Genomic DNA, 72,089 nt, shown 5'->3' on the forward strand with positions numbered 1-72,089 from the left:
GTAGATCGAAACGCAAATGGGGTGTTATTATAGGAAAGGCGGTGACTTATTTTACAGCTGAATAAAATGCTGTCTCTGGTTGTGTAAGTCTGTTGATCGAAATATATATTTTGTTCCCAGTTGATTAATAATGGGGGATGGCAGTCTCGATCTCCCCTTTATGGTTCGATATTTACTGACTCGTTCCCTCTCATTTTTGTCAATCAATGAAAGCATTTTCGTCTTCCATATTCAATATTACTTTGACCGATGTTACATCCTGACCTATACTGTCATTAGTTTTGACCAACGTACAAAGATATTGCCCATGCGTCCGGCTGATGAGATGTTTTGCAAAACGGTGAAGAAATGGGGCCCGGGAGACATCGATGTCAGTCTTTCCGGACTGTTTACATGTAGCTAATAGGGGATATCAAAGGAGATGAATCAGTTAGTTGAATAAAACATAACTTTTCGGACTTATTTTATGTCAATTTTGTCAATGTCGGACTTTTGATTCAAGAGAAACCAGAATCACCTACAGAGATGTCTGTATTAAACACGACGAACAATTGGGAATAGTTTGTTATGCTACTGTCGGTCTCAGTCGTGGTGTCTCTCCCATAAAATTTCGAAGCTATAGGTCTACACTTGTCGTTTCGATTCACAGTTAGCGGTACACCGATGACCAGATATTGTACTGTTCTTAAAACTAGTCTAAGCAATTTTACGACACTGCACTATTTGCCATCGTGTCTCCCCGTGAACGTCCTTGAATCTATGGACGTGACCATTGTTTTACTGCGCCCATTAGAGTGTAACCCCTGTTCGTTACCAGCAGAATACTTTTTAAAGTTCTGTACATCAGTGTACACTGTGTGTATAAGCCCTAAACCTAGTTTAATTCAATTATGGAAAGGTATTAAAGAATAAAGGGGTCGTTACAGTTGCTAAAATTGCGAGGAAAACGGCAATTTTTACTCAAATAGTCCTATTCACAAGCTCTATTGTTTTAAATCACGTCCATGGTGTGCTGTTGATTTTCATTCTTCCGTGCAATTTCATTCGCTTGAAGCAATTATCCTTTCATTTGACTGCTCTGTGGGACTCTTCTGAATATGTGTTTTGGATAAAAAGAACTCTACAGTGAAAGACATAACTTCGACGGTGATAGGTATACAATATCGGTTCTCAACGGTGATAGGTATACAATATCGGTTCGATGTGTGAAGATATACAGATTACAAGTTATTTTAGAAGTTCTCAAAACCAGTAAAAATAATTCTGCGCGCCACTTATTGATAATTTCTTCTTGTGAACGTCCTTGAATCCGTGACCGCGACCATTGTTTTCGAAGTGTTCGACGGTGGATGATCGGTAGATTAATGAAGATATATGTTACTGAACTATCGTGTGATTGTTTAATAGCATGGTTAGGTAATAGACGGTGTAGTCTGTAGAGGCGATACGGCGAAATTCCACGGCCCAAGGGAGCGTACATCGCATGGTTTCTTACAACGAACCATAGACAGAGCCGTCGGTTTCCATAGCTACTACGTGAAATCCGGCCTCACCGATGTCCCCGGCCGATGTCCCTGTCCTGATTCGGAGAACAACTTTCAAGCTGCGTGTTGAGGTTCAGATGTCCGATTTTTTCATATTCAAAAGGCTTATTGATTTACAGAGAACGCCCGTCTTGTTTTTAGCTTTAACTTAGCGCAAGATGGCAATTGAAAATTCAAAGCCAAATAGCCAGTGGGAAAAAAATAGACGGTCGAGGTCGCAATGAAAAAAAAATCGAAGTCTCTGAAATCGGTATCATTGCTCCGCCATGTTTTATTGTTGGTTGTACGGCCAGTTTAAAGTCACAGACTTTCTCAAGGTAAAGTTCATATAATTGCCATACCGCGAAGTTCCCTGTGCATTTCAATATGTCTATTTGGAAGCAAAGCGCCACGGACATTCGATCGATGGTGATGAACTTTCTCCAGGGCGTGACATGTCACCAGTTACGAACTTTACCGGTTTTCGATACGAATATGCAATATATTATCAGCGTTGTTCACGTTGTGTTTTGAGTTTGATATGGAATATAACAGGAAAACACTAACAATTAGAGTGACGATAGAGACCATGCCCGATACGGAAAAATTGACATCAACTACTTGCAATGAGCAGTGACCTGAAACTTCAGACTGATATATAAATGTCGACAATAAAAACATCGAAATGCCGGAGAGAGAGAGGAGAGAGGGGTTTACGCTGTCGCGAACTGATTATACTCTTTCGGATATGACTTAGTTGTAGACGATACACAGACATCGAAAATGTACACCAACTTTCCAGAAATTCGACTTATCTTATAATAAAGAGTGGAACAAATCCAAAAGTGTTGGTTGAAGTAAATCTTCAGATGTTGGTTTTCTAAAGTTAGATAATACTTACAGAAATATGGTCGTCATAGTCTTCTTTTAAAAACTATTATCTTCAACACCACGTTTCTTATGATCGGTGATGTCATTTTTTATTATTTTTACAAACTTTCAATGCATCAAACGCTATAAGACTATCTCATCTGCCTGTCAAGGAGTTACAATATATTTCCAAGGGCTGGCACACGATGTCAACTTACGTGTCGTCCGTCGAGCGGCCGGTGGCAGTCTCACAGATTGTTCCGTTTGTAATCGCGGCCACTTTGATTTTGATGTGACACCAACGTGCGTTTGAGGTTTTTTTGTTACGAAATTTGTCGACCTCACAAAATTTCACAGTCCATGCTTTGAAGCAGTCTCAACATGGCAAAAATGTCTCGCTTAAATTTCATCCTCGTCGTTCCAAATTAAATTCGACCACTAAATTATTTCGGCAGTTTTAATTTCCTATTAATTCGACGTTTTTCAAATCGTAATGAATTTTTTCTGGTCGAATTGATAGGGTTTTTGGTATCAAGCTTATCTCTTCGTCGGACCAGTATACCGCGAGATGTAGTACTGTGTTCGGCAGCCATGGCGAAAGTGAATATTGTATATTGGTTGTTGTTTGTTTTATATTACAAATACCTGTCGCGTGAGGGCGTTTGAAACGCTTCTGAAGCGGCTCAGTCTGTCCACACAGCGATTTGCGGATAGAGTTAATCCCTACAACGGCTCTGGTCGGGCCGACTAAACCGTCTCAAATCTGAAACGCTTCAGAACCATTTCGGAGTGTCCACACATAACTTTCTGTGTCAGTATTGGCCCAGAACCGTTTCAGAGACGTTTCAATGGCCTGTGTATGAACGGCATATCAAATAAAGATTTCGACTCCACACCGTCTGACTGCTTTATATATTACCGACAAGTCCTTATCTCCTCTCCAACTTGTGTATATACCACTATAATTGCTCCGAAAACATCGCCAACTTGCTAATCCGCTGTCCGTATCAGCGGATTAATTGATTTAGTCAACACCACAGCCGTCACACACGTAGTGAAATAAGGAAAGGGTTGAAGATCTCAGACACAGTGTCACAAAAAACGCAAATCTGAGCAGATATAGAAGTCAATCGAAATTTAACGACTATCAAAAGCATCGCTATACCACAGTCCGTGGATAGAGGGACTGTGGCTATACCAATGAACTGTTACATGCCAAAGTACGCCATCTAAAATGGTCATCTTGAGCCAGAAAACCAATCTACATTTTTGAGTCGGTCATGGTCCGATGTCGTCCGTAAGAGCGGAAGTCGGAAGTGGAACCTTTTGACGTCAACCTGTTTATTTCCAGTCCAGAAGTAAACATATTTCCCATGATGCGTTTGATGTTATATAATGTCAAAGTTCGTCATCATGCTAAAAATGAGCAAACGTTATATCTGAGCACGCTACACGACTGGTTTTAATCAATCCTACAAAATCAAAACAAGGATTCAATTTATATCCTTTTTGTCACCAAAAGTTGCTAACGATGAGTTCGAAAATATTACCAAACCTTCTGTAAATCCTGCACATAAAGAGCTGAAGGGCGAGGTACATGTATCACGTTTCCTGCATGCCTCTGCATCTACACAAACTTCCTTGGTCAATCGAGGTGGTAGCTTCTTCAGTCACAGACAAGGAGAATTCTTTTCTCCTTGCAGCAAGACTCGGACAGTATCAACCGAACGAACACCGCTGCAGGCAGCTCAATATTGATTGATGTCATCGTGTATGCCAGTATTTTACACTGTCCATATTATTCGATGCCACCATCGTCACCGTACATCTAGCGTCTATCGTAAACGTAGCACACAGTGATCGACTGTGACCGACTCGTTTGCCCGGCCTCCCCGCTAATACATCAGCGAATATCCATACCAGTGAAGTTCTCACCTACCGGTATTCCAAAAGAACCTCCACCATGTGCATATCGTATCAACAAAACATCTTGAATGGCAAGGAACAAGTCTTAGACTTCCTAGACTAGTAGTATTACCCCCGGGTATTACCAGACTTACTAATTTGCTGACATTTTCTTGCCCGTTTTATTAAAATTAAAATTAAAATGTTAGTGTGTTTTCCCTTCCGCGTGCATGTCTAGCGTAAGTTATAGTATTTTCCCCAAAGACGGACATCCCTCCAAATCATCAACTCTTATTCCGTTTTTTTTTGTTTGTTAAGGTGCTGGTACTGCAAGTACGCCTTTTCAATAAAAACGATTTCATGGTATTGTCTGTTCTCCTTCAGGCCGTCCCGATTTATATTAATTTTTTCTGAGCTGTCTCTGCGCATAGCTGTTGTTAGTGACTTTTTAATTTTTCTACATTTTCTCTCCTGACCGGTCGGACGGTAGCCTAGTTGATTTCATCACAGACAAGGAGCTTCAATTTTTCTCCACGAGAATATTTTAAGCGTCTACGGTCGTAGATTTCAGGCTTCCGATTTTTCCCAGTATTTTCTCTCCACACCGATCGCGCCAGGTCGTGGTTGTAAAGTGTTGAATTTTCACGACGTTTTTCTCAACGGCCATGGCTTTCAGGTATTCGACTTCATTTTGTGAGTCCACGACCGGTTGAGGCCTTAGGGACTGGTCAGTTTCTTCGGCCTGGGGGGGGGGGCGCGGTGGATTATTTTTTGCCGACGTCAAAAAGTGGCTGACCCCCCTATTCCAATTTTGAAACAGGGTGACCCCCCTATTCCAAATTTCTAAAACAGGGTGACCCCCCCCCCCCCGGGCGCGACAAAGGTAAAACAAAAGATGGACATAAATTATATATTATATATATTATATATATATATATATATATATATATATATTATATATATATATATATATATATATATATACTGAAGTATACAGATGTCCTCGAGGGAAATTACAGTGCTCAATGCAAAAAGCAGAGCGTTATAAATAAACAGATTACTTCAAGTACAAAGTAATGAAATCTATTACTTAAGTTTCATGCATCTTGCAATCCTCAGATAGAGTGAAAGGATTACTAGCTCGACACTCTTACATATATGATCGGGACGAACCATTCTATTTGTAGGTAGTGTTAAAATTCGATAAATAATATTGTTTTGGTGGCGACATTTTGAAACCAACTCAGAGCGTTTGTTTAACAGTGTAGATTTGTCAGCATTGATAATATGCAGCTTTTCTGATATGCAAAGATTACATCGCTTGTTCATGTTAGAGTAGCTCAATGCTTTGTCAATGATTGACCATGAAATGTCAAAGTCTTGTCCCTTATTTCTTAAGTTCCATACATATTTTGATAACTCGGTCAAAATATGTATGGAACTTAAGAAATAAGGGACAAGACTTTGACATTTCATGGTCAATCATTGATAAAGCATTGAGCTACTCTAACATGAACAAGCGATGTATCTTTGCATATCAGAAAAGCTGCATATTATCAATGCTGACAAATCTACACTGTTAAACAAACGCTCTGAGTTGGTTTCAAATGTCGCCACCAAAACAAATATTATTTATCGAATTTTAACACTACCTACAAATAGAATGGTTCGTCCCGATCATATATGTAAGAGTGTCGAGCTAGTAATCCTTTCACTCTATCTGAGGATTGCAAGATGCATGAAACTTAAGTAATAGATTTCATTACTTTGTACTTGAAGTAATCTGTTTATTTATATATATATATATATATATATATATATATATATATATATATATTATATTTTACATTTTACATATATTTATATTTTAAATAGTCATCAATGTTTTAGTGAAATTGTTGACATGTCAGTTGTAAGATAGGAATTTCAAAGTGTCAATCTTAAAGTTTAAATACAGTACATTTTGAATGAGCTGTATTTTGAATGAGCTGTGAATGTATATTACACTTTCTCTGCTTAACCAGATGTCCTGAACTGTTGTACAGAAATGGATGTCAATCATTAATATCAAAGAGGAAAAAGCAGTGAATCAAAAACTTTGATGAGTGTTAAGACTTGCCAACCATCCAATTAAATCTACTGAGGAGCCATAGAGAGCTTTTTTAGCCAAATCTGATGTGTACAGTGTCTGAGAGGACCTTTTCTTGTGTAACATTGAAACCATAAAAGCACAGCTAATAATGACAAAAACTGCCTTTTTTAACTGTTATTTTGTTCATAAAAAAGCATCTTTCTACAGAAAACCTATGAAACAAAGGAAAATAATTGCATCAATGAGAAGGAAAGATATCTTGTCATTTTTCTATCTCTAAAATAAGTCACTGTATCAAATATATATTGTGAAATATTTGTGCATGTTGCTTTCTCATACTGAATTCTCACAGAGAGAACAGAAAAGTATCAGGAATTTGTCATCCTTTTCATATGAAATGCAGATTTCATAATGGTACACTTTCACTTGGCAAACATCAAGATATCTCTGAAAGTATGGCGCCCGAAGGGCGCGCCAAAAAATATGAAACATCATGATATCTCTGATATATATGCCTTGTATATTAAAGTCATGCACCTGAAGGGCATGCTGAAAGATGTATGATATATTAAAGTAATGAGCTTGAAGAGCCCGCTGAAAAATATTGAACATACAGATATCTCTGATGTATGTATGCTTGATATGTTAAAGTTGGGCGTGCTGAAAAATATGACTGATTATTAAAGTTATGCGCCCGAAGGGCGCGCCGAAAAATACAACTGAATGATGAATTTTGTGGCTGACACTAGCATTTTAGGCAATGATGAGCCTGTGTCAAAATTCAAAAACACACTGACCCCCCCTATTGGGCATTTCAAAAACATGGTGACCCCCCCTATCACCAAAGTCAAAAACAGGGTGACCCCCCCCCCATGAATCCACCGCCCCCCCAGGCTGAAGAAACTGACCAGTGCCTTAAAGTGTTGAATTTTTCCCGACATTTTCTCAACGATCGGTCATGAGGTCGTGGCTAGTAAAGTGTTGAATTTAGCCCTACATTTTCTCAATGATCGGTCATGAGGTTATGGCTTTCAGGCTTAGACTTTTTTCCTGGTAATTTTTCTCCACGACCGATCGTGAGGTCGTGGCTGTAAGTGTAAAGTGTGGAATTTTTGCAAACATTTGTCTACACGACCGGTCGCGAGGTTTGCGGCTTTCGGGTTTTCGACTTTTTTCAGTAGCTTCTCTCAATGGCCGGTCACTAGGGAGCTCCTTTACCGTCTATTTATGAATAATAAGTGTGTACTTTCCTGTTTATTTACGAATTCATGAACATTTTAAGCGTCCACTAGTTTTACGGACGACATCGTGACACTGTTTCTGTGATCTTCAACCCTTTCCTTATTTTACTACGTGAGTGACGGCTGTAGTGTTGACTTAATCAATTAATCCGCTGATACGGACAGCGGATTAGCAAGTTGGCAATGTTTTCGGAGCAATTATATAGTGGTGTATGCACAATTTGGAGAGGAGATAAGGACTTGTCGGTAATATATAAAGCAGTCAGACGGTGTGGAGTTGAACTCTTTATTTGAAATATCACAGTCAAAATTACTAAAATCAATAAGGTAAACCGTTGCACAAAAGACCCTCCCTCCCCACCCCAGGGGACTTATTTCTTCCCCTGTGCTTCATGTTGTATTCACGGTCACCTTTGGTCTATTCTGCTCTGCGTCTGTGCGCCTTATAGACGTATGACATATGTACACACGTCTATGGGGCGCATAGACGTAGAGCGGAATAGACCACAGGTGACTGTTTTGTATTGTACATGTACGTCACACCCTCTTGTCGCTGGTGGTGGTCACCTCGACCCCCTGTACCCTAGTCACTTCGACCTCATCACACTGTTCCTGTTATTTGACAACATTTTAAATATATCATGCGACTTGCCCGAGCGAATATTGATGGTGCTTCTGTGATATAATCTGTGTTTGCCTTTTGAATTTGATAGGCAAAATGCGGGCACCACAGCCTATCGCCTGTGGGTACGAGACGACAATTGACTGTGCATCTGACTGCATGAGCTTGGCCATGGAGATTTTTGGCACTCGGTGTGTTACTGGTGTTACTAAGCTTTCACGAAATCCCTCAGAGTTCTGTGTGTATCGAACAAAACTGAATACGTGCTTTCGAGATAATGATACAAGCTTATCTCCTTTGTGAAGGAAAGGTTTGAGGGGGTCAAGGTGACCATGACTGAACAGACGAGGTTGAAACGGTCAGGTGTCGAGATGACTAGAGGCAGTTTTATACTACCCCAGGACCAGTCCAGTCATTGCAGTTTCATGAGTTTTGTCAGGTCAGACATTAAATAATCAATGAAAGGTAAATGCGTCTGGTTTTCGTGATTGCGCACCAACTTGTATATTTTGACCCAGCTGTACACATAATATTATATAATTTGGAAATACCAAACCAGTATCTTGTTGAGGCTTGGATGCATTGCAATCGGAGAAAGCTGGCTGTTAGGTAATAAATTGTATGTGTTCATCTGTAAGCAGTGCCTGTATAGAGACTGCAGTAGGAAAAAGGAAGGCATTGAAACGTGTGTGTATAATTTCAACACATGGTAACAAGCATTCGTCTTTTTCTTATTTGTTGATATGTACCATTAATTTGTTGCATTGTTGTGTTGATATTGTACCTCACACTATTTGATATTCATATCAAAATTCAATGTCTCCTCTTTACTGCTGGAATAACCTCATTCTGTCATTTTTCACTGTCAAAACCATTAACTTTGAAATTAGTGCTTGAAAAGAATTATATCATATATACCAGTATATTGATGATGCAAATACAGAGATCTGATTGGTCAAGACGCGAAAAGAACCCAGGTATATTGGCGATAAACCACGGTTGGCATACGTGCGAACTCTCAGCTTGAGCATAAATCCGTTTATGACATTCCACGCCAGAATTTCAATATACTGTTATGATATAATAGCAATAAATCACACCCAGTGACGGTTTACCACTCGATTTTGACCAGTTCACTTCATATATGCACTCGCTATCGCTCGTGCATATATGTCGTGAACTGGTCAAAATCTCGTGGTATACCATCGCTGGGTATGCTTTATTGCTTAAATATAACGTGGTTCACTGTCATATATTGGTTGGCACTTATAACTTCGTATCTCACAGAATGAACACATACTGTTAAAGAATAAACTTACGCAGGACAACGAAAATAAACAGCTGATATTTACATGCCACAGAATTTTATTTAACAAGTATTTAGCTCAGATGTTCAAACTGGCTTGTCATGATTCACATTTATACATTTTTCTTGTAACTGTTCTAACTTTCTTGAAGGAACCTGTGTTCCAATTATTACAACACTTGACATCTGGCCTTACTGATAAGTTAACCTTCGTGGCTTATGTGTTAGAATTATTCACTGCATTCATCAGGATGTATGATGACGGTACACATGGCTTTTTATGCCTCTTCCATACAGCTAGGCAGATTCGGATGATTTCCTACCAATACAAGTACCAGCATGTTTACCAAATGATCATGCAAGCCATTAGTGTATTGCTTCTCTAGGCAAATCAGGGCTCGAAATTAGTGGTAGTCCCGCATCCACAGACTACCAACTTTTCTCTGGGGCTACTAGAATCCGTGAAATGGTAGCCCACACGGACTACCAAAGCCTGAGATCTGAAATTCAGTCAGTACTCATGCCATGCCCGGTCGGTCACTTAGGGACAAGCTATTAAAATGCAGTCAAACCCAGCAAATTACGAAGACGACCGGCCATGCTGTGGAACTTCGCAACAAAGTTTCAATATCTGAGCTGACGTACTTGAATGACAGGCATAGGAAATGATGGCCAATGAAAACGCATTTTCGTTGCATTTTGATCATAATGTATCTATCACAATTACACGGTAATTATGCCTCCTTCCTACAGAAAGCCCATGATCTTTTGTAACGCTGCTACAGTATGTCTCAGTGCTGACAATGTCGTGTCGTTGTCATGACGAATATCAAAATTTACTTACAACTCCTGAGAGTAAAATGGGTTGTCAATAGGTCACCAAACTTTTGAGTATCACTATCGTCCATTATACCCGTTTCCTTGGGTATGGAATATTCATATCAAATGACTAGAAAATTAACTTAAAGAATATGGGCAGAATCTAGTGAAATAGCCTTGTCTAGGTAACGAAAAAAGATATCCCTGAACTAAGATATGCATGGGCTACCAGACATTGACATTGGGCTACCAACTTCAGAAAATGGTAGCCCAAATGGACTACTAGGGAAAAAAGTTAAATTCGAGCCCTTCAAATTATCATAGTTTGATTGCATAATACCAAATCTTTACCACTCGATTTGTCTGTCTTCTTACTGTCTACCGACAACTCATGCTAATATAATGACATCGTAAGTTTGATTTTCATCACGATAGTTCCCAAGTTTATCAAAAAGGTAATGGTATATGCGCCTGTTCGTTTTATTCCCCAGACTGCAACGTATCACTAACAGGGAGGGAATATGAAAGTTGGGGTCTCATTGCAATTCCCAATAAGTAAATTTAAACCTAAAATCACCATCGCCTGTTTCGTTAACATCTCAATCACCTTCTCAGCGTTATTTATTTCTTCCTAGAGTGATAATTGAGGATCCCTGAAAGGGTCGAATTCGTTGAGGTAAAAATACGTACCCGAAAAATAATCAGAGGCTGAAGTAATTGACCTGTCTCTACCTATCGGAGTGATAACGATTTTTATGTCTGTTGTCTTTTCATAAATAGAAAATGTTATTGTACCCATGACTAAACAACGCCCTCGTAGAAGACGCAGTCTGGACGCTTATGAAAGAATCTCTACGGCCACGGGTGGACTAATTCTCCAAGTTACAAAAGTTGAGCTGTCTACAGCCACTGAGATTATCAATCTAAGCTTTGAAGGCGCAGAAGTCACCATTCTAATCGTAGACGTGATTGGAAAGAGTAGTGTCACATTTCCAGTGGACAACACAGTTTCCAAGATTAAAATTTCAGTGTCTACGACTGACAAATCGCTGAGTAGGATTTCGTATGATGTTACAGGCCCAGACGGTAAGTATTTCTATGGATAAGATTTCGTTCCAAACCGAATTCTATAAAACTGCTATTAAATATTACTACAGACCACTTTTACTATTAATATCCACATCAGTATTTAAGTCACTTTGGTAATTTTTGTGGTAAAAATAAGATAATTTCTATAACTGACATTTGTGCGATTTTAATCTCTGATGTACTTATGCTTATTAAGGTTATGGACTTTTCGAAGTGATTCTGACAGAAAGGGTCCGTTAAGTGAGGGCGGTAATCACATTTGATTATTTTCGTAGCAAGATGTAAACGTAAAAATGTATTATTCCGAAGTCGTCAAAATATTTAATTTATGTTTCCATACTCAAAATGTTACTTTTGTTATAGAATTCTGAATTGTTTTACATTTTCTACCCATAAGGTTTACTACGGAATGACACCACGGAAGTAGTCCATACCGGAAGAGAACTCGTACTCGTGACGAATTTCATTGATATTGGCGAGTGGACTTTGAATTTCTACGATAGCAGCAGTCTCCACATTGTCGTCAACGCAACCAGTCAAATAGATTTCCTGTACACTTTCTATAGTGAAGACGATACTGGTCACTTGGTACCCTTTTTCGGCTCACCGGCGATGGGTACGTTTCCTTTTTAGAGAATTACAGAGTCGCCATATATCGTGTATTGCACGGGTATTTAACTTCTCAGTTTTGGTAGTTAAATAATTTCACGGGGGGATGAGTCCACACATTCATACCGCCGTTTTGCAAAACTTTTGTGTGAAACTGCACAATAAAGGCCTAAAAATCCAGGAACCGACCTAACCGACCTGTCCGACTTCATTTTGATAAAACGTCGCGTGAAATGTGTTCTGAAGACTCAGAGTATGAGACAAGATATCTTTGCTTTGAAAAAAGTATTAATTTTGTATCGTTAGTATCGTTTGTATCTATTTGACTGGTTGCGTTGACGACAATGTGGAGACTGCTGCTATCGTAGAAATTCAAAGTCCACTCGCCAATATCAATGAAATTCGTCACGAGTACGAGTTCTCTTCCGGTATTGACCACTTCCGTGGTGTCATTCCGTAGTAAACCTTATGGGTAGAAAATATAAAACAATTCAGAATTCTAAAACAAAAGTAACATTTTAAGTATGGAAACATAAATTAAATATTTTGACGACTTCGGAATAATATATTAATAATAATAATATATATAGAATCGCCAATTTTTCTAGTTCATGTCAACACATTGTGCAAACACCTGGTGAGGCAGACATTTTGCTATTAACAACTGTCACTACAGATCAGATATTTTTCTCTTCAGATCAGAATATTTCCATATTATTATCGGTAACCGGGCTGGAGTACATCTCAACCATTGTAAACCTTATTCTAACGTCTAAGAATGGGCCTGAGCTCGGATATGTAGGTTTGACAGACCTTGGTGACGGAGCGTACCTTGGCCAAACAATGGTACCATCAGAGGTATGCTGAAACTTGCTCTGAGCAACAGTAATGCAATTTTCGAAATGTGCCTCCGAGATACGTCAGGATGATTCAATGAAAATTATATGAAAAATAACAAAAAAACTATTTTGTAGCATACTGGGCTGCGTATTGTCACGACTTTGTTCTACACTTGGACACCGGGTAACGACCCCATGGTAGTTTGTTGTAAGCTTGAAAATCCAGCTTTTATATTTAATCAGATCAGTCGATGTCCAAGGGAGGCGGTGACCTGTACACCTCGCAATCAAAATTCTAGAAAGTTTGCGTACTGCATGCATGTCAGAAATAGATATCGAGAAAAGTAACAAAGGCGTTTGATTTTCACTGCCTTTAATGTACCAAAAAGTGCGACTAGATCGTTTCCTGCACAGACACACACACATATATATTCATGTATATTTTAAAAGTTATATTTTAAACATTCTGTTTCTGATTTTTTAAGACATATAAAGATATCCTGAGAGGCAACAAAGATAAAAGCCTTACTGAAGTCATTATAGTTCTTTTCATTTGTGATAAAAAAACAACTTGAGAAACAGTAAATTTAACACGAATACTAATTTAATACAACTATATTGTTTTGTTAATTTTTTAATTAGTACATTACTCTGACGCATACTGGTTATACAATAATAAGCACCATTTGCGATTTATACAAAATCACCTAATTTGTGTTGGGACATGGAAGTGACACGAAAAAGTTTCGCTTTTTCCCAAAAAAGAGAACACCATGTTTATTACTATGTCATTAATTTTGCGCCCCCTCCCCTCCAAGGCCACACTGAAATGCCAAGGACTCAAAAGGGTTAACTTGACTGAAAATAACTGTATAACCTTCCTAAATTGGTATTTGGATTACTCAAGAAAGTTTAAAGAAATTCTTAAAGTGACGTGAAGTCTTCAGCAACATGAACAGTTAGAGGGCATACATGAAATATGACATGGAATTATAATCGCTTTCTAAAGACACACTACTTGATTTACATATATAATCAAGACAAGAAAATATAATCTCGCGTTTATAAAGTTTTTAGAAGTTTGAAAATATTAACTAGAGAACATAAATCTTATTTCACTGCGTTAAACACTTTGATTGGGAATATTATACAAAATTTCATTGCACTTAAACTGACTATCCCTGATGAGATTTATAAAAAGCTACGATTTTATATAAATTTAAGTTTGTAAGCTGATTTCAGTTCAATGGACACAAACTTTTGAATAGCATGACGTTGAACTGGACACTGTGTACTTTGTCAGAGAATAAAATAATAAAATGCCATCTGAAAAACAGACAAATGAGCAAGAACACAAACTTTACTTCAAATATGTCTAAGACATGTCTACGATGTCATTTCCTGTCTGAAAATAAATTACCATGGAACCAAGTTTCCTTTGAAATCATAAGACAGTGCATTATGTTCCTTTGTTCTTGTTGCCATGACATTCATAAAACCACGGACACATTCTTCCGCCGTGGTACTAGCATTAGGTCCTCCCATGTCAGTCCGGACCCACCATGGATGCAGATTTACCACCATTACTTTATCAGCTTCAAGTTCAATGCTGAGATTCTTGCTGACCATGTGCAAAGCGACCTGCAAAGAGAGGAATCATTGTGCTGAACAGCTATGTAACTGTCGGTAAAGACATGTAAGCAGTCATTTCAAAATGGATAGAGTGCATACACATGCACAAAAGAAAATCAAATGTTGACTGATATATCCTGACAATTGAAAACTGTCTGGTGAACATGGGCAATTTATTGTCATGGCAACAGGGGTACTTCAAACACAAAACACCACAATTAGGTTGATGATATAAAAGTGGCAAAGATATCAAGATCATACTTAAACAAATGCGCACAGAAAATTTTGCATCATGAATGATCAATTGGATCGGACTCAGATGAAATTAAAGTCCATGTTTCATCCCCAAATTAGCAGTTTTATGTGTTCTTACATGCATTATTTCGAAAGATCTCTTCTCATTTGAGGACAAAGGTTTATTTTAGCATATAATGAGAGAACAACAACATTATTTGTCAACAACCTTTCCTATTCACACACAGGCACACTTACCTTGGAACACCTGATGCTGTAATATTGACCCATTTTATTCTCATTGATGGAAGCCACTTTTGAAGACACGCTCATGATTGCAGCACGTGATGCACTATACTCATCTTTGCCATAGTTCTGTGCCGCTTTCCTTATCAGCGGTAGAAATCTCTGTGAAAATGAAACAAAGAAACTGACATAACCACACAAACAAGTACAAGATATATCTTGTCAAATCTTCTTATCAATATTTTGACAGTAATTTTCAATGCACACATATGTGAAATATAATCAAAACAATCAACTTGGACAGTGAAGTAATCAATCACAATAGAACCCTATGTCAATACAGAGGATGTAATTTGAGAACATGTACCATTGAGAAGGGATGGACCACTTAATATGTTGGGGGGGTTGCAAAATTGGCACTTATTGACACCCTGTATATAAACAGACAAGTTCATTATTCGAGAGATTCAATCAATGCTGTGTATGGTGCCTAATCCATGCCAATATGACTTACCTTGACAGTTAGCAATGGACCAACTGTGTTCACTTTGTAAAGTGACATCATATTTTCCTCAGTGACATCTTCAATTGACGGTTCCCTCACAGCTAAGCCAGCATTGTTTATCAGCAGGTTGAGTCCATCCCCAGCCAGTATCTTTTCCACCTGCAGAGCTGCACTGTCAATGGTGGCCGTGTCTGCAACATCTGTATACCAAAGTTTTTACATTTCCCTAGATAAGTTTACTCATTTTGCAATATTAATACAATTCCTTCTGTGTGGAATGAAAAAAATCTGGACACAATAGATATATGTTATCAAGCTCAACAAAAACAAGCGATCAAAAATGTACATTAATCAAAAGTCCATATAATCTCAGTCAGAGGGACTGTACAAATAATGTCATGTAATACCAGTAACACTTTAGAGCAAAACATCTCACTCATTTAAAGAAAAAGAAAAATCATACAAGAATATTGTAAGCTCAAACGTTGTTGACATGCAACTTCTTATTTCATAGAATGTTTTCTATCATCAGAAGTTTTCTTATGACAGTTTGGATCAACGAAGAAGAATGTTTGAACGTTGAGGGCGCTATTCTGTCAGCACATGTTCAGCATGACAATCCAATGTTCCAAGACACGTACCAGATATGAACTGAAAATGCTCACGTTTCATTATATATTTCATTCTATGTAAATTTGAACCTTTGCCACATGTTTTCAACTTCATTGAAAGTAATATGATCAGTATAATGAACAATATTCACCGCCGATTAATTCTAAAAGTTCATGAAGTATAGAAATATGTAATTAGCTGAAATAAAAATATTAAAGTTCTTTGACTTCTGTCATTGTATCACCACTTTATGTGTAATTACCTTTGGCCAAGTCCTTCAAGCCATATATGCCGAACTGTGAAAGCTCATTAGATATGCAAATTATAAATTAGCTGACATGACATCTTTAATGTATATAGCAAGGTTCATCAACTTTGGTCCGGTCAATTCAAATATATATCCCTAATTAGCAAAGTTCATTAAATATGTAAATTAGGAATTGCCTGAAATAAAAATGCTTAATGACTTTCAATTATGTTGTATCATAGTATCTTCAATATATGTAGCAAGTTTTGTCAACTTCAGTCAAGTCAATTCAGATATATATCCCTAATTAGGAAAGTTCATTAAATATGCAAATTACGAATTGGCTGAAGAGAAAATGCTTAATGACTCTCAATAATATTATATTATAGTGTCATTAATGTACATAGCAAGTTTCATCAACTTTAGTCCGGTCAATTCAAATATATATCCCTTATTAGCAAATTTCATTAAATATGCAAATTAGGAATTGGGTGAAGTTAAAATGCTTGAAGACTTCTTATCTTCAATATACATACCAAGTTTGGTCAATTTTGATCGAGTCAAATCAGATATATATCCCTAATTAGGAAAGTTCATTAAATATGCAAACTAGCAAGTATCTTTCATGTCACCCCTTAATGGTTCCCACTACTGATATATTTTGGTGTGATCAACATTTGTATTAAATCTCGTCGAATTGTGTGCAGTCATTTTTAATGTATATCAATTTTTTCTAAAATCATTAATTATGCAAATGAGCAAAAAGTATGCAGGCCACAACCACCAAAAACTAATCAGTTCTTGCCATTGGCTAACTGAATCTACTTACGAGATTTGATTCTGATCTGATTAGCTGTTTTTGAGATATCGGACCAACAGACAGACAGACAGACAGACAGACAGACAGACAGACAGACAGACATCGCTGCGACATATGCTCACGTGTGTGAACACGTGAGCAAAAAATAAATAAAGACCATGAGGAATGATCATTCCTAAAAGTCTTTGGATTTGTAACGGATCTATGCCAATCTGTGCATGGCATTGTTGTGTCAAATAGACAACAGACATGAACTGAAAATGCTCACGTGTTTTCATAGATATTGCATTTGTCTGTAAATTTAAACTTTTGCCAATAGTTTTAAAGTTTTTTAAGCTGTGATGATCAAGATCATGGACATTATCATGACAGACCAATGACAACGGCCTTTTATTTACAAATATGAATTCGGTGGAAAAAATGCTGAATGTCTTTGGCTTCTGGCATTGTATCAGCATTTACATAACAAGTGCAATTGATTGGTACAGTGCTTCACACTGTATAGGCCAAAGTGATATCACCATAAAGTAATGAAAAGCCATATACGCATTCTTTCAGAAAACCATTTTTATTTTTAAGAACTCAAGTAAAAGATAAACAACATGGCTATTTTTGATAAATCTTTCAAGAAAATAGATTAAAATGAGCCATTGAGAAGGACATAGTTTAAATAGCAATAGAGAGTTAGTATGAGTAGTACGGAGAAATAATGGAGTGTTTTTGTGTAAGAGTAGTAAGGAGAAATTCCTCTGTATGAAAGTGGCTAACCAGTACTGGTCTTGCAAAGTGCCCTTGCTGAGTAATCCTTAAGTGTAATTGACATCACTGCAGAAATCTTTCAATTTTTTTTCTTTACAGTTGATTGTGAGATCATACCATTCAGTGCAAGGGGTGGTAAGCTGTCAAACTGTGAGCGTTTGGCGAGATTATTGTACCATCTCTCGGACTGAATGGTATGAAGTCAATGTCAAGCTGGCGACGTCCTCGAAGCCCGGTGTCTTCAGTGTTTCAAAACGGCTGGAGAAACATCAGGTTAACGTCAAATCAATGATATTTTGGGTTTGGCTGGGCATGAAATAAACTGAACCTGTTTTGTCCCACTTTTTCCTCGGGCAGTTCTCAGGCAGCTACGGGTAGTCACGGGCAGTAATTAGTATGACCGCAGTTTTTGATTTAATTCTATTTTACAATGCAATCCAAATTGGTTTGTGGTCACTATAGTATGACTCAAGTACACCACTTTGCATGCAATGGATGTTAGTGTAAATGTGATCAAGGCATGATCCATAGTCTGTTGTTGACTCCTCAATAACTTGTGTGTAGTTGAAGTGCTTTGTCATAAGTTCAGATAGTTGTCTTGTAGATTGTGTTTGCTTTTGTAAGTCAACATTGAAATCACCAATGATCACGGTTGGTAGATTGTACTCAAGTGTATGGATGAGCTGAAGAAGAGCATGTTGTAAGTTTGATGTAGGTGATGATGGTTGATTTTAAACACCAACAATTTGAACTAAACCAAATGTTGTTTTGTGTATTGCAATTAAGAAATCTGTATTAAAACAATGCAGTGTCTGTGGGGTAGCTTCAAGAGTGTTTTCTTTGCTGTACATAACCATACCATGATATGGTCTGGTGTTGTTTTGACGGTTTTTTATCATCCTGTCTGAAAGGTTGAAGTCTGCTATTCTGAAGTCATCATTGTGATCGCCGGTTTGTAGTCTTGATTCACTGCAAATTAGTACATCAGCTGAAGTTAAGCTGAAATCACTAGCAACATCTTGAAATGGCAATGAAGAGATCTCACATTTTGATAAGTAATAATGATCTGTTCGATATAATATATGGTAATGTGAAACAGAGTTGTAGCATGGAATGGGTTCTCATGCGTTGCATCTCTTGTGTAACATCAGTGCTAACTGATATTTGATTTTCTTGTAATGTGGTTATGTTGAGACCTGTAAGTTTAGTCACTCTGCTTAAAGCAACATAGTGTACATGACACTGATTTCTCTTGTTTGCTGTACTGAAGTCCACAACCACATTGTTAAGTGTATCACCTTGACAACGATGTATTGTTTTGGCACTAGCTGGTCTGAGTGGAAATTGTTTTCTCACAACTTCTGCATTTTTGTGTCTTCCCACTCTAAATTGCCGTGATATCTGTAAAACTGGCGTCCATCTGTGAGATACTTTGTCATGTATTAAATGCCGTTTTTCACGTCGCAGGTTTTTGCCAACACAATCGTCATCAAATAAAATCCATAGAATAGTAACATGATGCAAATCAGGTCCATCGATGTATTTGATTACTCCTGGAGTACCATTTATCAATCCATCATTTACAGACAGATTAATGCAAAGCTCAATACGCTGATTTGTTCCAATTGATAATTTAGAAACTAACCCCATTGTTTTTTGAGCAGGAAGCATGAGAACAATACCTAATGTTTTGTGTTTTATGATCTCAGAGACATCGCCAATGACTGTATCAGTAGCAGGTATACATGTTTTTATTCCTGTAAGTCTGTCATATGCTATTGCATTGTGGTCATCAACAAGTCTGTTCTCGCAATAAAGATGTACTGTCGACTCATCAATAGATGAAGTTTTTTTATCAACACTGACTATTCGAGTTTGCAGAACTTTTATGTCATGAGATGTATGCTTTCCCTCACGTATACGGTTGAGTAATTTAGCAAAATTCTGGTCATCCTTTTGCCTCATAATATCTGTTAATTCAAACATTTTGAACAGGTCTTTCCAGATGTTGACAGCCAATGGCCCATAATCATGTTGAAGGTCGTTAAATATCCAACCATCAAAGACAGGTTTTAATTGATATAAGTCGCCAAAGCTAACAACGCTGACACCACCGAAGATTTTATTGTTGGCCATTATCTGTTGTAGTCTGAGATTGATATAATTTAACATACCATTACCAACCATGGAGATTTCATCTATGAATATGACTTTTAAGTTCCTGTATTTTGCTTGTAGAGTATTAAGTCTTTCTGATGTCAGTGGTCTATAATGAAAACCTTGGGATGCAGGAATTTGAAAAGCTGAATGAATTGTAGTACCCTTAATGTTGTAAGCAGCTTTTCCAGTAGGTGCAACTAGTAATAAGTGTATGTTGTCAGGATTTTCACCAGGAAGATTTGAAAGATATTTTAAAAGTACTTGATACAATGATTTGAGAACAAGAGATTTCCCTACACCAGCGCCACCTGTTACAAAAATATTTAACGGCTCTGTCCTTGTTTTCATCCAATGTACTATGTGATAGAATATTTCTTTTTGTTTCTTGTTGAGTTTCTGTAAAAGTGGATATAATTCATTATCAGCCATTCGTGGTTGTTGAAGATCTTCAATAATGGGATTATTTGTACTGATGCCAATGTCCTGTCCAATGTCATATTTAGAATGACTCTCATCACATGGTGCAAACATACTCAATATGTCACTTGGCCTTGATCCTTCTAAAATGTCTTGATGTTCCTGATGTTGTGTATTTGGAGCAACATTATCAAACATATCAATGGCTGTGTTTTGTACTGCTTCAATAGCTTGATCTAATTCCTGAGCATTTTTATTGTACTCCTTTTCTTTAGAATCTACTTCAAATTTCACTTGCATGTAACGATCATAGTATGTTTTGCACCCTGCAAGGAGTTCATTTTCATTTCGCCAAGGATAAAACAACATTATTAACTCTCTGTAATGATTTTCTTTGTCTTTTTCCCTATGGAAACGAACATATCTGATAACTTTACTTTTGGTGCGTTTTTTATACACAAGGCCACGTATCTGATATATTGTGTTGTTTTCATCATCATCATCCTCTTCATCAGTTTTGTAGAAGTCATCATTATCTTGATAATGATCTTGCGGGTTATCTTTTAACTTTTGAAAACTGTACCATGCTGCCAAGTCTGCCAAGCACAATTTCTCAAGGGCTTTTGGGCGCCTCTCATATTTTTTCAAGATGCTATCACTTTCTATGTCAGTAGCATTTGGACGCATGTTTTGTATGTCATCAAGAGGTTTCAATAGGATAACTCTATCATCAGGGGGTGATGTGTTAATAAATGTGAAGCCGCGTGAAGCTCTTCTTAGTCTCATTTGCATAACAAGGTAAACAGCTTCTTGAGCACTAACTTCAACATGATTAAGGAATTTGTTTCCTATATGCCTGACACTTTCTCTGATATCATGACATCCTTCCCTTGCTTCTTCCACAGCCCTACTGAGCAAATTACTCATTCCACGTTGAGCTTTACTAATGTAAGATGCGATGTACATGGCACATGCATATGGATCAAGAATGAATTGAATGTCCATGTTTGCTCTCCAAGCTTTGAGTAGGGTTTCATTGTAGCTGTTAATTCTTATTTCATTTGGTGACCTCTTGAGGAATATTTTGTCTGATGTTAGAGATGACTGTATTGCATTAATATAGGTTTGTTCATCAAGTTGTAGTTTATTTAAGAATTCAGAAAAGAAAGAGTTTCTCCAAATTGTAAATCAGTAACAGCAGTCTTGATATTTTCATAGTGCTTTTGAAGGATCTGTTCTGTGCTTTCATCAGTATCCATTGGCAATGGCTGCAATATCATTGTTCTTGGCATAGGTGGCACAGGAAATCCAAATCTGCAAACACATTGGCCTTTTTTCTTACAGGTTTTTGCATGTCTGTGCATTTGATAATTTATCAATTCAGCGAAGGATTCATTACTGGTATCATTTGAACATGTAATATACTGATCTATGAATTGTGTGATGTCATCATCACTATTTTCACCATATTGTGGTGCATCTTTAATCCATACAAGCATGTGTATATGTGGTGATCCTCTTTGTTGGAATTCCACTCTGTAAAAGTAATCGTGTATTTCACCAATTGGATGATGTGAGCTCATTAGGAAATCATGCATAAATCGTTGAAATGAATAGTCAAAGTGTCGAGCACACGTAACAGGGTCAGATTTTATCAAATCAGATTTTGTATTCCAAGACATGTTCAATACATCGTCATCTGTGTATTCCTTGTTGTGAACTGTCCTTCCAAGAATTTTCAATAGATGTATCCATTTAGATTCTGCTGATGAAAATGACATGAAAAATGTTGGAATACCAAGTTGACGTATCATGGCAAATATATCTTTCTTTGCACTCTCCCAGTATGGTGGTGAACCTCTAAGTGTCTTCAACACTCTGAATCCCTCATCAAGTCGAACAATTTTATCAACATTTTGTGGTGATTGAAGCTCACCAGCTGTTAATTTGCGGCCCTTCAGATTACATTTTCGCAAACATAATGTTGCCTTGTCTTTAATCTGCTTGATTTGTAATTTTTTTAGTTTAAAGAAAATGTTAGGCATCGACTTTGCAACTCTCCTATCTTTGTGTCGAAGTTCCCATTTACACAATGTACTATATAATACAGGGACTATGCGTTTCTTTTGTCTGGGTTGACCACAATATATTGTTGGAAATGAGAGCTCCTCAGAATATTTGTCTTGAAATATTCCTAGTGGTTTATTGTTCTCGCCTGGTGCATAACAAACTGCGCCATCAGAGTCTGTGTGTTGATCATATAAAGGTGACAGCATTGTATCCAGTGTGCCAGCAGGATGATCTTCCAATTTTATTTCTTCAGTCCAATTATCATCATCATCATGATCATCATGATCATTACTGTCATCTTGTTTACATGTTTGTTTGTCAGACATGTGAGAATAATCATGATCGTCATTTTCCTCACAAAATTCCTGCCAATTGTGGTTTTCATCCTTTCTGCAAACACCCAATCTGTAGATATTGTAATCAGTTCTGCTTTATATAAGGGGCTATTTTTAACTAACCAATTAGCTGCTTGTAAGACTTTCACTGGTCTGACATTCTCTACCTGATAGGCATGACTATAGCTAATCTTTCTTTTAAATTTGACAGGTATTGTCTGCGATTCATTTAAAGTTCTAGGTAATGTAGAGACAGTAGTTGATACATCAGCTATAACATTGACTATGTTACCTCTGAGACTAACTTGTCTACCTCTTGGCAATTCTCTTATTTGCATGAATGGAATGCGTAAGGCAACAAGTCTTTCTTCTAGTGGATGTAACTGTAACTCGGGGGAATTAATGGAAATGACATGTTATTGGCCACAGAACAAGGAGGCAACTTTGACTCTTTTAAATATGAATAGCAAGTTTTACATAATGGTGCCATATCATTATCTGTAGCCTGAGATGATGCAAAGGTGTTTAACTTTTCTTTAACATTATTGTAGTTCAAAACACTTTCTCTGTACCACAGCTGTTGGCAGCACACACATACAAAATTTGGGCCATTCTGAACTGCACCGTGAAAAATTTGTATCAGCTCTTCAATAGATTTGGCAGCACTACATCTTCTGTTGTTTAGTTTGTTTAATCTATCTCTCATTTGCTCTCTCTCTCTATATGATTTATCAGTTCTTTTAATACTTTTAATATTGGCATCTCTGATCTTTTCGCTTTCCCTGAAGACCTGGTCAGTTCTCTTTGTCTTTTTAGCATTAGCATTTCTTTCCCTTTCAGTTTGTCTGTACTCATCATCAGACCTTCTCAATTTCATTGATGTCCTGTTTCTCTTGTTTTCAGTTTGTTTATACACATCATCAGCTCTCATAGTTTTCTTAGCATTGACATCTCTTTGCCTTTCAGTTTGTCTGTACAGCTCATCAGTTCTCATAATTTTCTTAGCATTGACATCTCTTTGCCTTTCAGTTTGTTTATACACATCATCAGCTCTCATAGTTTTCTTAGCATTGACATCTCTTTGCCTTTCAGTTTGTCTGTACAGGTCATCAGTTCTCATAATTTTTTTTACTTAGCATTGACATCTCTTTGCCTTTCAGTTTGTCTGTACAGCTCATCAGTTCTCATAATTTTCTTAGCATTGACATCTCTTTGCCTTTCAGTTTGTCTGTACAGCTCATCAGTTCTCATAATTTTCTTAGCATTGACATCTCTTTGCCTTTCAGTTTGTCTGTACAGCTCATCAGTTCTCATAATTTTCTTAGCATTGACATCTCTTTGCCTTTCAGTTTGTCTGTACAGCTCATCAGTTCTCATAATTTTCTTAGCATTGACATCTCTTTGCCTTTCAGTTTGTCTGTTACAGCTCATCAGTTCTTATAATTTTCTTAGCATTGACATCTCTTTGCCTTTCAGTTTGTCTGTACAGCTCATCAGTTCTCATAATTTTCTTAGCATTGACATCTCTTTGCCTTTCAGTTTGTCTGTACAGCTCATCAGTTCTCATAATTTTCTTAGCATTGACATCTCTTTGCCTTTCAGTTTGTCTGTACAGCTCATCAGTTCTCATAATTTTCTTAGCATTGACATCTCTTTGCCTTTCAGTTTGTCTGTACAGCTCATCAGTTCTCATAATTTTCTTAGCATTGACATCTCTTTGCCTTTCAGTTTGTCTGTACAGCTCATCAGTTCTTATAATTTTCTTAGCATTGACATCTCTTTGCCTTTCAGTTTGCCTGTATGCTGGATCAGCTCGTTTATTTTGCTTGGCTGTTAAATCTCTTTGCTTTTCGCTTTGCCTAAACTCTATTTGTTCTCTCTTTTCTCTCTGGCAATTATGTCTCTCTGTTTCTCTATTTCTCTATAATTTACACAATGTTCATTTTGCGCCATAGAAGATTTCTCTGTTTGTACTGGTCCAAAACTGTTTACATTTATTGCTTGTGACAAATTTTGCTCTGTGCTTTGCAGAAAGTCATAGTGACCACTATCAATTTCTCCTTCAACACGGATTGCATGATACAAAAGATGTATACTTACAGAAGAATTACCAACAGTCTCTAATGGTTCACTTAAAGTGTCAAGATGAACTGCAATATTAATGTTATATGCAAGCGCTGCAGCATTTATTTCAATGTCCCCTCCATAAGTTGCATTACCTGGTTCAGATCTGGACATATACTGCCTATAGTCATCTTGAGAGACAATATGCCATGTTTGGATCCTCATATCTGTCCCAATGTTCAATTACATAGTCAACAGTATGTACTCTTATTGCATGATGATGATCTTGTGTCCCATAGAGTCCTAGACTTATAGCACGGAACAAGCAATTACCATCACCTTCGACATTCGACATTGACCTTTGTGTAACATCTGTGAGGAGTCTGCAACTGTCTTTTTCGTTGCATGTACAATTTACTTCTTTCATTTTTGCTTTTATGCTCAGTTTTTTACTCTCATTGTAGTTTTATAGTAACGTTGTGTTATGGGTGTGCTTAATATTATAATAAGTTCTTACAGTCAATTCAAGCACTTGTATAGGAAGAAAAATTAATAATTTGACTGATGTTGCTTATTGCTTCCTTGATTTCTTCTGATGTTATGAAAAGTGAAACCTTAAAAGTTGAAGTATTGATGAAAGAATGATTGTGTTTGTTGAGATTGTAGACTATGAATGTGTTATTGCTTGTCAATATTGTGCAGTTTAGACGTTGAACCCTTTCACTACAAAATTTAGGTCCAACTTTATTGGGGAAGCTGGACCTATACAGAAAAAAGCAGTTAAAAGGGTTGTCAGTTATAAGTAGACAATGATAGAATGTGGTATGACTGTTCTTGTTTATTATGAAGTAAATGAATGCCAATTTTCAGAAATTGTAGAGAAATGTCTGTCTTCCTTATATATTCAGTACGCTGAAGTAATTCTATTTGATTGCAAATAATCTGCCTGTAAACAATACTCTTGTTTCCTATCAGGAAGTAAATGATAGAGCACTAACTTGTGTGCTGTTAAATATTCACGGTATAATTTCACAATGTACACTGAGGAAGACAAAGACAAAATTTTACTGCCTTATTTTTTTTCTTCTGCAAGCTAATACTGAATATTATCAATGTCAAATCAGTTGTGATCTAAATGCGAAATTAACCACAACAGTGTTTGCTCAAAGTACTGTCAGCAATGTTGTAACCAATGCTTGTTGACTATCAATTTGTGATCTTGAACGCGCCTCTACAGGCAGTCTGTACCGTCTATGGGCAACTGTGCCTCTTATAGGCAAGTGATTGTGTTGTACCCCTTTGGGCAAGCTATTGTTTGCGCCTCCTATGGGCAAATGATTATTGCGCCTCCTATGGGCAAGTTATTATTGCGCCCTTCCTATGGGCAAGTTATTATTGCGCCTCCTATGGGCAAGTTATTATTGCGCCTCCTGTAGGCAAGTTATTGCTGTGCCTCCTATGGGCGAGTGAATTTCACCACGTATATGGCCTCCTGGTATAATCTGTTAAAGAAACAAAAAATCAAAGTAAGACATCCATTGCATCCTGTTAAATATACATATTTGTACCGGTGAAAAAAATTGGCAAAAAAGATGAATTTGATGTTTTACAACATGTAAAGAACTTATTCCATTTTTTTCATGGAAATTATTGACCAACAAGTTCATCATTGATGACACGACACCATTCCTACAAAGGCAAGTTTGCATGACATTGGTCCAGGTATGTCAGACATATCTTTGTGAATGGCCACAAAATATAACATAATGGCTGCCTGATGGCATTGATAGTATCAAAGAACAAATTGAAATCGGTTTGGGCATGTCTGAAATATCTACCTAGATGCCTGAATGCACACACAATGAAAAGCTGCATGGACTAACAAAGAATGGCAAAAGTGAATGAACTCACACAAAAAAATATGTGGATTTAATTGGAATGTCCTAATGAATGCCCTGTGGTGATGTAATCATCAATAGACCACTTCTGCAAATGAAAAAAAACATAACACCAAGGATTAATATATAAAATGACCACTGTCATAAATTTTGTTGACTCCATGAAGTGCCATATAATTTACTAGAACAGTGATACAACATTATCGAAAGCTCTCTTAACATTTGTCACACATCTTCCATGTCCAACAATCTCTTCAAATAGCTATCTTAATGTTTTTGATGTGTGTATGACATGTCATTTTGTTTTAATGAAATATAAGGGCAACACACGGATGTAAATCTCATCAAATTAAGTTTATCTTTTAGGACCCATTTAAACCTCATTAGTTCACTCATAGAGTATACTTTTCATGAATAATAAATGAATTCATGGTTTATCATCACTTTGTCCTGTGACATTTCATCACATTACCATTTTGTCCTCATAATGATTCATTCAACACTCAAAGCTGGATAAGAAAGGGCACTAAAATTAATCTGCATATTACTAAACTTGTGTAATTTTTTACAAGCTGTACTTTAGAAAATTGTCAAAATTTACAGGATGGAAAGTCAGGAAATCTCCACACTACACACACACACTAATTGATCAGTTCCTACCAGCCGACAGGCTTTATTGATCTATCAACAATTACAGTGGTGGCCTACTCACAGGATCTTCCAAGCAATATTTGTCTGGAAGTTATGAATATGATGAATAAATGTCATTTTTTCATTATACAAGCCTTCCCACCTATGGGGTGGACCATTTGATATCCTGGGGGGGGGGGTCTGGAAGATTTTTGGGGGCATTTTACATTCTTATTCGCTTTTGATGGTAACGCATTTTCCAAGCAAAGTCTTTGCCACTGAGTACCAACCATCGAAATTCAGTAGCTTGTCCCACATTATAGGAAACTAAAAAGTATGTAAATGATCAGACATATTATTATGACGATATCATGAAAATATTACCTGAAACCCTTTCGGAGCACCACAACAGACCCTATACACAAACAATAATAGTAACTATTCATCATTGCTACCAGTGTACCTAGAATATCCATGTCCCCGCGACATCTACGAGAACGAAAACTATTGCCCAATCTAAAATCCCTAACCCTAATCTATGGCTTTGCCACGACAAAATTAGGTGCCACGACAAAATTAGCCTATCCAGCCTATGACTCTCGTCGATTGTCACAAAACAATCTTTACGTGGACTATTTTTATGAAATAATAATAACATTGACACCAGTCAAGTTGTTATTCTTCGTGCAGGACCTCTCGTGTACGCTAAGGGATACGCTGTCGGGCCGGACCCACGTGGGTTTTGGAGACAGTGCAGCGTACACAGAAATCTACCCGACCTAGCTAGCTCTGCGTACCGTGCTGTGTGTTTCAGGTGTTACACGGCCCCACCACATCTAATGGATGAATTCTACAGAGGAGCCAGCGTAGCTGACATTGGCGCACGCCAAGAAAACATTTAATCACAGAACAGTGAAGCGTAAAGTAATGGATTCTTTCAATCATGCTACAGACTTTTTAAGGTTTGTGACAGAGGGCCTTGTCTGCCTTCTTACAATGAAGCAACTACAGCTGTCATCTCTGAACAGTCGACCCCAACCAAGACTCACTTTATAATGAGCCAACAAACGTGCGCCAGAAAATCTCAAAAGCCGTTGCTCAAAAAATATGGGTCTAAATGAATACAAAGGATTTGGAAGACCTCATTAGACTAGATGAAAGATGTGATGATGTAGATGATAGTGGCGGGGGCCGTGTAACACCCGAAACACACAGCAGGGTACGCAGGGCAAGAGCCGACCGTACAAATCTATGCCATGAAAAAGTCAAGTTCGGAACTACAGCTCCCAGTCGCGATCGAGTCACAGTCGCGCTCCTTCTCAATTCTTTTGATGCATGTACCGTACTATTCACTTTCTCAACCGTAAACTCAAAGCGTCCAAGTCAAATCGTGGTATCGAACAAAGGTGCATACATCAAATCACGACATAGAATCAACACATCACACACAAATTACTTTGAATTACTTACCGACACCACACCGACAGTCCATCAAAATCACGCTTCAGAATTTGTACAGCAAAAAGCCGGATAAGCGTACTCACAGCACAGAAAGGCTGTGGAGACAAGCGAAGAACTATGTACTCGTTATGATACGACGGTATCGACGGTATAACTTGATTTACGCGACGATGGCGGGGAGACGAAAGTGCAGTAAGACTGGCTTTATGCCGCTAGGGTTTGTGGGTAAATGTATCAGACATGCCGCTGTCAATACATACTTTTTTGAAAAAGATAAATTCATTACAACAAAGTTAAAAAACAAACAAAACACATCTACATAACTGTGAATGTGTCAAGCGTTTGAACAAATTTAATCAATTAATTCTGTCAATACATACCTATTGAAGATGCCGTTGTAAAGCGCCCTCAACAGAAGGTTGGTAATGCCTTTTTTTTATTTCACTGACAACAAACCCCCATCAAATTAATTTCAGTTATGCCCATTTACCTAATTATGTATCCATATCGTACATTGATTGAACAGGTAATGTCATTGCACTGTTGCAACAGCCTACAAACGTTAACTTCACTCAGACCATTCATTTGTAAGTTATAACAAGTTTTAATAAAATACATATTTATGCAAATGAGGCTTAATTATGCAAGCCACACCCACCAAAAACTAATCAGTTCTTGCCATTTGCTAACTGAATCTATGTACCAGATTTGATTCTGATCTGATCAGCCGTTTTTGAGATATCGGACCAACAGACAGACAGACAGACAGACAGACAGACAGACAGACAGACAGACAGACAGACAGACAGACATCGCTGCGACATATGCTCACGTGTGTGAACACGTGAGCAAAAAAGGGCTTTGAATTAAACTTTACACAATTTTCTATGCATCTTTAAACACTTTAAACACTACACTTTCAAACAGGCACAAAAGATCTTGATATTCAGATACTGGTGAGTGTATTGGAACTCTATGGCATTTTATAAAGCTTGTTGGTGCCAAAAATTATACAGAATTTTTCACACCACACAAATAGAAATATCAAGTGACAGATTTTCTGATTCGTTTGAAAATTTTAGGCCAGGTTCAAAGCTCGCACTGGTAAACTGCACCCTCTCACTCGATAGCATTGATGATCGACACACAAGTTGCCATCCATGCATCACAACCTCCCAACTATACCAACGCCCCTTCAACCAAAGAAAAACGTTACTCTGAAAAGCACATTACCATTGAAAAAGATATCAAACTCAAAAGGTTCTAAGTTATTGTCCGACATGATGCATTATGAAATCTCCACCAATGAGAAATCTTCCCTGTAATTGAGTATGTAAACTAATTATATATCACTCTGGTAACTATCCCCGTGTGCCTATATTTTGTTTACTGTTAATACATTCACTACATAATTTTCAGTATTTTCTCAACAGATCAAGTCTCGACCTGTTATTGACCTCAGTTAATGGATGAATGACATGGTTTATGCACATGATTTGTGTTACAGATTTCAAGTTTTGACACTTTGAAATCGAGCACTGAAAATGACTGCTGACAACTCGACAATTATCGACAGTATCAGATAGTGTGGGACACATAAGTCGAATTCTTGCACACTTTTGGACTGTTATTAAATTATGTAAGAGAACTGTACCTTGACCTCTCTGAATGTGCAAGAAAATGTTATGCAAAACTTGAAAACTTAATCTTTGCAGCAAACAGTAAAACAAAGACTGTAACTATTCAAATGAACTTGGAGTTGAAGGACTTCCATTGAAAAGAATAGACCAGATGTGCTCTACATTACTGCCAGAGTATCTTTCTCTGAGGAGAATCCATAGTAAAGTTTCTTGATACGAGTTAGGTGCGGAATTGCGTCTTTTCCTGAAAGCCATTTCTAAACTACGTGTATTTCCTATGGGGGCTAAACTAGCTAAAAACGATAAACACGGCAAAAAAACGATAATTATCACTTTCTAAATAGCGTTCTAAGTTTAGAAATTAGCTGTAGTTTAGAAAGTTTAGAAAGTCGGGCCTTTGGTTGAAAAAATTTTTCCCAAGGATATATCGGATAAAAACGATAATTATCACTTTCTAAATAGCGTTCTAAGTTTAGAAATTAGCTGTAGTTTAGAAAGTCGGGCTTGGAGTGAAAAAGTTTCCCAAGGATATATCGGATAAAAACGATAATTATCACTTTCTAAATATCGTTCTAAGTTTAGAAAATAGCTGAAGTTTAGAAAGTTTAGAAAGTCGGGACTTAGGTTGAAAATTTTTTTCCAAGGATATATCGGATAAAAACGATAATTATCACTTTCTAAATAGCGTTCTAAGTTTAGAAATTAGCTGTAGTTTAGAAAGTCGGGCCTAAGGTTGAAATTTTTTCCCAAGGATATATCGGATAAAAACGATAATTATCACTTTCTAAATAGCGTTCTAAGTTTAGAAATTAGCTGTAGTTTAGAAAGTCGGGCCTTAGGTTGAAAATTTTTCCCAAGGATATATCGGATAAAAACGATAATTATCACTTTCTAAATAGCGTTCTAAGTTTAGAAATTAGCTGAAGTTTAGAAAGTTTAGAAAGTCGGGCCTTAGGTTGAAAATTTTTTTCCAAGGATATATCGGATAAAAACGATAATTATCACTTTCTAAATAGCGTTCTAAGTTTAGAAATTAGCTGTAGTTTAGAAAGTCGGGCTTGAAGTGAAAAAAGTTTCCCAAGGATATATCGGATAAAAACGATAATTATCACTTTCTAAATATCGTTCTAAGTTTAGAAAATAGCTGAAGTTTAGAAAGTTTAGAAAGTCGGGACTTAGGTTGAAAATTTTTTCCAAGGATATATCGGATAAAAACGATAATTATCACTTTCTAAATAGCGTTCTAAGTTTAGAAATTAGCTGTAGTTTAGAAAGTCGGGCCTAAGGTTGAAATTTTTCCCAAGGATATATCGGATAAAAACGATAATTATCACTTTCTAAATAGCGTTCTAAGTTTAGAAATTAGCTGAAGTTTAGAAAGTCGGGCCTTAGGTTGAAAATTTTTTTCCAAGGATATATCGGATAAAAACGATAATTATCACTTTCTAAATAGCGTTCTAAGTTTAGAAATTAGCTGAAGTTTAGAAAGTCGGGCCTTAGCTTGAATTTTTTTCCCAAGGATATATCGGATAAAAACGATAATAATCACTTTCTAGATAGCGTTCTAAGTTTAGAAATTAGCTGAAGTTTAGCTGAAGTTTAGAAAGTCGGGCCTTAGGTTGAAATTTTTTTCCAAGGATATATCGGATAAAAACGATAATTATCACTTTCTAAATAGCGTTCTAAGTTTAGAAATTAGCTGTAGTTTAGAAAGTCGGGCCTTAGGTTGAAAAATTTTTTCCAAGGATATATCGGATAAAAACGATAATTATCACTTTCTAAATAGCGTTCTAAGTTTAGAAATTAGCTGTAGTTTAGAAAGTCGGGGCTTAGGTTGAAATTTTTTTTCCAAGGATATATCGGATAAAAACGATAATTATCACTTTCTAAATAGCGTTCTAAGTTTAGAAATTAGCTGTAGTTTAGAAAGTTGAGCTTTACGTTGAGAAACAACTCACCGGATATGTCGGATAAAAACGTTGGTACTGCATTTCTATTGTAATGTTTTCCCAGTGTTTCAAGGGAAAACGTGTGAGTTTGTGGGAGTAGTCTTGTAGAACCAGGAAAATACTATTAGTTTCCCCAAGAAGTAAGTTTTAAAATCCAAAGCTCAAATATGACTTGTCCAATAGACGCCGAGAGAGCATACTTCCTATAAAATTGACCATTGCGTTTGGCAAGAAGTTGAATGTTACGAAGTAGAGAAATGTGACAGTGAGTCAGCATAAACACAATTTGTGAAGAGAAATTGTAAATATTTGTTTTGTCCGTCAAAACAAAGCCTGTCAAATAACCACCCGGCTAGACTACGTGTTATGAAAAATAAACCAGATATTTGACATGGAGACGACTGTACATAAAAGTAACCATACTGCCACAGTTCAAATGACCAAGGTGTGTTGAGATTATCTTGATCGCGTCAATTTGTGCAGATTAAGTAATGGTGCAAATTAATGCTAATGGCCTTATTAAACGTGTTGCCCCTGTGGTTGCCAAGGTGTGTTGCGATTTGTCCACAACGATCGCGTCCATTTGTGCTGATTCATGCAAATTTATTCTAATGGTCTTATCAAATGTGTTGCCGGCCAGGCCGCCATCTTCCAGCAGCGTGCTCACAGTAAAAGATTGAATCATTCAGAAAATGGGGCCTGAAGTGAAAACAATTTTTCCTTGATATATCGGATAAAAACGATAATTATCGCTTTCTAAATAGCGTTCTAAGTTTAGAAAATAGCTGTAGTTTAGAGAGTCGGGGTTGGAGTGGAAAAAGTTTTCCAAGGATATATCGGATAAAAACGATAATTATCGCTTTCTAAATAGCGTTCTAAGTTTAGAAATTAGCTGTAGTTTAGAAAGTCGGAGTCAGTGGAAAAAATTTTCGAAGGATATATCGGATAAAAACGTTGGTACACCATTTCTGTTGTCATCTGTATATGCCCTAGTGTTTCAAGGGGAAAAGTGTGAGCTTGTAGGAGCAGTCTTGTAGAACCTGGAAAATACTATCAGTTTTCCCCAGAAGCAAGTTCTAAAAGCCAAAGCTGAAATGTGACTTGTCCAATAGACCGACGAGATAGTACCTCCAAATTAATGCATTGGCCCTATTAAAAGTGTTGCCGGCCAGGCTGCCATCTCCAGGCTGCGTGCTCACAGTGAAATGTGGAGTGCGTGAGATGAAGTCCCGCAAACTTTTCCAAGAATAATAATAATAATAATAATAATATTGGGTTCTTATATAGCGCACATATCCACAAGTACATGTGCTCAAGGCGCTTTACAATTATTATTACCCCTGGTCACTGGACCTAATATGATACCACTCAACTCCCTGGGGAGCAAACTACAGCTCACATGTGCAGCCAATAAGCGCAGCAGAGCTAAACACACACATTACAACCACTGTCCTACCAGGTACCCATCACTCCTGGGTGGGGAGAAGCAATGAGGAATAAAGTGTCTTGCCCAAGGACACAACACCACAGCCATGCCGGGGCTCGAACTCGCCATCCTTTGATCGTGAGTCCACTGCTCTAGCCACTGGCCCATGATGCCTGAATATGTCGGAAAAAAGGCTGATACAACGTTTCTGTTGTCATCTGTATATTCCCAAGTGTTTTTATTAAAGTAAAAAGTGTGAGTATGTAGGAGTTTTCTTGTAGAACCCGGAAAATACTATCCGTTTCCCCCAGAAGTAAGTTTTAAAATCCAAAGCTCAAATGAGCTTGTCCAATAAACCAAAAATGGAACAATACTACCACAGTTCTAATGACCAAGGTGTGTTCAATTACGATCGCGCGCGTCAATTTGTGCTTCAAGTTAATGCTAATGAGGCATTGATAAGGCTATTAGCATTAATTTGCACCACAATGGACACGATTGTCGTGGAACTATCTGACCCTCTTCTTGTCTGTGTCTGAATACACCTTGGTCATGCGAATTGTGGCAGTATGGTTATTTACATTCGTCTTCACGTCACACATCTGGTTTATTTGCGGTGGCTATTTGACAGTCTTTGTTTTTGACGGTCAAAGAATAAACATTCACAATTTTTCGTCATCGCTCACTCAGAGCCACATTTCTCTACTTCATGACATTCATTCTTGCCCGTTGCAATGGTCAAATCAATAAGGGGTGCTTTTCTCGCGGGTTTATGGAAAAAAACATTTGAGCTTTGGATTTGCCGCTTGGCAAAACTGATACAGTATTTTCCTGATTCTATCCGACATATCCTCGAACAAATTTTTTCACCCAAGGCCCGATTTTCTAAACTTCAGCTAATTTCTAAACTTAGAACGCTATTTAGAAAGTGATAATTATCGTTTTTATCCGATATATCCTTGGAAGAAATTTTTCACCCAAGGCCCGACTTTCTAAACTACAGCTAATTTCTAAACTTAGAACGCTATTTAGAAAGTGATAATTATCGTTTTTATCCGATATATCCTTGGGAAAAAATTTTTAACCTAAGGCCCGACTTTCTAAACTACAGCTAATTTCTAAACTTAGAACGCTATTTAGAAAGTGATAATTATCGTTTTTATCCGATATATCCTCAACAAATTTTTTCACCCAAGGCCCGACTTTCTAAACTTCAGCTAATTTCTAAACTTAGAACGCTATTTAGAAAGTGATAATTATCGTTTTTATCCGATATATCCTTGGAAAAATGTTTTCACCCGAGGCCCGACTTTCTAAACTTCAGCTAATTTCTAATTTAGAACGCTATTTAGAAAGCGATAATTATCGTTTCTGGCTAAACTTTCTAAGTTTAGATTTAGATTAGACAATTCTAATTTAGCTTTCTAAACTTCCAGCTAAACTTTCTAAAAACGATAAAACACAATTCCGCACCTTAATGCAGTTTTTTGAACAAATAGCAATGCTTAGCTGCAGTGGTGACTCCACTTAAGATAATTTTGACATCCAAAGGTGACTTTGTAGTAAGTCGTGCAGTGGAAAACTTCAGCTGCAGTTCTCAATTATCATAATAAAGCATGCGTAAACTTGTCACAGAGAGGTACCTTTCAGGTGAATGTACACTTTGGATGCCGATTTCATTGTGCAACTGACTATTTTTGTTTTCCATTGTACACTATCATTTCACATTTGTTAAAACATCAGTGAACTATTTTTGTTTTTACCCAGTCCCAGTAGTTTCCGCTCATAGAAAAGTTCATCTCTTATTTGTCTTTCTCTGAACAAGGTCCCTCGATCCACAAATCTATGGGCAGCTATACCATCAACCCTAAAAAAGACCTATCGCTATATTGAACCCCAAGACACTCTCCAAATAAGAGAGAAATGTACATGGCAATTACCTAATACACCGTACTTTATGGCGAACTCTCCATTTGGAAAAAAATATTTATGCTAAATTGTGACATCTTTCAGTATAGAATGGTTACATCTGCAACATGCACCGAAAGCCAACCCTCGAATACGGAATTGTCTCGTCATAATGTGGTAATCACTGTTGCGGCACAAAAACATGTTACTTTTTCATATAAATTAGATAATGCTATATGAATTCAAAGTATCTCCACAAGTCATTTGACAATCATATAATTGTATTTGAGCTTCAATTAATCACAAACGCCAAAAGTATTAAGCGATATTCTCAGCAGTCTAGGAAAAACGGAAAATAAGAGCTTTAACAATAACAGAAGTTGTACAATTAATATTAACACTTACCCATTCCGATGACAGTCACAGACGGGTAGTCCTTGCTTATCTGCTGTAATTCCTGAAAAAAAAATCATATAAACTTCAGAAAAATGATAGCTGAATAGTCTCATATTGACAACGTGTTAAGGGATTTTGTGAGAAAAGACAGATGTCAAAAGCCATCTTTTCCAAGATTTTCTCTGTCGGCAAAAGAGCTGGCAGGTGAATTTTTTACAAGACAATCCAGAAAATTTTATTATGTTAAATGCCAAATTACAGTTATCTTATATCTGTGGTAAAAAATAAACATTATATACATTTTGACTCTAAAATGATTGTTACTATTCGGGGATGGTTACGTAGTGATCAAAGGTGAAAGAAATCGATGCATTTATTTTGTCTTTTTACCATACAGAGACTTTTATATTTTGGTAACAATTGTGATTATTGCTTTAAAGTTTAGCTGTGCCATTGAGAATGTAAAGAAACATAGTTCCATCGATCGTGTTCATGAAGAAATCACAGAGCCTAAACATTTGTTGCAGATTTAGCAGCTTTTTCAAGAACAAAAAAATTAAATCATGAAAAAAGGAGGGGGAAATCTGTCAAAACACTTCATTCCCTCCTCCAACCCCTCTATCCAGTAGAATCATTTATTGTCATGTAAATGTCTTTCCTTTTTGGGGGTTTTGCAGTCACCATAACTTTTCACAGTCAGCTTTACAACCGATATTTGCATGACAATAACAAACAGAAAGGGTGAGCAGTTGTTGACAATGAGTACGCTTCATACAGCCTCTTATCACTCAAAAATAGCGGTTGCTGCTGTATAGCACCATTAGTTGCACCACAGTCCCTGCGAGGGACTGTGGTTGCACTCAGCAAAGAAGTAGTACAGCTATGGACCAGAGTACCTGTGTCATATAAACGGTATAACCAATGGAACATAGGCAAGCTACTCTAAAAAAAGATTCATATCCAAATATTTTAAAAGCCACCAAATCAGAATAAAATCGGAATAAAAATTACATCACTCAATTTCAAAGATAGAAAGAAAAAGGCTAAAATATGCAAATGACAGATAAATGTAGAAAAAGATGTCTGAAAACATGCAAGCTCTGTAAACTTAAGTAAAAACCCACGTAAAATCTTAGAACAGGATTCTGACCACCCCTCTCAAAATACACTTGTCCATCCCTTATTTAAAAATTGCTGAGTCACCCGTTAGGGAATTCTTCCGGGGGAGGGGAGGCATTAAGTCTCTGTAAATAGACTCAAATACAATGTAATGGCAGTGAGGAGCTAGTAATCGGACAAAAAACCATTCTGAAGCTTAAGTATTTGGAGAAAAGAAAACTGACATAATCAGCTTTCGACGGCGTGTTAACTGATTGTTTACTACTAACTGTTTTACCGAGTCCACTTGTATATCACGAAATAAAATTTTGATAAATTATGAAAGAAACAACTGCGATATGTGTGAAAAGTCATGGCTTTATTGAACCATTCCTCCCACCCAAAAAGTTTGGAACACTCGCGCATCTAGTTTTGGTCTGAAGTTGCCCGAGAGTTTTAGCGGAGTCACCATCTACACCATGATGGCGTCATGGTTATAGCGGTAAAAAATCTCATGTAGGAAAAATAAAGGGTTTTGTGTTATGCGCGTACATGTGTCATAGGCTGAGTTACATATATCCCTAAACTTATAATATTAGACAAGTGTCCTCTTTTAATCGATATCTTGTGATGAATGATTCAGCAAATACTTATTGAAGACAATCTAATTATTAATCAAAATTTGAGTTATACAGTTTACGACATATCTCCATAAAATCACTGCGCTTCAAGGCTTTGTAAGCTCAGGTTCGGAATTACTACTAGAAAAGTATGCCTGTACTCACGGAAGCTTTTTCTGGCGACCTGCACGTTGCAAATATATGTACAGGCGGCGTTGGTAGGTGTACAAATTGTTTCACAAACTCCAAGCCGATGCCCCTACTGCATCCTGTAATCAGCACTGTTTTTGCCTCCAAAGATGCCATGCCTATGTGTTAACCTTGATGATATTTGATCGAATGAAAACCGCACTGTGTGAAGATCGAAGGTGCCAGAATGTTTAACAACAACCACGATTGTTCCACAATCTGACAATGACATGGCATGACTCAACATTCTGAGACTGGCTCCGCTATCGTTAACGATTACATAATTCCTAAAGAGTGTGCCAGCTGATGTTTTGTATCTGCTCAGGTGTGCTTGGCCACGGGTGATAGAGGGACCGTGGCTTGGCATTACTTAAAATAGAAGTATGAGGTCGGTCGTGTAGTCGCTGAAAATGGGAAGTAAAAACAGCCTTTTGTACTGCAATATTGTGACGAAGAGGACAACTTTTTTGTTTTCATAAATTCTGTCATTGTAGTCGCTAGTCATTGTCCTTATATGCTCAGTTTAAAGGTACAGCTTGCAGATGGGGAACTTTCTCTAAACAACTTTAATTGAAAACTGAAACGTTTTATAAAAATTGGCGTAATTTTACACAAACTCATTTCTCTCGAACCATGCTGTTGTTTTGTCATAAGGATACAGCCTGGACGAGTTGTAGAATTTCCATTAAAGAATATTTATGAAAAACAGAACATTTCCATTACTAAACTTACGATTGGCAAAAATAATCATTTTATTCATTTGCCAAAACCCCCCAAAATACCACGCACACACACATTTCCTGCCGTTTGGACGAACTGGAATTGTAGATGGCCATATCAATTTTATCGTTTCAAGGTAAGCTAGCGGATGGAGTTTCACACGCTTGACAAGTATTGCGAGTCTGTGCGATACCACCAACCTTGTCATCGATCAGGGCGCAAAAAAACAAAAGAGTATTGTTTTCTTTCGTTTATACAGGTGGGAATATTGTATATATACCGATGGTGAGTATATTAGTCCTTAAATGCGGTTTGCATCACATTACGATTGCTTGTCATGTCTTGTCAAGGCCTACGTCGAGAAATTTTAGCAGCTTTTAAACTAAATATCACATTCAAGTATATTATGATTTTGAAGGGAAAGTGGGGGCTGTTCGCAAATGTCCTATGTTTATAAATGTCCCTCCCCGACTGATTTTCCCCTCTCCTCTCTCGCTACAAGGATATCGCTACTAAGGTTATATTAGCCTTCTTTTAGTACATAAGTTAGTACCTGCTACGTACACTGACATACACCTCTCACTTGTGGTAAAAACTCTCAAATCGTACTCTGGTACATACTTGCACCAAACCTCTGTGAATTGAACGGAGTGAATTGATTGAATAACTTCTGTGAAGTCTGTCGCTTAACTTGTTGGTATTGTGCCCGGGTGGTGTGGTCACGCAGTATAGTAGCACGACCCACAGGCCATGAACTACCTCGTACGCCCGACCAAAATACCAGCTTTAATACAATACCAAGCAATTAGCAGGGGCTGTTGATTATAAACTTGTACCATGAGAATTATTTCCGATATAATATCATTCTCTGAATTGAAACGAGACGAATCAGATCATTTCCCGGTATGTTGTTCATTTAGATGTTATTCATTTAGAGTGACGGTTGATCACAACACTGACGGAGATCCATCGCCCCGCAGTTGAAAATGATCGTTGGCGTTTTGACTTCTTTCGTCAATTAAAGAAAACCTTGGGTGTGGCAAAGATAGATAATTTCTGCAAAACATTATGTCTTCAAATATCTTTGATGTAAATGATGCTCTTGAACTTCTTACGTTAATTTAATGAAAATCTAAGGTATGGCGCAGATAGATAATTTCTACAAAACACCATGTCTTCAAATATCTTTGATGTAAATGATAATGTTGAACTAACAGGTGTTTGAAAAGTGCTGCTAAAGACATGTTTACTCGGTCTGAGAAGACAAATTATCATAGAGACACCTATCACGGAAGGACGTTTTCAAACTGAATGCATTTGAAAAATGTGGAAAAGCAAAATCAGATATGCAGAGAAGTTTTACGGAGATTTCGCAACTCAGGAAAAATGAAAGATTTGGAAAATTAAGATAGAGGGTGTTATAAAAATTGATACGCTATATCAAAAGCGTAAACATTGCGATGGAGAGAAACCTGTTTGAGAAAATATGATGAACGAAAAGAGTGTTTGGAATGTAATAAAATTGAGAAAACGAGGTAAGCAACAACAACCAGATGATTGGTTGATATATGTGTATTATGGAATGTGATAGGTAGATTGTCCAAACATTAATGACTCGAGAGATAGATTTCTTAACGAGTTCGACTAACTTGGGGTACATGTATAACTTGAACTGATATGTTCGATTACTGACGGTGAAATACTGAAGGCTTGAAGTAAGTTTGAAATATAAAGTAAACATTCCGAAAAGTTTTTATAAGCAAGAATTTTGGATTCGGGGGAGGGGGGGGGGAGCGAACGATGTTCGCAAAATGTCCCATTTCATATCTCTCAGTTTCCCGCCAACTAGTTTTCCTCGCTCATCGCTTGCTTCAAGGAAATATTTACTAGCCAAAATGGGCGTTCCGATCATCTCTTCGTGAAGCCCTGGTATCATCGCGAAGCAACGACTGGGAACGCCTGTGACTAGCCCTCTTTACAAAAAGTTTATAACCTCTCCCCCCTCCCAGTGAGGAAAGAAACCTCCGCAAACTACAGAATCGAACTCCGGTTCAGAGTTGTCTAAAGATTCTGAAAAAAATTAATCGATTGAATAAGTGCCCTGACTAGCAGCAATGTGGGTTGCGGCGATTTTGGGGAGGGATCGGGGTTTCAATAATTGTTGGGCAAAGATATGGAAAAAAGATCAAGTAATATTTTCAACACTGCACTATAATGTGAATGCACATAGAAAGTACTTTTTTAAGTATGGGAGTTCAAAAAGAAACAGCATGTACATGACTGGTGACTTTTTAAACAATCCAGATGAGAAAAGAAATACCAATAAAATAATCATAAAAATGCGTTCAATGCACATCCTTTCTGACCTCAAAGTCTAACAAGGCTTAACTTGGTCATCATCGACTTTGTTCATCATCTTATAGATAAAGTATAATTATTCGTCCATGAAGATAGATAGCATTCCGGTTGCATCATATAGTATTGAAGGGCAACAATTTCTTGTATTCCTATTTTGTGGGAAATCGCCCGGCGGTTAAGGTTGCACTCAGTTACGCCCTCAAACAATGAAGCTTCCAGTTATATTTCCTGCTCGCTCGTTAGGCTGCGTTCACAACCAGATATGAACTGAATTGCCTCGCGTGCACATTTTGTAAAGTACTTCTTGGGGTATTGGCTTTTATGACATTACATTGTTTTTATTCCCGAAATTAATCCAATCTATCTAAATTTGACATTATCCCCACTGTATTACGCAATGAAAAAAAAGAAAAGAAACCATTTGAAAAATTATGATCCAACAATATCTGTCGATGCAAGTGCAAATGGCTGAGCAGGCTCTTAACTGGCAGAGGTCGCGTTTGCGTATAAATTCTGCATATTTCACATATAATTGCCATGTAGAACGAGTTGACCTACTTCACAGTATCTCAATGCGCCCAAAAACGATACAATCATCTGTGCCGCGCCGTGTAGCAGCAAAATGAGTTCGTGACCTTTGAAGTACGCGTTTCAAAAAATAAATACCCATGGAACCTGCTCACCACGCCACGCAACTCATGTACAGCTGACTATGGTGCACTTGTCAGGCGATGGTCGATGATTCTGGTTATTGCCTATATTGTCAAGTTCAATGCCTAATTTACGGAAACACGAACTCTGTCTAGTGTATTCGAAGCTCTGCGTACAGGTTGTGCACACGGCCTCTACCACGTGCTGTCCTGTGGACAGTGTGGTACAAATACAAGCCGTCGGCCTACCACCGTACCGCCGGGAAACGCAGACCTATTGTACGCAGGAGCATGGCAGGAGCTAGCCTACTGCTCCTGATTTAACATCAATGCCAACATGGAAATCTCATGAAAATTTGTCATTGTTGGTTCTGTAGCTAATACAATCTTGAAAAGCAACTTAAAAGACACAGACTGTCAATACGTCGCCATAATATTATGCTGATCTCAGCGGAACCATGCCGGAATATAAATTCGCTGACACACACACAAGATTGAAAAGTGTCACTCTACATCTCATTCTCAGAGAAAAATGCATTGATCAAATATTATGACGCTAACCTTCGATAATCTAGCTTTTGGTTCGCTATGTCCAGAGTAACCCACACGATTCTTAAGTCAAACGTCGACACGACGACATCAACAGTCAAAACTCAAGATTAGCGATCAGCGCGGCCGAGTGACTGAATTCAGAAATCACTTTGTGTAAAATGTTTTAGTATAGCGCCCTCAAACATACTTATTTAGCCTCCGATAGACTTATACAGGCCACAAATTTTCTTTTACTCATAACTTGATAAATTCGCAAAGCACAACCACCAAAAACTAATCAGTTCTTGCAAATTTGAAGAACAAATTGTGTGCGAAATGTGATCGGAATCTGCCAAGCCGTTTTTGAGATATCGTGCTGCGCACGCGAGGTAAAAATGAGGTGTTAAAATGTCTGAAAAAATTAAAATCAGGTAAAGCCCCAGGTCCAGATGGCCTTCCAAATGAGTTCTACAAGTATGCCTCAGACATTATTCTACCTTTACTTGTTGAGCTTTTTAATTGTATTTTTGAGTCTGGAATTTTCCCGTCAGAATGGACTATCGCTATTGTTATCCCGCTCTTTAAAAAGGGTGACAGAAAAGATGTGAACAATTATAGGGGTATTTCTCTTCTCAACGCATTAGGAAAAATATTTACTGCGATCCTGAATGACAGATTAACTAAGTGGTCTGATAACGTAAATATCATTTCAGATTGTCGGCTGGCTTCAGAAAGAACCATTGTACTACAGATAACATCTTTGTTCTACACGCTATTATACAACCAGATATGAACTGAAAATGCTCACGTGTTTCATTATATATTGCATTTATGTGCAAGTTTGAACCTTTGCTACATGCTTTGCTACATTTAAAGTGTTATGATCAACACAATGAATTTCACCACAGATCAATTCTAAAGGTCATTAAGTATTCAAATATGTAATTAGCTGAAATAAAAATAATTAATTTCTTTGAGTACTGTCATTGTATCACAATATAGTCCAGTCAATCTACGCCAAAAAAGGGGTCAACCTAGGACTAATTGCAACAGAAATTATTTCTTTACCATGCATTTTGGAAAGGTCCTAGAAATAACATACTAAAAGTATAATAAAATCTAAGAGGTGCAACAGTGCCTAATTTGCATAAATGTAAAGGGGGCTCATGGGTATAAAATTGTCGCTGATAGATGGTTTCTACTTAAAATATGTGGCTAAACATGATTGTGATACAGGTTTTTTGGCTTATTTGCCTCCTTTTTGGTCTAGGCAATGTTTTTGAAAATATTTTGTCGTCATAGAAATATTCCTCATTTGCATAAATCCAATATGGCCGCCACAACACTTCACTTTTCTTAGTTTTTCTCGAATTAATAACTATTTTTAAGCTACTACTGACAGCAATAGAATAATTTTTTCACATTGTATTTTAGACAAGTCCTAGAATAACATACTAAAAGCCGAGTACAATCTAGAATTGTAAACAGTGCCTAATTTGCATAGATGTAAAAAGATTATGGGTACAAACTTAGTGCTGATAGAATGTTTCTTCTAAAAATAATTGGCTAAACATGATATGTTATGCAGGTTTTTGGCTTATTTGCCTTGTTTTTGGTTTAGGTAATGTTGATGGAAATATCTAGTCGTCATAGAAATATTCCTAATTTGCATAAATCCAATATGGCTGCCACAACCTTCACTTTTCTTTGTATTTTTCCCAATTAATAACTATTTTTAAGCTAAGTCTGACAGCAATAGAATTATTTATACACTGTGTATTTCAGAGAAATCCTACAATGACATACTAAAAGCCTTGTACAATCTAGAAATGTAAACAATGCCTAATTTGCATATATGTAAAAAGATTAATGGTTATAAACTAGGTGCTGATAGAATGTTGCTACTAAAATATTCGGCTAAATATGATATATGCGGATTTTGGGCTTATTTGCCTTGTGTTTGATTCAGGCAAAATTGATTAAAATATTTTGTCGTCATAGAAATATTCTTCATTTGCATAAATCCAATATGGCTGCCACAACACTTCGCTTTTCTTTGTATGTCCCTAATTAGTAACTATATAAGCTACTTCTGACAGCAATAGAATTTAATTTTTCTTTGTGTATTTTAGAGAGGTCCTAGAATGACAAACTAAAAGTCCAATACAATCTAAGAGGTATAACATTACCTACTATGTATAGATATAAATGGATAATGGGAGCAATACATTCACTGATACAAGAAATATGCATATTGAATTGAGAAAAATGCGACATCATGTTCAAGTAATGTATGCATTTATCTTAATTTTTGTCCAGGCAATATTTTTGAATACATTTTATCGCCCGAGAAATATTCCTAATTTGCCTAAATCAAGTATAGCTGCCACTGCATTTCACTTAAAAATTATATTTAATCTACACAACAAGTAGTTTTTGTTTCCACTCTGTATTGAATGTAGAGAATGACAAACAAAATGACTATTAAGAGGGGAGACAGTGCATAATTTGAATAAATATAAAACTTAGAAAAGGAAACAAAATCGTTGCTGTTAATATATTTCTTAAAAATATATTCAGCAAATTGATATTTAATTCAAGCAATTTGATTATTTAATGTACTTTTTGTGTTTGTAGGCAATGCATACAATCATTTAAGACTCCTCATTTTACATAACTGCAATGTGCTCCTCCTACCACTTTACTTTTCCCTGTTTTGACCTATAGTATAAATGACTATATATAATGTTAAAAACAACGGAGATCATTAGAACTGAATTTTAGTAGGAAGTTACATATCGCAAGTTTAAAGGCCTGTGTTGGCACCAGATTTTCTCATCAGAAAATTTACCCACCAGATTACAATTTCAATGGAAAACAAAAGGCTATTACACCTCAATCATTCTCTTACAGACTAGAACAAAGGCGATCCCAGGGATCGCGAAAAGTGCATTTAATGAAGTTGTGCATAAGACAGCTAATTTACCCAAATGCTAAATTGGTCATAGATGCAATACAAACCTGGTGCTGATAATCTATTTACGAAAGTGATTTAAGAGATAAGCTGACATTGTAATGACTATGTAACATCATTTTTTGTTTTTAGTTCAGGGAATGTTTTCAAATATATCTTACAGCAATAAAAAATTATTATTTGCATTTGTCCAATAAGTCAACCATGTCACTTCCTTTTTCTAATTGGAATATGAATTATTCTTCACCTTAAATACTTAAAGGTCCAAGAAAGGTATAGTCAAAGTCTAATACAATCTACATTGTACAAAGGGCTAATTTTAAAAGATTTTATAGGAAATGCCTACACTGTATTAAATGTAATAATTGAAACTTGAAATGTTTTACAATATCGTAAAGAGAGATTGGAAGTTTTTACTAACATTGCCAAATATATTTTACCTAATTTTGAGCGATTCCTCATGTGCATAAATCCTATATGATGACCATTAAAATAATTGACGTCAACTTATTTTAATTAATTATGTTATCAGTAAAATGAGAAGTTACATTAAGAGACACTACTTTTTAAGTTATTTAATACTTTAAATTCTTCCTATCGAAAGATGTCCATTTTATAACTTGAATGAATATTTTGCTCAGTACAAAGAAATTGACGTGGTTATTTATTTTCTGTGTATTTTAACTCATTGTAATGATTATATACAAATAGGGCCTACAGAATGAAAAGCCCTGTAAAAATAAACAATGATTGATTCGTATAGTTCATTTCAATTATCTAGAGAATTTGCATAATGTCAATAACATTGTCAACTTACTGGAAGATTTGGATTTTCTTAATGCATACCAAAATGCTTGGCCAAATAACCAACACTTTGTACAAAGCGAGGCTGAAGAAAATTTGTGTTTCAGCTCTATTTTCTTTTATTTTCACCCTTACCCCGTATAGATTAAGTGTTGGTAAAATGTAATTAAAGACCAGGTTGTGTGGTCACTGGTAAATCAGATATACTTTTGACTGTGTGCAACTTGCCTGTTCATGCCACATACAGAAATTTATGATAATAATGATAAATAAATTATAATGATCATGATGATGTAGAGGTACAAATGTTATACTATATTGCCAATTATCATGAAATATGGATAAGGAAACTGTTCCTTTATCAGCTGAAAGACATTACAATAATCAAAGGACACTGCATTTCTCAAAATTTTGAAATTTCTTGAAGACAAAAATTGAAAATTAATATAAAGTCATATAATGGACTGAAGAGAGAGATTTCCTGTTTAATCTTACCGTACACAGCCATAGCATTTAAGGAAAAACTGAAAAAAATCTGTTGACTGAATCATGATAATCTAAATCACTGGTAAATGCAAATCTAGATACTTTTCATAATGTTACATGGTCTAGCTGCTCTTTCAAATTTTCATGACCGTGAAACAAGAAAACCAAAATGTGAAGGGATTTGCATCACAGAAGCTGCCGTTAACGAGTTTATCAATTTGGATATCAAATTTGGACATCAAATTATCATAAAATTGGTTATCCTGTATTTTGAACCTTATGGAAGTCTCACCTCAGATTGGCCAGACTCTCAATTCCTTGAGTGATCGATCTTATTGGTGATAATACAAAAGTCTAATAACCTGCAAATGGGAAGTCCATTACATAACAGCCCCATGAGTGATACTTGCACATCTAAGATCTGATATGATACGCAGTACAATTATATCATCCTATGCTTCACATCTTTTCATTGAGTTGCCCTTCCCCATACTTATGGGTTCTACCATGAACTGCAGCAGCATGAATAACCCCAGAAGAAAGCAAAATCTAGACTTTCTGTTGTCAACGAAAGGATTCTGGCTGTAAACAAATGAACCACCTAGAGGAAGATGTAAACAGAGAGGAAGAGGAAGAAATTTTGATATGATAACGACCATCATAATAATTGTCATCACCACTACCATCATGGTGATTCAAATGATGTTCGTATTTATACTAATGATAGTTTTAATAATGAGAAAGATGATTCACAGGCACAACTGTTAAGTGTTGGGAACCATTTATTAGTAACTGAATATTTCCATCGTCATTGAAGATAGTGACCAAAAGCATAAAATATTCCTTCAAAAATTTTGCTGCAATCGAACATGTTATAGGATAAAATGTCTGAAAATGACAATTGATGTCAAATTATTGAACACGTCCAATGATTTTTTATGAATAACCTTATCGTCGTAAAAGAAAGAAGAATATCCAAAGAAAGAATTCTGATTCCCTTTATTTAAATAGTAATGCTCTGAAACTCTTCTCTTTATTCATTGCATTTCTGAATAACCAGAAAATGTCAATGGAAGCTATTGTAGTGTTATCGTATTCAGAAGACCGTTTGTGTCAATTATGCAAATTAGGCCTTTTGTATTAAAATAATTAGCATGCAAATTAGGTCAACCTCATTTGTTTTAGGTAATTCTTGCAAAACCTTAACAATTTCATTGAGGAAAAAAATTGTTGGAATATGAGCTTAAACATTCATTTTGTCTGAAATAGTGGAAAAACTGCGAATATATGCAAATTACTTAATTTGCATAATCTTTATTGTTCAAGACATTTAGAAAAGAACTTGTTGAACCTTACTAAATTGTATTGCAATGAAAAAAGTCACTTGAATTCAGTTTACATGTCCAAAATATGAGTATAGCAGTCATTTTAAAGGCGATATATAGCTAATTTGAATATATGCAAATTTAACCAATTTGCACCCCTATATTTTCCTATACTTTTAATATGTCATTAGTGAGACCTTTCCAAAGGTCATGGTGAAGAAATAATTTGTTGCAATTAGTCCTAGGTTAAACCCTAAATTGACTGGACTAATATAGCATGTGTAATTACCTTTGGTCAAGTCCTTCAAGCTCTATATGCCAAACCGTGAAAGCTTGTTAGCTATTTATGCAAATTATGAATTAGCTGACATGAAAATGCAAAATGACTTTCAATACTGTTATAACCTGGTATAATGATCAATGTACACAGCATGTTTCGCCAAATTTTATCAAGTAAATGCCAGTATATATCCCTAATTTGGAAGGTTCATTAAATATGCATATTGGGAATTGGCTGAAAAAAATGTCAAATGACTTTCAATAATCTTGTATCATAGTATCTTTAACGTACATAGCAAGTTTTGCCAACTTTGGTCAAGTCAAAACAGATAAATATCGCTAATAAATGCGGGATATCGGACCGCAGGCGGGCGAAGATTGCATTTGGCAGGGCTGTGTGTTACCGGCGTTACACGGCCTCCCACCTGTGGTGGGAGGCCGTGTAACGCCGGTAACACACAGCCCTGCCATGCAGAGCTACATTATAAGCGCGCCAACCCAAACTCACTGCATGGACATCACATTTACGAAATCGAAGTCCAAAGTCAACTACGTCATTGTTAGAATAAGAGAGGTTTTCCATCAAACGGGACCATACCACCACAAATTTTGCACAGATGGCGTTGCACTGGCATTGAAAAAGGGTGCATGGGAGCATGGGAACGCGGGCAGTTTCCCTCGCTATGGGTAGGAAATGCATTGAGCAAGACACACTTCCGGGTTCGCAAAAAAACGAGGATCCCATTTACGGGGCGCTCAAATATAACTATTTGCTGTGATACATAGCAGAGGCGTATATGTTTGTGATGCTGAGAATAACATCAGTAAATAAATGACGGGTTTTAAAAGTTGCGATGAAACAGACTTCTGAAGGTAGCTCGCTTGGGGAACACGTCATCCCGGCCGCTGTCCGCTTTGACCCCAGTAATTCACACTGGTTTTGGTCGGCCCCAGGTACCCAAGTCACTTCGACCCCGTCACACTTTTGCGTACATGTCCACGGAGACGATTCAACATGTTCAACAACAAAGCCAAGACAAAAATTGAAAATATCAATAAAATGGCTTCACAAAGGCTGAAATACACGATACTCGATGAAGTATGAAGTTTATGAAATGAAATCAAATTGACAACACAAGTGTTTGTCTCGGGTAATACTATGCCTACCAGTTGAAGTTGAACTATTCTACAGACTGTTTTTTCCATACAGTGCAGTATTTGTCAGTGACAAATTAATCTTTGCAATACATTTTTTTGCGATGAGCTGGAAATTTGATTAATATCGAGTTAATGTACATAAATATTCCGTTATTTACTGGGACACGTTTATTTTCTCGATCCGCTATCTGCGGACTACGTGCTGAAGTACATTGACTGTTCATGTCAACGATCGTTTCTCCCTCTGCAGAGTTTCTGTATCCCGTTCAACAACGCTGTACCTCGATCACACGATAGTGACGCTATGTAGCTGTGCAGTATTGAAACTTATCATAAAATGGCCACCTCGTCTAACAGTAACACGTATTGTCAGGATTATCGTACGGAAAAAAGACTGCAAAACTAAGACTTATGAATCTTCATCAGAATTGAACACATCATGATTGTACACGAGTATCAACCGTGAATGCACGTTGAGCTCGGCAGTTACACAAGCATGGTACGCTACATGCATAGCCCTACGAGTATGGCGACAGTGTCCGGCTTTGGCTACGCCGGGGCTACGCCGCCTACCGGAGGTGGGAGGCGGCGTAGCCAAAGCCGGACACTCTCGCCATACTCGTACGGCTAGCTACATGCACTGCCGCGATGCCGATCGTATGCATTCCAAGGCCTATCCCGGAATTTGTTTCACAAACAACCTCAAAGGAGAGCAAACATACTTCTATGGACAATGACGAATACGTTTCTTGGCGAAGCAAAATCAAAACAGTGCAGCAGTACATGAAGTAGGTCATGGCCTTGGACTCTGTGCACGAACCTGATTGGACACTTCAATACCTTTGACCCAAAGTTATTATTCATCAGCACTTCCATGCCATGAGGCTAGGTAGAGAACGTATTACGTACGCAGTGTACGCTGTGTGTTAGGAACGCACACAGGGAATGCACAGCGTACACTGCGTACGTACGCAGGGCTAGCGAGAGTTGCCGACATCGACGGTTATTTACGAAAAAAGAATAAAAGACTGGCATTTTTGGAAGCGATCGAGTAGCTGCGGTAGGCAGGGATACGACTTGGGCCCAAGAACGCTGAATTTCGGCAGTAATTTGGCTTTTTACGTCAAGTCCAAAAATGGATTTGAAGTCACCAACTCTACGTACGGGTCTTTGCAGGGCTGTGGTGAGCGGGGCTATTAATAGCTGTAGCGGAACACACAGCATCGTACGCAGGGCTAAGAACGTATGTACTCATTTCTGGCGATCGAGCAGCGAGGGAAACAATCAATTACCAAGGATGAAGCTAATTTGCTAAACGATATTTTATCTTGAATAGTGAGTTGAATGAGTAATAAAATATCATATTTTTAATGTTCAATACGAGGTTGAAACACGGAGGGACCGTGGTTGAAACCAGAGCTATCCAGCTGTAGCCAACCTGGACAAGCACATTTCACAGCGCCCTCAAACAGTCGATTGTTTTCACTTGTCATACGCGGCGTAACAGAAAAATTAAAACTTTCATAACTTCATTAATATCCAAGCCACGCCCACCAAAACCTTTTCAGTTCTAGCCATTTGAATTCTGAAGATGTCTACCAAATTTGACTGAAATACGTTCAGCCGTTTTTGAGAAAATGGACCAACAGACAGACAGACAGACACACAGACAGACATCGCTGCGACATAACCTCGCTGCGCGCATGCGCACGCGAGGTAAAAAACGGTTACGGGGGGGGGGGGGGGGCTGGAGGAATTCAGGGGGGATTCGAAAATTTTGGGGGTAGTGGAGGGGGGACTTGAAAATTTTGGGGGTAGTGGAGGGGGGACTTGAAAATTTTGCTCTACCTGTAGGGGGGGACTTGAAAATTTTTGGGTCCCTTTTGAGTTTTACATTTTCCAATTCCAAGTTTTTGTAGGTAATTCAATGAAAAATGAATACCATTTTTTTATGTCATCAAAATGTTGTAATGTTAGTAATAATTTAACAAAATCTAGAACCGTTTTGTCACATTTCATGACTTTTATCTCGAAAAAATCTAAAAGTGTGATTTGTCGAAAAAAAAAAAAACTTGAGCCTCGTAACAGGGCAGAAGCAGCAACTGTTAATGATTTCTGCAATATTTCTATGCAATATAGCAACTACAGTTTCTTGCTATCTCCCTACAGCATGCTCAAACACACAATATTTAGTTTGTCGACAAAACCTGTATATATAAATATAAATATGTATTTGGTGATAATTTAATTGGAGTCCAGACTGACAGTCAGTTGTCAGTGATACAAATGCATGGTACACATACACAGGCTGTGATAGCAAGCTGAATACTGGACAGTTCAACATGCTGTAGGAAGTAGAACAAGAACGCAGTTGTAAAACTGAACAAAAATATTGCCAAAATTATCAAAGTTTATACAGCTACTGCCTACGGGTAGTGTCACTATCAGATACTACCCTGCTACTGCATTGTCACTGTCACTGCATACCTGAACAGTGACAGAGACAGCTCTGACTCTGATGTCCATGGTAGTTGAAGAAGGGTTTGGGTCAAATGACACTCATGACAGTGAAACTCACTTGTACACAAGATCAGGCCAGAGAGCAACACATGGAAGAAAACATATAAATGTTTGAATTCTGGCATATGAGAATAATCAAATATTAAAGAAAAAAGATGGGGTCACCATGCTTGATTTTCTAAATTTTCACACTCTTATTATAAAATGATACAGAAGTAAAACTTTGAATAGTAAAGACTCGAAGAAAAAATATGTGACCAAATGGAATTATTTATTTTTTAACCAAATTTGCAATTATCACACCCAAATTTCAGAGATTAAAACATTTATTTGATGGAATATTTTAACTTTCCGGTATTGTCAATTTTGAGTAGCATCTAATTCATATAGGTCTTGTAGTTTTGAAACAATTTTTTGGTAGGTCACTGTGCAATACGGCAATTAGCCACACTGTAAAAATAGCGGACGCTGGACGCGTCTTTACGCGTTCAAAATGTACATGTCGGTGTTCAAATTTGAACGGTTAGTGTTCATATTGTTAACACTAGTGTTCATATTATTAACAATGATGTTCTAAACCTGAACACGTAGTGTTAACAATTATCTCCTTCAAGTGTTCAAAAACTCAGCATCACAGAAATTTTACAATACTGTGAAACAATTAACAATCTTTTGTGTTTTTTACTTTACAATGGCCATATTAACTTTACTACTGCCTCGCTGTCCGGCATACGTACACGGATTTTAGTGTAACGAATTTCACAATAAGTGGAAAATATTTCGGTCTACAATTGCTGAAAGCATGTTTTTTCTAAAAAATGAAGTATAAAAATAATTTTACACGTTTATTACGGGTTGAAATTTTGAAATTTTGAAAAGAAAATCAAAAAACCACCATGGACGCTTTAATTTTAACATCGGCGTGCAAGAGGCGTTCTACTTCTTAACACTTGGTGTTCAAGTTTGGTGCCTTTTCTTATCCCATGATGCATCAAAACGGAAGTTGCGACATGTTTCTTGTAAGCGCACGCTGAAGTCGTGATCGTGCGAAGCAAGACCAGAAAGGGTAAGTTTTCTCTCCAAAATATTAAAAGGTATTGGATTTTGAAGCATCTGTATTATTATCCTTCGAAATTAATTGTATTGTACTTTGAAAAAGCTTAACTACGTGAAGAAACCTTTATTTCTTTCAGTGGCTGGTGGACCATACCCCGGCGGTGGCAGTCTCTGGACGGGTGGGTACCCACGCTCGTTAGCAGAGTTTGAAATGTGCCCCTTTTCCCAGATTTTTCTCTGAAAAACACCCCCTTTTTTGGAAAATCTGGAGAAAATCACTGCCAAAACACCCCCTTTTTTCCGATATCTGGGAGATTTTACCTAAATGTTTGCCAAGACATTTGAATACCATTATTTACCAATTTCAAAGCAAGTGTGCTGACTCTGGTGAAAAAGGAACACATAATACACTAGCTTAGGATGGGTTGACTTTGTGTTTGATGTGCACAGTAACAGACTGCCTTGTTCAATGTATGCTTAGTAACATAATGAAAACTTGAAATACAGCGATCGTTCAATGTTTTGTCTTCACCATATGTTCATCAGTCACACTCATATACAATCACTTTTCTGATCCATTTTGATCTTGTATTAGTTGATGGCTCTTGAGTTATTAGACATCATCCGCCATCTGTAGCTGCAAAAAAAAAAAATCCTTTTGTAGAAAAATCACTTGTAGCTAAGGGAAATTTGCCACCAGCTACAACCATTTCTTTCACTGAATTTCAGCAAAGATTGGATAAATAGTACTCTCCTGCTTTCAGGTATCTATCTATCGAATACTACAATCTCAACTGTTAATACAACTATATGTACTACAAAACACGACATGTAAATGTCAGTACAATAACCGGGTACAATCTACTGAATAACAGTTAATTCAACTAGAAATACTTCTTAGTACAAAACAACCACATGCAACTTTTATTACAATAACCTGAACAGATAATCTACCAAATAAATGACAACCAACCCAAAGAGAAATACTACAACTACAAAACACCTCAAGCAAGTGTTAGTACAATCTATAAAATGACAACTGATTCAACTAGAAATAACGGTAGGCATTCTCATGTTGATTCGCTGACTTGAGTTACCAGCGATGCCTTACAACTTGTAAGCTAGTAGCTATGGACCAAGCTGTGATATCGCAGTGGTGTTGTGGCGTCTATCGAACGCGCTCGGGTCAAGGGTCATCGCCACAGACCTTGGCCCGAGCGCATTCTATAGACGCCACAGCACCGCTGCGATATCACAGCCACTATGGACCAAACAGCACAGCTAGCTACATTTTTGCTGCGGATCCGTAGCCCTTCCACTCCCTTTGCTGGTTGTGTTGGGGGAGTCCCCCAACACAACCAGCAAAGAGTTAGTTACAACCAGCAAAGAGTAGTTACAATCACCTTCACGATGTGATGTACGGTTCTCCCGGGACGGTTCTGGAGTCCCCCCAACACAACCAGCAAAGAGAGTGGTAGGGCTACGGATCCGCAACAAGCTGTACATTTATTAATTTATGCGTTTCGCTAAGTTTTTGAAAAGACTTACTTGACTCGGAGAACTCACTTTCCAACATTTGAATCACTTCTGGAATCACTGTGTGTACTCCAGGTACACATCCACAATAACCGCATCTCAAACTGTCATTTTCACCGACAAATTCCATGCAATTTCTGCACAGGTTTTGCATCTCCCGCGAAGAACACCTCTACCATCGACCGCCATATTGCTAGTCATACACTAAGTTGTTGTTGGATGTTGAATTAGCTATCTCCCCCCCCGGTAATACAGCGTATAATTCATAAAACACAAGAACAAAGTTAACCATCACAGGGACGGTCACTGGATTTCTGAAACAGCAGAACATACTAAATTTTAATCGAACTGATTTGAGGGGTGGGCACGCAGTTACAATCACCTTCACGATGTGATGTACGGTTCTCTCCGGGACGGTTCTGGATCATGGCTTGGGGGACCGCTGCTGGGTTTTACTCTCTCGAGTGAGAAAGCGTCTTGGGAGAAGAACCAGACCTATTCTCGGAGGGTGATCTGAAAAAGTGCCCCTTTTTCTCGATTTCACGGACCTAGATGTATCCGGAATTTCCGACTAAAATCACCCCTTTTCCGCGAAATTTCTAACGAGCGTGCGTACCCGGCTGCTCCGAGACTGCCACCACCGGGGACCATACACTAGCTGTGAATACGCAGCAGTGTTTTGGGCCATGGGGTATCGATCGCACTCGGGTCAAGGGTCATCACTGGAGCGATGACCCTTGACCCGAGCGCGATCGATATGCCGCATTACCGCTGCGTATTCACAGCCAACACATGTCTTTTAGTAACCACAATCGCATGTAAATTTTAGTTAAACATGGAAGAATATTGTTTTAGCATATGAGAGTTGGCTTTGCTTTTACTTTTCATCAGTTGATGACACGAAGAAGCCAATATTTTGTAACATTGACGAAAAGAGGCACTGTATAAAAAAGTCACCCTCTTTCCTTAACCTACTAAGGCCAAATTGTCTTTCATTTGAAGTCTCATGTCGCCATGTATTCTATTGTTGCATTATTTTCAGGATGTGAAAAGTTGGATGAACGTGAAATCCAAGAGTTATTACAGAAGCTATTGGTACATAAATTGAAGAATATGAGTGTACAGATAGCTGTCTGGAAACAAGCTTGAGAACCTCAGTTCATCTCTGATGTAGATTTGAACTTTCGAGGGTTAGTAACTGAATTGATAAGTTTTCTGTATTTTTGTTCTGAAATTAACTGAGCTATGTCCAGAACGCTATGATTAACTAAATGTTACTGGAGAATAAGCTTTCAAATACTTGTAGTCGCCCTTATCAGATGCAATGGTGGAATGAAGAATTAAAGCAGAAAGCCACAGAAAATTCACAGTGAAAAATGTACACTCTAAATTTCGGAATTTTCTGAAATTTCCACTCTGAATTTTCTGTCGCTTTCTGCTTCAAATCTTCATTGCACCCTGGCATCTGATGAAGGAGACTTCACGTCTTTGAAGGCTTATGCCAGTAACATTTAGTTGATCATAGCCTGCTACCAAATCTTTGATTATTTTATATTTTAGATCAAGAAATCTTTTGTTAACGGTTTGTTACTGATTTTAGCTTTGCTGTTAAGGACGTAGACCTAATATCATGGGTGAATGTGTGGCATCATCCTCAAATGTTTACATCCCAAGCATTTTCTTCAAAACGGCCAGTAAGATTCATTTAATATTTGGAGTACAGGTTTCCGGGGATTTTCCTAATCATATATCTACAAGTTATGATGAAATACACAAAATTGTATTTTGAGACATTAAAGACATTTCAGACATTTTTAAGACATAAGGAATTAGCAAAATGTGATATATTCAAGTGAGCCAAATTTTTAGCTTTTTCAAACAGATGTTTTCGTACGTTTTTGCAAGTATGAACATATAACGTAATCCACAATAAGTAAAACCTGTTTTGTCACTACTTTGTTCATATTGTTACGTGCAGAGAAAACGAACAAAAGGTGAACTCAGCAGTTAAGTTTAAACAAAATTTATTACAAAAATAAAACTAATTGCTAAGTCAGGGACAGAGTACAAGCTTTAAAAGTGTACAGACTACTTATCTCAGCTGGGACGGCAAAGCTCCAGTCTCAGAGTTGTAACAGTCAGTCGGATGAATGAACAGTCCTTCGGCTTGCAGGCTTGTAGTTGCACAAAGTCCACAGTATAAATCCAGCGTTGACAGTGAAGGTCTTGAAAAGTCTTGAGAATGACTACTGCTGGAGTTTAGTAACACACAAGAGACACGATCCCAAAAGTCTGACTGGAAGCTGTGCACGTCCCTTTTATAAAGGCATATAAGAACAATCTAGAACTTTTATTGACATGCTAATTACTGTTCTAAAATTATCTCCCTTACACAACTAATCAACTTTCCAGAACATTCCAAACATGACTAATTGAATTCAAGGTTGTGAGGTCATTAAGGGCAGTGACCTTGAGAATGTTCTAGACTAATTGAACTCAGGTCATGATGAGTGTGGGGGAAATGACCTACATAACACACCCCCTCTTCAAAAAAAGAAAATTTTTCGAAGAAAAATCTTTCTTTTACAAATGTAATCTTAAAAGTGTGAACAACAATAAACTCTAAATACGAGAGAGACAGTCTGCAATTAAATTGTCTCTGCCTTTGATATGTCTAATGTCAAGATTAAACTCCTGTAACATTAAACTCCATCTTAGCAATCTCTGATTTTTGCCTTTAAATTTCTGCAGAAAAACAAGAGGGTTGTTATCAATATAAACCACTATTGGCTGATTTGAAGAAGTAACATAAACTTCAAAATGCTGTAAAGCTAATATCAAAGATAAACACTCTTTTTCAATTGTAGAGTAGTTTCTCTGGGATTTGTTAAATTTGCGTGAAAAATAGCAAACAGGATGATCTACACCATGACTATCCTCTTGCAATAAAACAGCACCAGCAGCCGTATCACTAGCTCCACAGCTAATTTGAATGGCAAAGTGAAATCTGGTGCAGACAACACTGGAGCACTTTGCAGTATGGCTTTAAGTGTATCAAATGCCTGTTGGCATTGCTCTGACCAAACGAACTTTACTTTCTTTTTAAGTAAGTTAGTCAAGGCTCAGTAATTGTGGAGAAATTTGGACAGAATTTTCTGTAGTAACCAGCCATACCGAGAAAGCGCATCAGTTGTCGTTTGCAGTTTGGTATGGGAAAACTTGAAATGGCACTGATTTTGGCATCAACAGGTTTTACCTCACCCTGTCCTACAGTATGTCCGAGGTAAGTTACCCTTGCCCAACCAAACTCAGATTTGGCAAGGTTGACAGTCAACATTGCTTTGCTCAGTCTCTCAAAGAACTTCCGCATGAGCTTGATGTGTTCCTCCCAGGTGTCACTATACAGGACGACGTCGTCAACGTAGGCTGCACACCGTCTAGCCCGGATATGACGTCGTTGATCATCCGTTGGAACGTTGCCGGAGAGTTCTTCATTCCGAAGGCATCACCTTGTACTGGAACAATCCGTCTGGTGTAACAAAGGCGGATATTTCACGAGCACGATCCGTCAGAGGGACTTGCCAAAATCCCTTCAGTAGGTCAAATTTTGTCACATACTTGGCTTTTCCCACTCGGTCGATGCAGTCATCAATCCTCGGGATTGGGAAGTGTCTGTCTTTGTTAAGGTGTTGACCTTCCTAAAGTCCGTGCACATAGATAATTCCGTGCACATACGATAACTGTGGTCTGATTTGGGAACAAGTATGCACGGCGAACTCCAGTTACTTTTACTGGGTTCAATAAAGTCATTGTCCAGCAGGTATTTGACTTCTTCCTGGAGATATTTCGCTTTTGTTGGATTCAGTCTGTATGGATGTTGTTTTACAGGCTTACTGTCCCCAACATCAACGTCGTGATAGATGACGTTTGTCCTCGTTGGAACATCTTGAAACAGGTGTTTATATTCGTGGAGCAGTTCTTTCACCTGTTGTTGTTGTTCTGGCTGGAGGTGTGCCAACTTTGTAGACTCCAGCTTCTCCAGGATTTCTGAGTTCTGAAGCTTGACTGAGCCCAGCTTTGAGTTTAGAGTATTTTCACTCAAGTCAGTTTCAGTATCACTATCTTCATAATGGCCAAAACTGACGGTACTGACAGGCTGAGTTATAGTAGGATTATCCCTATCCAAATATGGCTTAAGCATATTTATGTGACATAGCTGTTTTTGTTTTCGCCTGTCAGGTGTTATTATGATGTAATTTAAATCACTCAATTTCTTATCGATTAGATATGGCCCAAAGTAACGAGCATGGAGTGGTTTGCCAGGAATTGGAAGTAGAACAAGAACCTTTTGACCTGGTTCAAACTTCCGTTTTGAGGTGCTTTTATCATATTTGGTTTTCATTGACTGCTGAGATGACTCAAGATTTTCTCTGGCTAATTCACATGCTTTAGAGAGTTTTGTACGAAAATCTGACACATATTGCAAAATATTCAGACAATCATCATCGTCTGATAGGAATTTCTCTTTAACGAGCTTAAGTGGGCCACGGACTGTATGTCCAAATACAAGCTCAAATGGGCTAAAACCAAGAGACTCCTGAATTGACTCTCTAACAGCAAAGAGCAAAAAATGAATTCCTTCATCCCACTGCTTCTCTGTGTCAAAACAGTAGGTCCTAATCATGTTTTTCAAAGTTTGATGAAATCGCTCAAGAGCACCCTGACTTTCTGGATGATAGGCGGATGACCTATACTGTTTAATGCCTAGCTGATCCATTACTTGTTGAAAAATACCAGACATAAAGTTGGAGCCTTGATTCGGACTGGACACATTTAGGGAGGCCGAATAAAGTGAAAAATTTGACTAAAGCTTTCACTATAGTCTTTGTCTTTATGTTTCTCAGTGGTATGGCTTCTGGAACCGAGTTGATGTACACATAATTGTCAACATGTACTCATTTCCTGATCTTGTTTTTGGTAGGGGCCCAACACAGTCTATTAGAATCCTACTAAATGGTTCTTGAAATGCAGGAATTGGCTGTAAAGGGGCCTTTGGAATGGTCTGATTCGGCTTTCCTACCATTTGACATGTGTGACAAGTTTTACAGAAATGTGCTAGTCCTGCCTGAGATTAGGCCAATAAAGTGACTGAGAATTTTGTGATAAGTTTTCCTGACTCCTAAGTGACCAGCCCAGGGGGTTTCATGGGCCAGGCGCAATATTTCAGCACGATAGGGCTTTGGAACCACAATTTGATGTTTTATAGCCCAATCGTCATCAACCAAACATCTGGAGGTCTCCATTTACGCATGAGAATACCAGATTTTGTATAATAGGAAACAGAGCTATCTGAAGTTTTACTTCATCATCTACCCTGTCAAACAAAGACAAAATATCTGGGTCTTTGTGTTGTTCTGCAATGAGATTTGATCTAGAAAATGTCTGACTTTGGTCAGCAGAAGTTTTACTGGAAGTTTCAAATCCACGAGGGATAACGGAATGATCCGTGTCAAACACCTGACTGAGAAAGGTGTCATTTAAGTCAACATCTGTGACATTATTTTTGAGAGTATTTTGATTCTCGGAAGTTTTCTTTGACATGGCTCGAGTAATGGCACATGAAGGAAATAAATCGGGTATCTCTTGTTCAATTGGCTCTGGATCCTGATCTAAACTAGGATTATCAGTCACAAGTGGATTAGTAATGACCTTGTCCCCAGCAAGGTCGTTTCCAAGAAGAAGGTGAATCCCTTCAAAAGGCAAAAAAGGCCTAATACCTAAAGCCACAGGTCCAGAAACAAAGTCCGAAGACAAATAGACATTATGGAGAGGAACAGGAATGTAGTCATTACAATCTACCCCCTTAATAAGAACTTTAGAACCTGAAAATGACTTTTCAGAAAACGGCAGGGTATCTGCCAACAAAAGAGACTGGAAGCCCCGGTATCTCTTAAAATTTTGACAGGGGTAGCGGAAGAGAAATCACTAGAAAGTGATATAAAACCATTATGAATAAATGGCTTCGAAAATACCCATAATGCTATCTTGAGAAGAATTGACCTTGACCTCATTAATTGGGGATAAGAGGGGTTTAACCTCAAAAATGTGTTGCACACATTATTAGACTCTAATTGAGTTGATGAAGAAATAAAGCCGGTTGGCTTAGATCCACTTTGACCACTTTGACCTTCACGTTTTCTTTTCAACTTGAAACACTCTGACATTAAATGGCCGTCTTTCTTACAATAATTACAAGAAAGTGTACCAAACTGTTTGTCAGAAGGAGATTGAGACTTGGGATCTGATGATGTGGAAGTGTTTACTTGAATTTTGTGAACTGTTGTCATTTGATTTCCTACTCTCCTTTGAAAAATTCTTGGATGAAAAGGAGGAGTTAAATTTACCTGCATTGTTTCTGTTGAAAAGGACTGGGATGGTTTGCTGAGAAATGAAGATTTGTGGGTCAATGAATAATCATCGGCCAAACGTGCAGCAACCTCCAATGTATCTGCCTTTGTTCATTGTATCTGCTTTTGTCATATAAACGTCTTGATGTCACTCCGGATGCACCTTTTAAATTCCTCAATCAAAACGAGCTGTCGTAATTTGTCATAATTCTGACTGACCTTTTCAGAAGAACACCAACGATCAAACAGTTGTTCTTTTGTTCGAGCAAATTCAACATAAGTTTGATCCTTCACCTTCTCACAATCCCTAAATTTCTGACGGTAAGCTTCAGGCACCAACTCATAGCCCTTGAGAATTAATTCCTTCACAGAATCATAATCTGAAGCCTGCTCTACTGACAACTGAATGTAAATTTCTCTGGCTTTACCCACCAAAGCACTCTGCAAAAGCATAGACCAGGACTCCTTAGGCCAATCCAGACTCTGAGCAATTTTCTCAAAATGAAGGAAATATTTATCAACATCCTTTTCTTGGAAAGGGGGAACTAACCTGAAATGCTTAGTGATGTCAAACTTGTCTGAAGGGAAGAATTTTCCTGACTGTCCAAGCTCTAAACGTCTCATTTCTAACTGTAGTCGATGTTCTTCCAATTCTCTCTCCTTTTCTCTCTGTCTTTCTTCCATTTGTAATTCTTTCTCTCTCATTTGTAATTCTAGTTTCTTGATCTCCAAATTTGTCTGCATTTCTAATTCTAATTTTCTGAGTTCAGAGGTAGACTCGGGCTCATAATCTTTCAGGGTGGATTCCTCAAATTGGCCTAAATCAACTAGATGTTTGGCAATACGGTACTGTATTTCCCTCTTGCGCATAGATCTTTTGACTTCTACTTTAAGGAAATTGGCCAGTGTTATGAGGTTGTCTTTTCTGAGGGAATTAAATGTGTCCTGATCAAGTCATCCATAAATTCGTCTGGTTTAAATTCCGCCATGATTAAATTTCGCTGAGTTCACAGTATACAGTAGTTTTGAAAAGGCTGGCAAAATGTTGTCAAACGGCTCAAATGTTCGATCCCGGACAAGCCCCCAATTTGTTACGTGCAGAGAAAACAAACAAAAGGGTGAACTCAGCAGTTAATGTTTAAACAAAATTTATTACAAAAATAAAACTAATTGCTAAGTCAGGGACAGAGTACAAGCTTTAAAAGTGTACAGACTACTTATCTCAGCTGGGACGGCAAAGCTCCAGTCTCAGAGTTGTAACAGTCAGTCGGATGAATGAACAGTCCTTCGGCTTGCAGGCTTGTAGTTGCACAAAGTCCACAGTATAAATCCAGCGTTGACAGTGAAGGTCTTGAAAAGTCTTGAGAATGACTACTGCTGGAGTTTAGTAACACACAAGAGACACGATCCCAAAGTCTGACTGGAAGCTGTGCACGTCCCTTTTATAGGCATATAAGAACAATCTAGAACTTTTATTGACATGCTAATTACTGTTCTAAAATTATCTCCCTTACACAACTAATCAACTTTCCAGAACATTCCAAACATGACTAATTGAATTCAAGGTTGTGAGGTCATCAAGGGCAGTGACCTTGAGAATGTTCTAGACTAATTGAACTCAGGTCATGATGAGTGTGGGGGAAATGACCTACATAACAATATTGTTTGAAAACTACAGTGTTTATGGGGATTTTCTTTTGTTTATGTTTTGATAGGAAGGTGGTTAATTAGCGTTGGTGTTTTCCTCTGACAAACTTTACAAAGTGGCCATATGGCCACTTTGTATAGTTTGTCAGAGGAAAACACCAACGGTGTTTATGTGCCCATTGACACTAAATAATTGTATTTTACTAAAGGAATTTTTGTGTATTTTTAAATAAAATAATTTTACTGAATATAAGTGGTCTGTTTTGTTATTTCCAGGCTTGAACACCCCATGAACGCGCAAAATTAAAGGTGTTCAACAAGTGCATATCATGTGTTCTAACCCTAAACACACTTATCGTTGAACGGCGTCCATGCGTTCAAAAGTGGGACAGCCCTTTGAACGCGTAAATGCATTCAATTTTTTGAACGCATTTCATGTGCAACGTATGTTCAGATATGGAACACATGGTGTTCAATATAATGCCTGATGAACACGAAGTGTTCAAAATCTGCACACGTGTGTTAAAAATTGAACATTGGTTGAACACGTAGTGTTAAATTTCTGAACGTCTAGACGCGTTCAAAAAGTGTTACAAAAAGGCGTTTAATTGGTGTTCTATCCTTTAACACTTAACTTTACAGTGCAGAATTCACAATTTTCCCACTCTCTCATGATTGTATTTTGTGTGCTCTTCAACAGGAGCAATTGACCTGGCCAGAGTTGGATTAACTCAAGTTGGCTGTTAGACCAATACATCTAAAAAATTCACTGATGCATTTAAAGAACTTGCCTTGGGAATATGACTATACAAAGTGCTAATACAGGTAGTGTTGAACACCTGTGAGCAGAACGGCGCAATACATGTTTATTTTTTCTGCGCTCACATCCTTTACAAATATGCGGGCCTGTGATAGTTAGGGGGGGGACTTGAAAAATTTTGATCATATAGAGGGGGGGCATTTGAAAATTTTTTAGGGTACTCAGGGGGGGGGATCTGAAAAAAAATATGATTTCAATCGAGATTCCTCCAACCCCCAACCCCCCTAATCGTTATTTGTGAACGCAGCCTTAGAAGAATAGAAAGAACAAAATTCCCCGCCCGCTGATAATGAAATTGCTTGCCCTCCCGCTAATATGGCAAATAACAGCGAACTTGACAATCATTCGAATGACTTCCCTAAGCTTCTGATTTGACTATTTTCGTGGAATTATGCCATACCTAAAATATAGGCAATCATGTTGTTTTCAGATTCCCAGATAGTTTAACAAACAGCCCGGGCAGTAAGGTTTGTCGGTATTTCTTCTGCTGTTCATCATCATCATCATCATCATCATCATCATCATCATTTTATTGTCATATTTAAGCTTAAAGTAACATAATTTAATTCCTTAGAATACATTGACAGTAAGGAGCTAGGAATATAGCCATGTCCTAGTCGAGTCTAGCTCCGTTAACTCATCTGTACATTGCATTATCAAAAGTTATTATGGGCTGCTGTCCAATAAATTATACATGTACTTTTGTGGAGTTATTAAACTGTGAGGTTGCTAGCTCTTAGTTTCATTGAAATTCAATCTCAACGATAGATGTGTAGCCCGCAACTTCGTCATTTTTCTTGGGTCTTCTCACGGTATCCGTGCTGTGGCCGAGCCGGGTGAGGGCGCTTCTGGACCTGAATGAGCGTAACCGAAGAATTGACAAGCTAGGGGCTCTTCGCGTCTCTTTGACAACACAGATGAAGGGTCTTCTAGTGAAATCGAGGCTATAGTCGCCATTTTGTTGTCTGTGCAAGTTACATGTGTGTATCTGTGAGTACCGACTGATTTCATCAAACGAAAACCAAATTTATCAGAAACTTTTGAACTACACATTCTAGGATCCGATTTGCAGTATGAAGATCACATCAGCCGGTGAGTAGGTTAATTTATTGAACAAGAAGGACGTCCTCTTTCGCCAATTTCAACTTTGAATCAATTGAAGTGAGAAAGATGAAAATGGCCAAGTCATGATGTTATCATTTGTTGTCTTCGGTTATTGAGGAGACAGTGTTGGCAATTCCTTGCGTTAATTTCCCCTCCATTCATCGCCTTTAATTTTCAGGGAACAAGACCTATATCTATCACATAGCGCTGTCACAATTTCCCTTTTCCATTGTTTTAATTATGACTTCGCAAGTTCTGATTCAAGTCATGATCGAACTTCGAAGTTTGAATGGAGACTTCCTGGGTAATGGACGAAAACATTCACGAGACAGTGTTATGGACAGTCCGCACGTAAATAAATCTGACCCGATCGTGTGATAACAAAACTTTTCTAACAAAATAGGTAAAGAGGTATCGCTAGTGACACCAGAAAAATGCACGACAGTGCGAGGCTTCGTCTCAACATGGAATGCCTCTTGCTCCCATGGAGGTACATGTATGGAGGTACATGTACCTCCAGGCTCCATGGGTAGAGCATGGATGTAAAACATTTTTACATCCATGGGTAGAGTAACCGTGGTTTGTTTTATGTTCCCTCGAATTTAAATCACATATCACCTGTATGCTAAATCTATAGCAAGACACTCTGCCCTCTTTGAAGAAGTTGTCTTAAAAGTTACCTTTTAATGTTGCATATAATAGGGACCAAATGACAGAACATTGTGGAATAGACTGCTACAGAAAACCTAGGTACAAAACAGAAGCTTCAAAGGACAATGCTACAGGAATGATCTAGATGTCCTGTACAGGCCAGGGCCATTCTGTTTTTCTGATCTCAGCGGTTTTCATGTGTATTGTTTCAGTTGTAGTGGAGATCAACTTGACTGAGTGTCATCAGTATACAATAGTCATATGCATATGTGCATACAGTATACTCAAAAGTGAAAAAGCAAAATTTTGCTGCGTGGAAATAATGCCATATTTCATTTCCTACCAGACAGTAATCACTTCCTCATCTGCCAAGTCAGTAAAAAGCAGTATTGAGCCAAAACTACATTTATTTTCATCCACTTTGCAAGGTCTGTTATAGCAGCTTTAGTCTGTAAAAATCATGTTTATAGTATCTACATCATGTATTCAGGGGCCTTCAAATGTTCAATCCTTAGGGCCCCCTCCTCAACCTTCTGCTTTTTATATACCACATATGTAATAAACGCCAACCCTTAAACAAACCCTAACCCTAATTCAAAACACCTTCAAAGTTATGTTTGATGTGCTTCCTCTGAGGAGGGTCTCAAGATTACAGTGATTTCAGGTACTGTATGGGGAGGGCCATAGGAACTCTTGACCATAAACTTACTTGAAAGTGCATTGTAGCCATTCTACCAATTTTCAAGAGGATTGGTTTGACAACAAGTCCATACTTTTAATTCGCAGACCCCTTGAGTTCCCAAATGAAAGATCTGATTGTGGGATCAGATGAGAGAGTGGAAGTGGGAACTTGCATTTAGAGGGAGGGAAGGGTCATTCTTGAAAAATGATATACTAGTGTACCATTTGTGTTCTTTCAGCGGGTGTGATTGCACTCCTGGATGAGAAGGAGGCAGAACTGAAGGTAAGAAAGTCTTAGACATTGAATCCATCAAGAACTTTGCTTATACCAGAATCACACTGACAGCAAGGCGTTTGTAAGAATGGGAAAACTATACCATTCGGCATTCAAAAAAAAAAAAGACTTTGCAGTGTTGACCCAAGTAATTGAAATCACTGACCTATTGGGTTAATTAACTTAAAACAACTTATGTGGTTTGATTTGTGTATGCCAGATATTTTGAATTGGTATATCTAAAGGACTCTGTTAATTATATTATTGCACCTTATTTAGATTCAATGAAAAAAACTGTAATTATTTAACAGCTTTCGTGTAGCCATGTATACTCATATCTGCACGTAGTATCAATGCGGAGACTTACAGAAATGACATTTTCAAATATTTTTTGACCCAAAACTATAGGAAAACATGTTACTGTATCTATGTAAATTATAAATGTGCTAAGCATTTCTAGTCATTGGCAGGCTTTTTACAGCTGCATCAGTGACGCGTCAGATTACTTGTAATTTCAATTGCATCAGGCAGGTTTGCCCTGCGTCATGCGTCATATTGGCTTAGCGGGCACACTGCTCATGGTTAATTCTTGTAAGTCGGTCAATATGCAGGTTAGTTGAGTAGCTGTTTTTACAGTAATTATATATTTATCATTTCTTTGTGGTGACACCTCTTGTCCTCCTAACACACAGGTATTTGCTCTGAAGAAACTGAATCACATTGTGAGTGACTTCTGGGCTGAAGTTTCTGATGTTGTAACCAAAATGTAAGTCTCTTATTTACTATTCAGGTGAAAGATAAACATCCACTTTCCCTGAGAACAGAATTCACTGTTTTTTCATTGCTGCAGATTTAGACCTTTAGCCCTTGTCAGTCAAATTCACCGGGGAAAACAGTGAGATAAGTTTGAATCTTGTAGGGATGATGTGGTTGTTAGCAGAGGATGGCTTAGGCCAGTTCATGCAGACTTAGGAAAAGTGGGTCATTAAAATATTAAATATTCAAGATTTCAGTGAGAAGGAAGAATGATAGTTGAATATGTGGCTGCTTAGTACGAAGTAAAAATTTGAAATTGCAGAAAAAATATATTTTGTCTCTATTGATGGATATTACAATTATCTTTGAAATTTGAAATGTACTTCTTGTCAATCATCTAATCATTGGACAAAGAGGTAAATACACATTATACCAGTATACAGGTATTTCATCGGAAAAAATAATATAATCATGTGGTACCAACCAGCAGTACCCTCACTTTTCATACACTGTAACTAGCTAATGGTTTTGTTTTCCTTTTTTATTCTCCGTATCAACAGTGAAGTGCTCTACGAAGATGAAACTTTTATTGAAAGGAAGTTGGCAGCATTGGTAGCATCCAAGGTAAGACAGTGTTCTCAATAGCTTAGAAAAACAGGTGGGGGGGGGGGAGGGTTACTGTATATAATAATGCATAATTTGCTTATTCGATTGTCACGAAAATATATTCTTTTGTATGGTTATTAACATATGAATAGTTTGCTCCAAAACAGAGGGTTGGCCCATCACTCAAAATCCCCTTGTGGCGAACCCAGTAGGAAAATGAAATGTTCAAATTGGTGCAATTGCGCAGCAGTGGCTCACAAGCATTACCAAAGTTTGGTAGTCATCATAAACACTGGAAATGATGCCTAGGTGTTGAAGCCTGTGAGGATTAATGCTACAATTAATGCATGGCATGAATCTATGTCCCCTCACCTGAATCGTGATACATACAGCGATAAAATCTTATTTCTGTAACAATTATGTTCAATTTAGTATCAGGATGCAAATTTATTTTAAAAAATTAATGAAAGTGGCCGAACTGAAAAGAAAATGTACATTTTAACACATAAATAATGCAATGATGTAATTTTAAATTTATACTTTTCTTGTGCAAAATTACTCATGAATCTTTGCCTGAGAATGTAAAAGGCAACAAAGGTTCAATACATACAATGAGTATGAAATCTGTGTGCATGTCTGTCATTCATATGTAAAACCAGATAAACATACTGTATCTATACACTACTGAAGATGCCGCATATTTTCTGAGACAATTTTTTCCTCAAATATTTTTTGATAAGATAATCATGTTTTTCCTTCTTAGGTGTATTATCACCTAGGAGCGTTTGAGGAATCTCTGACCTATGCCCTCGGAGCTGGTGAATTGTTTGATGTCAATGCTACTTCTGAGTATGTGGAGACCATCATAGGTAAGCTACATTGTAATTAAATCAAATTACCGCAACTGTTGTCATTCGGACACTAAGGATATCTCCTGGGCATGCCATTAAATTTATAAACTGTAAATTAGTTTTGTATAGCAGTTTGCAAGCCCATAACCTTTTCTCCGGCAGAAACATTTATTTATGGAAAAGAAAAGAAAAATATTAAATGACTCCTGACATTACACCTGACTGTTCATTAGGATGGAAGCCCTCGTATATTGACTGGATAGTGTAGGGTGTTTGCAAATTACAAAGTAAATGTGAAGAGTAAGTAATCTTGAAGGAGAATAATTTTGGCAGACACAGATCAAGACCATAGAAGTGATCTTGATCAGTCATTGTATCAAATATTGGTAAATGTAAGGTAATTTGTTTCTCTAATACCAAACTTTGCACTGTGACCCCTGATTTTTATTCTTGATTTGGTAAGTGAATGGTTGAAAGTTTCATTGAGGAAAATTTAAGCGAAAGTTTTAAGTCCTGCACTTTCGAGCCGCATACTAATTACCTTAACGAATTATCAACAAATTATTGTCTACGGAATTCACTGCCATGGGATACTAGAGAATCCTCAAGTGTGCAATCTCTCAAAAGAACACAGAAAATAAATGTGTTCAACAGAGCATGCAGTGTGCTTTACGCTGTTAAAATGTCACACAGGGAATTCTCTAGGTTTTGGATTTTGGCATTATATGTAAACCTTGTTGTTAAAGTGTTCGTGTGAGTTTGTTAATCAGGGAAATCAGTGGGACTTAAACTTTAAAAGTAAATTTAATAAATGATCGCATATGGATGGAGGAGAGCACTAAATGTTCGTGTATTGGTGACTGTACTGTGACCATATACATGTAACAAGACCTGACACCATACGGAAACCTGCCATGTTCTTGATACACTTGTGCACCTGTTCTCTTCCAGCCAAGTGCATTGATCATTACACCAAACTGAGAATTCAAAATGCTGAGGAGGTTGAAGAAAACCAGGTGTCCATCGATACTAGACTTGAAGCTGTGGTCAACAGAATGTTCCAAAGATGCTTTGATGATGCTAAGTACAAGCAGGCTGTTGGTATCGCCTTGGAGACCAGGAGAATTGACATCTTCCGTGATGCCATCATGAAATCTGTAAGTGATTTCCTGTGTGGAAATTTCCAAATGTTTGTCTTAATGGATGTGTACTCAGGATAATGGAAACTCTTTGCGCACCTGAGACTAGAAGTAATTTGTGGACATGATTTGTCGCTGGTTGTGAGATTTTGAATACCTTCCTTTTCAGAAAGACCTAAGTAGTGCATGGAATGAACAATCAGTTTGAGTGTGAAGCCAAATATATTTGTATCTTACCAAAGGCAGCATTGATAAGTGAATGATGACATCTTCACTGAACTGATTTATTCATTTAATATTCTTTTTTATCATGAAGATGTTTTTGAAATTTCTTCGTAGGTAATATATTAAAATCCATGAACAATCTCAGTCATAACTTAAATACCAAATAGTAAACGATAATTTTCCCTTGGAAAGTCTTATGTCTCTCAGAAGTGACTACTGCAGTGCAGTCACAGATAACCATGTATAAGTGGAAAAAGTGATAATTTAAAGAAAGTTTTGACCATTATTTCATTATTTTACAGGATGATGTTCCAGGAATGTTGGCGTACAGTGTTAAAGTATGCATGTCTCTGATTCAAAATAGACAGTTTAGAAATACGGTAAGCTGTTATTTTCTTTGGTCTTTTTTGGTTTTTCGTCATCATGAGACAGAAGATTGCATAATTCCTGCTTTGCAAGAAACATTAAAATAACTTTATGTTATTTACAAGACAATTTGTCAGGTAAATCTTTCCTTGTTCCTGTGTTCTGAAACACATTGCACTGTAACAGAAGTCCTGTAATGTTATCGCTGTCAAGTGTAGTGGAATGGTGCTATTTAAAATCTCCATACACTAGTTGCAAAATGGTACTTTTCAACCTCAGATACTTCAGACAAAAACTAAAAACTCTGGAAATTCGATGAATTTTCACTGACTAAAACCGTTACAGCTCTGAGACAGCAATCCTAATAACATGGCTTCCATTCATATCGTTTATAGGTTTTAAGGGTATTGGTCAACCTTTATTTGAATCTGGCCATACCAGACTACATCAATGTTTGCCAGTGTTTCATATTCCTGGATGATACACAGGCTGTGGCTGATATCCTGGAAAAACTCATCAAGGAATCGGAGGTGAGAAGTTTTATCTGGAGTTTGCCAGAATGTTTGTGTGAAAGTGTATGAATCATTAAACTGCAAGTCTGTAATCTAAACGTAGAATGCTGTTTGAAAAATGTGATTAGATTTCTATAATTTTCCAGTTGACTGTTCATAGCAAATCAAACAAGACAACTTTGTATATGTGTATCTGTTCTATCTGATAATTTTGAATTTTTGCATCATTTTAGCTTTTCGATCTTGGCGTCACCATTGAGGTACTCAAGCAACACACTTAAGAACTACTTTGCCATGATCATAATTTATTGAATCATGTTTCACTCTGTTCTAAAGATATCAAGGGTGACGCAAATCTGATTGTCAAAGGTGCAGGGCCTCTAAAATTGTTTTGGACCAGTGACTGTGACATTCACCTTGTCCAGAAGACTAGCGAATACCAATGCCCTTTATGATAGTGAATGCATGCAGGACTACCATTGTAGACTGCAAGACAGTAAGACTTACATTGGTACTGGTTTGACTTAGACCACCAAAGAAGTAATTTATTCACTCACTTCGGTATATTTTACTGTAGTGAAATTCAGGCTCAGCAGATGAGAATTGGTGAATACTTCTGTTTCCATATTTTTTTGAAACCTTAGCAAATATTCCAACTTTCGACCTTTTTTATTTTATTTAAACAGGAATCCACTCTAATGGCATACCAAATAGGTTTTGATCTGTATGAGAGTGCTACTCAGAAATTTTTATCACGGATACAAAGTGCACTCCGAGCTGTTGCCCCACTGCCAATACCTGGAACACCATCCAGTAGTGTTGCTACGGCAACCACACCAGACACAACTACACCAGTGAAAGAAAGGTAGGAACAATTGAAAAAACATTGCAAAAAACACCACAAAAAACCAAAGTGCAAGACGTGATCAAGCTACAGCACTAACAATACTTCCTTCATGCTTCCATCCCCTAACCTGGCATAGTCCAACTATGCTATTTGCTATATTGGGGGCTGGCTTTGGTTTGCGGCGGTGACTGGATGGAGGTTGTAGTGGTGTTTGCTATGCAATATGGCAGTATACATGTATCTTCTGCAGGTACATGCGCCCCAAACAATGAAGCTGAAACCCAGCATAGCGAGCAAGCTTTGTCTGCAAAGTTTCACTCCACTTTACCTAGCCTCTCTCAGTTTGGCCATTGAGGGCACACAACTTTACAGCAAAGAGCACGTATACAGCAACCAGGGATCTAAGAGTCTCTCCAAGGGTACATGCCTTGTGCAAACACTGACCAGCAAATTTGTGGGCGAGTCACTTCATTGATCAAGTTCTTGTGTTCAACCTAAGAGTTTGTGTGCATCAACCATGTAGTCTTATCGACATATTGATAGCCTCACATAGTGTAAGTGTAGGGTGGTACATG

The 72,089-nt window shown here is 37.5% G+C and overlaps 2 protein-coding genes and 1 long non-coding RNA gene across 6 annotated transcripts in view; 1 reads left to right on the forward strand and 2 right to left on the reverse strand.

The window, feature by feature from the left end:
- Positions 1 to 13,501: 13,501 nt before the first annotated feature.
- On the reverse strand, positions 13,502 to 42,848 carry LOC139118526 (C-signal-like). Of its 3 annotated transcripts, XM_070681867.1 has the most exons (6): positions 42,521 to 42,848; positions 38,208 to 38,393; positions 36,334 to 36,385; positions 15,542 to 15,732; positions 15,040 to 15,189; positions 13,502 to 14,556 (listed from the first exon to the last, which is right to left on the reverse strand). In XM_070681867.1, the coding sequence occupies exons 2-6, from the start codon at positions 38,346 to 38,348 to the stop codon at positions 14,332 to 14,334; spliced, it is 759 nt and encodes a 252-aa protein (XP_070537968.1). In that variant the 5' UTR covers positions 38,349 to 38,393; positions 42,521 to 42,848; the 3' UTR covers positions 13,502 to 14,331. The 3 variants fall into 3 exon arrangements, with proteins under 3 accessions (XP_070537968.1, XP_070537969.1, XP_070537967.1); XM_070681868.1 differs by lacking the exon at positions 38,208 to 38,393; XM_070681866.1 differs by lacking the exon at positions 42,521 to 42,848 and having other exon boundaries at positions 38,208 to 38,486.
- LOC139118523 (uncharacterized) lies at positions 25,835 to 29,207 on the reverse strand. Its single transcript, XR_011548752.1, has 3 exons — positions 29,015 to 29,207; positions 26,928 to 27,002; positions 25,835 to 26,518 (listed from the first exon to the last, which is right to left on the reverse strand). It is a non-coding gene; the product is annotated as an uncharacterized lncRNA (long non-coding RNA).
- A 21,586-nt stretch (positions 42,849 to 64,434) lies between the features above and the next one.
- The window catches only part of LOC139118527 (26S proteasome non-ATPase regulatory subunit 1-like), a 168,025-nt gene continuing 160,370 nt past the window's right edge, over positions 64,435 to 72,089 (forward strand). For both annotated transcript variants that reach the window (XM_070681869.1, XM_070681870.1), the window contains exons 1-9: positions 64,435 to 64,594; positions 66,178 to 66,221; positions 66,905 to 66,978; positions 67,529 to 67,592; positions 68,338 to 68,443; positions 69,377 to 69,582; positions 70,092 to 70,169; positions 70,551 to 70,685; positions 71,354 to 71,532. In XM_070681869.1, coding sequence (XP_070537970.1) covers positions 64,576 to 64,594; positions 66,178 to 66,221; positions 66,905 to 66,978; positions 67,529 to 67,592; positions 68,338 to 68,443; positions 69,377 to 69,582; positions 70,092 to 70,169; positions 70,551 to 70,685; positions 71,354 to 71,532 — 905 coding nt within the window. In that variant the 5' untranslated portion in view covers positions 64,435 to 64,575. The remainder of the gene's footprint in view (positions 64,595 to 66,177; positions 66,222 to 66,904; positions 66,979 to 67,528; positions 67,593 to 68,337; positions 68,444 to 69,376; positions 69,583 to 70,091; positions 70,170 to 70,550; positions 70,686 to 71,353; positions 71,533 to 72,089) is intronic.

Source organism: Ptychodera flava, chromosome 19, assembly GCF_041260155.1.
Source record: "Ptychodera flava strain L36383 chromosome 19, AS_Pfla_20210202, whole genome shotgun sequence".
NCBI lineage: Eukaryota > Metazoa > Hemichordata > Enteropneusta > Ptychoderidae > Ptychodera > Ptychodera flava.

What these genes read in the sequence shown, in the direction of transcription:
- LOC139118526 (XM_070681867.1), bottom strand. Translation starts at nt 38,348, where the DNA reads ATGGCATCTTTGGAGGCAAAAACAGTGCTGATTACAGGATGCAGTAGG. An exon ending in GTCCATTGCTAACTGTCAAG is followed by an intron (nt 15,190 to 15,541) that starts GTAAGTCATATT and finishes TCATTTTCACAG; the next exon opens with AGATTTCTACCGCTGATAAG. An exon ending in ACAGCATCAGGTGTTCCAAG is followed by an intron (nt 14,557 to 15,039) that starts GTAAGTGTGCCT and finishes CTCTCTTTGCAG; the next exon opens with GTCGCTTTGCACATGGTCAG.